Source organism: Mirounga angustirostris, unplaced genomic scaffold (assembly GCF_029215605.1).
Source record: "Mirounga angustirostris isolate CCGP_5_RB_7025 unplaced genomic scaffold, mMirAng1.0.hap1 SCAF_1, whole genome shotgun sequence".
NCBI classification, from domain to species: domain Eukaryota; kingdom Metazoa; phylum Chordata; class Mammalia; order Carnivora; family Phocidae; genus Mirounga; species Mirounga angustirostris.
Window position 1 is genome coordinate 97,710,243 of NW_026991709.1, and position 72,089 is coordinate 97,782,331.

The following is a 72,089-nucleotide window of genomic DNA, read 5'->3' on the forward strand; positions in this document are numbered from 1 at the left end:
GATATTGACACTCAAAGACTGGATCAAGCTTGGAGAGCACATGCAGAAATGTTAAATCTGTGACAAGAGATGGGTAAAGGACAAGTTTTGGTGGGTGATTCTCACCCTGAAACCCATTTCTTAAACGTACATCCAATCACTCTAATGCTACATTTCTGTACACCCAGTAAGATTTCTACATTTTAGTCAGAGGAAGAATACTATGTGAAGGATATTGTTGAGGAGGAAGAGTGTTTTCTAAGCCTGATTAAATTTAGATTGAAATACAGAATTCTTCAAACACAGGTACAAAAAAAAAAAGAGAGAGAACATAACTATTTACTGAGCAAGCAATCAGCAAGTGCAACAAGCGCATATAAATATATTAACACCATGCAAAAGGACTATCCAAGTCATTACCAAGTGTTAAAGCAATGTGTTTTAGACTCAGAAGTTACTCAGTAAATATTTGTTGAATTTAATTGCATGGATACTTCCTAAATTGCTTTGATCCTGATTTGGAAAGTGAGATTTATTTCTTCACAAATAAGACAGGGAAACAATTCTGAATGTGGTTAATATGGGTCCAGAAGAGCTGACGGCTTCTCAGTGAGTCTGACTAACAAAAATACTTAATGACTCCTAGGTCAAATATGACAGTAGTCAATAGAAGGAAATTTCTGCATTTGGAAATTACTTCAAGGCTAAAGACTTCTGAGCTATAGAAAATGTCACTTTTACCAAGAAGTCAACATATTTACAGCAGAATCAGACACTATGCACACCAGTCAAGGAGTGCCTGCTTCAGGCTGTAGAATCCCATTGTGCTTATTGAAATGGACCTTTCAAGCTCCATTTCACACATCCTACATCATGTAGCAACAATGAAATTTTGAAAATTGGCTGTTCTACCCGGTAGTGTGACTTGATTATTCTTTCTTCTAGCCTGTCTCTGGTTTATATGTATACTGAGTTAAGCCACTTCCAGCCAATAAAATGTGTAGAGACTTTTGCCAATGAAGCCATGGTAATTGTGAAAGTCACAGTTTCTCCTTTTCCTAGATACGGATGTGGGAGCATGTTTCCTGGGTTGCTGCAGTACCCATCCTGCAACCATAAAAGAAGTTATCCAGTGATAAAGCCAATACTAGGAGGAGGGGGAAATCAAGAGAATCCCAAAACAATGGAATCAGGGCCATAATTATGGGGCCCAATAAAAGTCCTGTGATTTAGGTTGATTTGAGAGGAGTTTCTGTATGCACAAGAGAAAGCATCCTAATACAGAATGGCAGGAGGTAGCTCTTTCTCTGCCCGCCTCTGGGAGGACAGTGTGCAGGAGCACCCAGGAAACTGTGCTGTCTTTGGAAGAACTGAGCTGAGCTCAGTCTTTGATTTGCTGCTGAATCAGTCACTTCATCTGCAGAACACAGACATAAAGAAGAAAGCTGCTCTGAGAGAAAGAGAAAGAGAAAGTATTTTAAATGTAACCGGAAATGGACAGTAAATCATCTAGAATAAAACAATTAGACTGATAACTCTTTCCTCAACAGCAACGACAGAAGGCAGAATACAATGGATTCTTTGTTCTAAGATTCCAAACAAACAAAAAAAACTATCACATAGTTTTATGTGATGATAGAAAATAACCATCAATATGAAATTCTATGCATAGTCATGAGGGATAACAGAAATAAATTGCTAAGATCTCTCTTTGGGAACAAAGGATTTATTACACCAACTCCTGAGAATGTCTGGAAGACACCTCGGAACCCTTAGCCCCCTTTGGGCATAGTCTGAGCTGGCAAAAGCGGCTTAACTGAGGTCACAGCTTCTTCCTCACGCAGACCACAGCTAATGACGAATCAATGCCCAGGTTCAAAGGCTTGGTACCCTGGCCCAACTAGAGATAGCTCTGAAGGGACATTCCATCATCTGAACTTCCTATAAGCTTCCACTGAAGCTTTACTTCTCCCACTCCCTGATTCCATTTTCTTCCCTTCCCTTCCACAGGTGTTAATCCCAAAATTTGTACTAATTCCACTGCATGCTTATCTGTGTACTGAAATTTGTTTCTTGGCCAACTCAATCTAAGACAATAGTGAAATTATATTTCAAGAAGTAGGAAGAACTAAAAGCCCATCTCAGAAGAAAAACTGACTACACCACCAAAGACATACAATAAAGAAAATTCTAAGGAATATATTTAGGAAGATAAAAACTGTTCTCAGATGAAAGAGTGAAAATTTAAGAATGAAAGGTGACTATAAATATAAATAAGAGTGAAACTGAGCTGATATTTACAGTGTAAATCAATGTTAACAGTATCTGGTTGCTGGGTTGAAAACAGAACAGAACTATAATGCTGAACAGTGACAAAATAAAAATTGTATGGCAACTGTAATTATTTCATTCATTGTATATTATATGTTATTAAATTTATATTTTTATAGTTCAGACATAAGTTAAAGATGCTGATTAACTTCAGACTCTATTAAGTTAATATTACTATAAAAGTTATTAAAATTATAGACGTGAAGAACATACTTCTCTACAAGAATAAAAGGAAAAACGTAATGAACAAAAAATAATACTTTGAGAATCAAAACAAAAAAGGAGGGCAAGATCGAAAGAAGAAAACAACAAAAGAAGAAAAAATAGAATATATGGTAGAAACAAGTCCAAATACGTCTAAAAGTGTCACAATAAATTTAATAAACTATCCAGTCAAAGACTATCAGACTGAATTTTAAAAAGCTACGTATATCTGTTGTTTCAAAAAGCAAAGGACATTGAAAGAATTGAAGTCAAATGAACAGTGAACTATATCAAACAAATATCACCCAATGATTTTTAATTGTTTCAAGGTTGAGAATAAACCTGGGGATAGAACTGCCTAAGAGTGAATGCCAGAGGGGCACCTGGGTGGCTCAGTTGGTTAAGCGACTGCCTTCGGCTCAGGTCATGATCTTGGAGTCCCGGAATCGAGTCCCACATCGGGCTCCCTGCTCGGCAGGGAGTCTGCTTCTCCCTCTGACCCTCCTCCCTCTCATGCTCTCTGTCTCTCATTCTCTCTCTAGCAAATAAATAAAAAAATAAAAAAATAAAAAAAAAATAAAAAGAGTGAATGCCAGAAAGAAATCGTGCCGCAAATTAATCACACCGGGAAGGCTGCTTACCAAAGAAACCTAGGATACGAGAAGTGTTTTCTAAACTATTATAAATAATAGGACGGGAAAAGGAGCCAAACTTTATAAATACAGAGTGAAGTGAAAACAAAGGCTAACTAATGAGCAACATGTTTCGTGTTAGCTGATGAAGTTAAAATCAGAGGGGATCAAGCAGAATTTCTGAATTTAAGTGAAAAATAAGCTGCTTTCAATGCGATAATCCTCAGCATGCACCTGGGGCCAGCTTGGTGGATTAAAGGAATAGTTCAGCTCTGAACTCTATTTTAGATATCATCAAGCATTTTACAATCTCTTATGTATTTGTTCAACGCAAAGTGTTTGAGGATTCTTGCTGTATGCAAACCCACAGATGGAATAAAAGAGAGCCCTTACCCTTTAGGGTACATTTACTCAAGTTGAAAAGATTTCATACCCTACCATGAGAGTAAGCAGCTTTTTTGATTCAGAGCCAAAAGGGATAAATTGTGAAGACCTAGTGCGTGATCCTGAAGGCAATTCCTAAATAGGCCTACTGATTTTAAAGCTCATAAAAGGAAGAAACCATCAAGCAAATGGAAATGAGGAGGGAAATAAGGCTTTTTGATGAATGAGAAAGAAACGTGCCTCTTCTTTGGTATTGAATCCTATGGGATGATGGAGTTTAGGGCAGACCAACCCAAAATATGTCACTTTGGCATATTGATTATTTTTAATTAAAGTTACTTGGGAAACAGCCAGTATGAGAAGGACACTCTAATCATCTTATGTCCCCCTAAAAGCGGGAAATAAACTTCCCATATGAAAGGTACTCTCCCTATACCAGGAGGTAAAGAGACATCCTTATCATCAGAGATAGGGAATTTAAGGCTGAGAGGGCTGTATGAGCAAACCTTGTTATTTTTCACTAATTTAGTATCCCAAGCCCAAACTTCTTTATTTTGCCAATTCTTCACAGACTTACTGTTTCTTGGTCTAAAAGATATAAAATCTGCTTGCTTTAGTCACTTATTCGAGTCTCATTTCTACGAGCTCCTATACATATATAATTAAATTTGTTTTTCTCCTGTGGATCTGTCCTGTGTCAATGTAATTATTAGACCAACCAAAAACCCTAGAAGGGAAGAAAGGAGAAGTTTTACTGCCCAACAAGGACAAAGGTTTCAAGTTGTTTGTTTATCAGAGGATCATGGAACAGAGCACTTCTAAGGAAGATCTTTAAGGAGATGGATGTGATATTCCTTTGGTGAATGGTCAGCAAGGACCATCACCTTGGGGGGGTGGAGGGGGGGAACACTTGTAGCTAAACTCTGCAAGAGGCAGCAGAGAAGCCTGCATAACACACTGGCTGGTGCTGAAATGTCAGGAATTAAAACCCACTTCAGTAACCATCTTTTTGACTTAACACAATGTCCTCCAGGTTCATCCATGTTTCACATAAGGAAGATTCCCTTCTTTTTTATTTTTTTTAATTTCTTTTTTAAAGATATTATTTATTTATTCATGAGAGACACACAGAGAGAGAGAGAGAGGCAGAGGGAGAAGCAGGCTCCCAAGGAGCAGGGAGCCCGATGCGGGACTCGATCCCAGGACGCTGGGCTCATGACCTGAGCTGAAGGCAGACGCTTAACCATCTGAGCCACCCAGGCACCCGAGATTCCCTTCTTTTTTAAGCTGAAGAATATTCCATTGTATGTATATACTACATTTTCCTTATCCATTTAACCTCTGACGGACATTTCAGTTGTTTCCATATCTTGGCTATTGTCAATAATGCTGCAATGAATATCAGAGAACAGAAATGTCCTCGAGATCCTCATTTCAATTCTTTTGAACATGTACCCAGAAGTGGGATTGCTGGATCATATGGTAGTTCTATTTTTAATTTTTTGAGGAACCTTCAGACTGTTTTCCATAGTGGTTATACCATTTTACATTCACACCAACAGTGCACAAGTGTTCTAATTTATCACCATATTCACCAACACTTGTTATCTTTTTTTTCTTTTTTAATAACAGCCATCCTAATAGCTGTGAGGTGGTATCTCATTGTGGCTTTGATTTTCATTTCCCTGATTAACAGTGATCTTAAGCACCTTTCCCTGCTTGTTGGTCATTTGTATGTCTTCTTTGGAGAAATATCTACTGAAGTCTGCCATTTTTTAATGGGGTTATTTGTAACAAATGAATACTGCTTGATTGCTCTTATATGGAGTATCTAAAAGAGTCAAACTCGTAGAAACAGGGAATAGAATAGTGATTGCCAGAGGCTGCAAGGAGGAGTAAATAAGTCTAGATTCAGTTGTACAAGATGAATAAGTTCTAGAGGTCAGCTGTACAACATTGTGCCTATAGTTAACAATACTGTACAGTGCACTTAAAACCTTGTTAAGAGTAGATCTCGGGCGCCTGGGTGGCTCAGTTGGTTAAGCGACTGCCTTCGGCTCAGGTCATGATCCTGGAGTCCCGGGATCGAGTCCCGCATCGGGCTCCCTGCTCGGCGGGGAGCCTGCTTCTCCCTCTGATCTTCCTCCCTCTCACGCTCTCTGTCTCTCATTCTCTCTCTCTCAAATAAATAAAATCTTTAAAAAAAAAAAAAGTAGATCTCATGTTTACTGTTCGTACTACAATTAATAAAAAAAAAACAAAAACAAAACTCACTTCAGATGGAGCATCAGCACCACACATTTTGACAGCAATATGTAGGACCACAGAGAAAACTGCAGCAACAGCGACAACATCTGATAAACCACAGTGTCTCCACCCTCTTGTGTAGATCAAAAGGGGTTCAAAATAGCTGACCTTGAACTTATCTTCTATTTTTGAAAATTGGTGCTCAAGTTGGATTTAATTTGGTTTCCAAACAGACCTTGTCAACTGAATTTCCATAATAGAATTTCCTTAATGCCTGAGACATCCCTTGTGTAAAATAAATTAACTAATCTTTTATGCATCTAGAATGACACTAACTATGTACCTTCCTTGGGAGAACTGAAAAAACAAAACAAAACAAACAAACAAACAAAAAACAGTGGTGCTTCATTTTTTCAGTACCCTGTTTGGGAAAAACTGTTCTGGAGTCATAAATAAATAAGAGGTGTACCAAAGTTTGTATATATATCATGTATTTGAATATGTGGTGATAGTAAATATCAGAGACTATATCAGGAGCATTAATTCTTCAGCTTGACTAAATCATAACACACATTTAGAGTTAAGGTGCAAGACATATAAAACTGTTAAAATGGGTGAGAAAAATCAGCCATACTCCATTAGATAATTAAGGGTATTTTAAATTTTTTGAGAAGACTGTCAGGAGACTCCTTTAAAGCATACTGTCCCAATTCACTGTGGGTTCTATGCACTCTCACAAACTCTGCTACATAGCCACAGAGAAATCAATTACAAGAATCCTCTACCTGTAGAAAAATCTCATGCTTCCCTTAATATAATATCATACAAGCTAATACAACTGGACACAACTGAGGGAAATTTGCTCTAAAGTTCTTAGAATCCAAAATACCTCTATAGGCTCCTTGAAGTACCTACTGCATGAATTCCCTGTGTGTAACTAATTCTCTGCTTGGTCACTTCAAACAGGTGACAGATTTGTCAAGGTAGCTGTGAATTTAGGCTGATGTCACCCGTATTGATTCCTTGCCTACAGTCTATCTGTGGGGAAATGTCATGGAGCCTATGCAGTCCTCTGACTTAGGTGATGGCCTTTTGGTCTTCCCTATTTTACCCAGAATACAGATGGGATGGGATCAGAGCTCAACTTTAGGAAAACTGCTTTGATGTAACCTGGAGTGAAAAAGACAACAGGTGGGGACGCTTAGGAGGTATTTGTGCTTCAATCAGGGAAATGGGGTCTGGAATTGTAAAATTATAAGAGAAGTGAACACTTTTCTGTGAGGAATTTATAATCAAGTTGAGGACATATAATGTATATATAAACCAATTAGTGAAAAATGTCTTAAAATGTAACAGTTCACATATTTGATAATCATTCAACAGCAAAATTTTAACTCCGTGAGCAAGAGAAATAATTTAGATTGCTCCATCAGGCTCTAAGACATGACCTAAAATGTTCTCTCTTTTCTCTGGAAATCAGGAAAAAAACAACTTCCCCATCTCGGTAGCATGGCTAAAATAATAAGTTTATGGAATGTGAATTATTTTCCTTTGTGGGAGCAATGTATGATTTCTTTGTAAACCTCATTTTTTTGTTTCTGTTTTTTAAATTTTCTTCACAGAAATTGTTTTTCAAAGTTAATTTAGAGTCAATACTATTGCTAGTTCTGATCAAATTCATTTGAATAAAAAAAATCATATGAATTGGAGAATAGACTGGCTTCTTTATTTTTTTGTTCTTTGAATCTGTCTTTATTAAGTTAGGCACGGTGCTGGAAATTTGCAAGTTTTCCATATGCTGCAAGAACCCTGAAGGTCAGAGTGGCCAATATATTTTGGTTGGCATTAAAATGTCACTGTATCCCAGCACAGTGGGACTTTCCATTCCTATATTAACTCGTTATCTGTAGGCAGTACTGATGGTGAATTTGTTCACAAACTATCTAATAGTGTAATTAAAAAATATTTAAGAAGTTTGAAATGAGATTAAGCAGTGAATAGAAAGCTTTGTAATTTGATCTATTTTAAATGAATAAATTAAAATTCCTCCATTTTAAATAAAATAGCATTGAAGTTAAATGGGAAATTTGGTGTAGAAATAACCTTTTATGGTAAACAACTTCATACACAGCTAACTAAATATATGTATGTGTCCCCAGAGGGAAACAAGTGAATGAATCTAAGGCATTTGATTCAAAGCAAAGATGACTCAGACAAAGATGATCTAACAGACTTTAAATAGCCATTCAATGTTTCATTTATGCTGGTGAAGTTTTAAGAATCCATTGTATAAAATCTGGGATCCTGGGGTGCTATGTAAATTAATAGTTACTAGTTAAATTAATAGTTACAAGTTAATATCGGTTTGTTTAAAAGCCAAGAAGCAGATTGAAAATGGAGGAAAGAGTCAGCTTGAATCTCCTTTTCGTCAGGGTAAGCATTGTGAGTTTTCCTCAGAGGACCAGAGCAAAGTATAGATCGTGTCCTGGACAGGTCTTTGGCAAATTATACAAATATGATCATCCTCTACAGAAACCCTCATGTGACTGTCACAATGGGTCTCTTGACCCCTCTGGTGAGTCATAACATTGTCTCACAGGTTATATTCACCTTTATTTCACACAAACTATCCCAACTCTAAGAAACAGCAAAACTTGAGCTTCTCAGTTAATTTTCATAAGAATATCTCATAAATAGGATCAGATGATTTTGCATTTCAGATCTTCTCATACCATTATCATTGTTGAAATTAAACCCTGAGTAAAAGTTGCATTGATATTAAAATTTAAATATATATTTGCGGGCGCCTGGGTGGCTCAGTTGGTTAAGCGACTGCCTTCGGCTCAGGTCATGATCCTGGAGTCCCTGGATCGAGTCCCGCATTGGGCTCCCTGCTCGGCGGGGAGTCTGCTTCTCCCTCTGACCCTCCCCCCTCTCATGTGCTCTCTCTCTCTCTCATTCTCGCTCTCTCTAATGAATAAATAAAAAAATAAAATCTTTAAATATATATTTGCTACTTCCTCTTAAAGTACAAAACTAATTAGCTTAGTAGAAATGAAAAGTGTACAGCACAGTCGGTATTTTGTATGAGAATCTTCAGGCTTCAGGCATGATCATCAACAATTCACCCTGATTATACTATTGATCACAGCAAAATATATGTGTTAAGAACATAGTTTACAATTTTCATTATTTTTTTTCTCACTATTTGACCATATGGATTTTTTAATCTAAATTACTTAAGTTCCTTATAGATGACCTGGTGTTAATCTAGAGACATTTGTATATTGATGCTGAATCACAACCAATAGAAATGGTTTTTTGTTTGTTTTTTTGTTTTATTCTCCTGTAAAAATACACATTTCTTTGTCTGTAAACCACAAGTCTAGTAGAAAGGATTGGAAGTCCTCAACAATAGAAAAAGGATAGTTTTGGGTCACCTGGGTGGTGCAGTCCATTAAGCATCCAACTCTTGGTTTTGGCTCAGGTCGTGATCTCAGAGTTGTGAGATCAAGCCCTGCGTTGGGCTCCATACTCAGCTCAGAGTTTGCTTGAGATTCTCTCTCTCTTCCTTTCCCTCTGCCCTTCCTGCTCATGCCCTCTCCTCTCTCTAAAAAAATGGATAAATAAATCTTAAAAAAAAAAAGAAAAAAGCAAAGAGTCCTCTAAGTGTAAATATTGTAGTTTTAGAATAAAAATAATAAAAATTGGCACAATTTTATAATTACCTAATTGTAGCAAGAAATCATTTAATAAGGACAACACAATAATAAAAACAAAATTTTTATTTTGGACATACAAATGACAGGTAATCATTTAATTGACTTGTAACTAGAAAAACTAGTAAAATCTCCTTATTTCATTACCTGTAAGTATTTTTGCAAAACCTTTATCTTGGCAAGTTGGCAAAGTTATATGGCTTTAAATTTTTGTTGAAAGGAATTTTTTTTTTTAAAGATTTTATTTATTTATTTGACAGAGAAAGACACAGGAAGAGAGGGAACACAAACGGGGAGTGGGAGAGGGAGAAGCAGACTCCCTGCCGAGCAGGGAGCCCGATGCGGGACTCGATCCCGGGACTCCAGGATCATGACCTGAGCCGAAGGCAGTCGCTTAACCAACTGAGCCACCCAGGCGTCCTGTTGGAGGGAAATTTATTGAGGTAATTTATATGATCACTTACAACCTCAATTCATATGATATCTAATTATTATTGCAAGATTTATATCAAGTAATAATGTACTAAAACTATTCCCTGAATGAGTCAAGTCATGCATTCCTTGAAGCTTCTCACCCCCACCCCATCTCATGTGGATGTAAAACGTGTACATTGCATTCTTTTGTTCATTGTAAAATGTCCTCTGTGGAATTGATGGTACCTCTAACCTGCACTAAACGGTATTGTAAGAACATACTATATATATATTTTTATATTACATTATATATTTTTATAGAAATTAAGCTATTGTTGACAGTATAACACATTACATAAAATCTTTTTGACACTATTAAAATTGTTGAAAAATGCTCTAGCAGGAAAAGTTGGATTTCTCTTAACTGATTTATGGTAATCATACATGCAGTAAGAATCTTTTAACTGATTGTGTTCATTTTTTCCATACTAGGTGTACTCATCTCGAGAAAGAACAGAGGATTTTATGGTAAAGATTTCTATGTTAACCTTACCTTTGGCTTCACCATATCATGATGTCATGTTAGCTTTTCTTAACCCCAGTGTATGGAATTATATCTAGTCACCCTGTAAACTCTTCCAAATCAAAATTTAAAAAAGATATTTAACAGCTTTATTGAGATACAACCGATACACAATTAACTGCTCACATCTCAAGTGTACAATTTGGCAGGTTTTAACTTATGCATACAGCTGCAAAACTATGACTACAATTGAGATAGTGAACATGTCCAATATTCCCAAAAGTCTCTTTATGAGCATTTGTAATTCTCCTTATATCCCTAATCAATTATTCATCTGCTTTCTGTCATTATGCATTTTCCTAGAATTTTATATAAATGGGATCTCACAGTATATTTTTTGATATTGCATATTTCATGCAACATGATTATTTTGAGACTCATGGTAAATTTTGAGATTCATATATAGTAGTTGCTTTCTTCTATTCCTGTGAAGTATTCCAGTATATAGATATATCAGAATTTCTTATTAATTTACCTGTTAGTAGCCATTAGTACAAATAAAACTGCTGTGAATGCCCATGCACAGATCTCTATATAGGAATACTTTTTTTTTTTTTTTTTTTCCTATTGGGTCATGACTTTGGAGTAGAACAGCCAGGACATATGGTAGGTCTAGTCTGGACTATTTAAGAAAGTGTCAAATTATTTTCCAAAATAGCTATATATACCATCTTGCATTTCCACCACCATGTATGAGAGTTTCAATTATTTACATCTTTGCCAGTCCTTGGTATGGTCAGTGTTTAATTTTAACCATCTATAAAGTGAGTAGTGGTAAATAATTAAGCATTAGTGTTTTTTTTTTTTTAATTTTTTAATGACTAATGATGTTCAGCATTTTTCCAAGTGCCTATGGGCCACCATAAATCTGTGGTTAAATGTCTGTTTAAATCTTTTGTGTATTTCTTAATTAGGTTGTTTGTTATCTTACTATAGAGTTTTAGACCTTTGTAAGATATATATGCATTCTGAATCCTAGTTCTTTAGCAGATATATGCTTTGCAAATAGTTTCTCTCAGTCTATGGGTTATCTTTTCACTTCTTAACAATGTCTTTTAAAGGGGCGCCTGGGTGGCTCAGTTGTTAGGCATCTGCCTTCAGCTCAGGTCATGATCCCAGGGTCCTGGGATTGAGCCCCACATCGGGCTCCCTGCTCATCTGGGAGTCTGCTTCTCCCTTTCCCACTCCCCCTGCTTGTGTTCCCTCTCTCGCTGTGTCTCTCTCTGTCAAATAAATAAATAAAATCTTTAAAAAAAAAAAGTCTTTTAAAGAGCTGACTTTTTTTTTACTTTTGTTGAAGTCTGATTTATTGTTTTCCCTTTATAGATTATGTTTTGGTATCATATCTGAGAAATCTTTGCCAAACCCAAGGTCCCACAGATTTTCTCTTATGTTTACTTCTAGAAGTTTTATAATTTTCTGTTCACATTTAAGACTATGATCCATTTTGATGTATTTGCATATGGTGTGATGGTGTGATATGTATTAAAGTTTATCTTTTGCTTATGAATATATCTAATTGTTCCACTACCATATTTTGGAAAGACTGTCATTTCTCCACAGATTTTTCCTATTCATCATTTTTGTTGTTGTTGTTGTTTGGGGGTGTTGTTGTCATTGTTGTTGTTCTTTTTTGGTTCTTTCCAGTTTATTGTTTGGTGGAAAAACAGGCTCTTGTATTCCCCCTTTTTTCAAAATCAGTTGTCTATGTATATGTGGTTCTATTTCTGGACTCTACTCTGATCCATTGATCTATTTGTCTATCTTGATGCCAATACCACACGGTTTTGATTATGGTAGCTTTATGATAATTCTCAAAATAAAGTCATACTAATTCTCCAATTTTGTTCTTTTTAAAAATCAAAGTTGCTTTGACTGTTCTAGGATCTTTGTGTTTCCAGGTGAACTTTTGAATCAGTTTCCCAATTTCTGTAAGAAAGGCTTGCTGGGATTTTGATTGATATTACACTGAATATATGGACTAATTTGGAAATAATTGCATCTTAACAAGAATCATCCAGTTATTCTTTCTGTTAAGTTAGGTTTTCTCTAATTTATCTATACCGTGTATTATAGTTTTCATTGTACAGCTTTTACACATCTTCTGTCAGGTTTATCCTTAAGTTGTTCATTTTTTGGATACTATTAAAAATGGCATTGATTTTTAGATATCAATTTCTAATTATTCATTGATAGTATATAGATATATTATTAATTTTATATTAACTATATATTAATCTTCTATCCTGTAATATATTGCTAACCTCACTTAGTAGTTCTAGGGCTTTTGTAATTTTATAAGATTTTCTACAAAGATTTTTGCTTTTCACTCAAGTGCCACAAAGTTCAACACCTGATCAAATGAGTTACAGGTGTTTGACACATATACATAATAAATATTATTAGGAGTCTCTGGCTTCATTCACATCTTTTTGTTTTTAGTATATATAACCATCTTGTTTTTTTTATTGATTTTAAACTTAATTTTCAATCTCATCTTTAGTTGTACCCTTGTTCCTTTGAAGTAATGATAAATCTGACCCTTCTGGTTGCTACCATTATTCAATATATATGTTTTTAATATTAATGTTTTATATATTAATTCATTTTATGCAAGTTCTATGTACTAACGCTTAATTAGTTTTGTTCTCTGTGTTTTGTTTTGTTTTGTTTTTGTTTTTAGAGGGACTTCTTCCTTAAAGGGAAATTTGAAAAATATAACCCAACATCAGGCCAAGCAAAATACTCTCCAAATTCCTACAATGTTTAATTGACCCAATTTATAAATTAGTTATTTCAGAAATAATCTGCTTTCACTCACATGAATTATCATCAACCAGAAAGTAAAGACAAACTGACATTGATCTCTCCTGCCTTGTGGCTTGCTGGGCTTTATCAGACTGATTCAGCTAACTAGGCAGGTGTTCTCTTTCTTACAATTGTTTAACTTTCGTTCTGAAAATTGGTGATTGGTCAACATTTCCAGATAAGAAATATTGATTTTTTTTTTTTTTAGTGCCTCTGTTGAGTTAGTGGAAGGACTGAACAAAAATAAGTCTTAACAAACAAGAAGGGTGAGGAAATGGTAGATGAAAGACCTGGGGAAATATGAAAGTAAATAAGAGATCACCCACTGGGAGAGAGAAAAAATAAGTGTACATAGAACATCACCGTTTGTGTTGGAAAGATGTATTGGAACCCGATTCACACAAAAGTTGGAGGCCAGGAATTAATGTAAGAGTGGAAAGAAAGAATGGTTGAAGATTAAACTATAAGACATTGTAGGGGTATAATCAAAGCTTTATGATAAACATTACTATAACAGCTTTAAAGATAAGTGTTTTTCTGAACTAAATTCATAGATACATGTAAGGGTGTAAGCTAGATTGACAGGATTTATTCAAACAATTCAAGATTACTATTTTTAAGCCTCTTAACAATATAAATAGCCTTTTGTTCTTGTTTTTTCTCTGTATTTCGATTGATTAAAACCACCTCATGAGACTTCTGCTTCCAGCCAGGATGGAATCATAAGGACTGAATTTATGCTCCTGTCTGAAACAAGCTTAAAAAAACACACACACACAAAGACAAAATATATGAAACAATGGTTTTGGGACACAGAACATTGGGCATCAAAGGACTCCTGAGAAATAAGAAATAAAAAGATGAGCACAACAAATGCCTTAATTCTTATTGTCTTGGGAGTTTCCAAACTGTGTGCAGGTAGGGACAATCCAGGCAGGGCTTGGTGGTGCCTCTGAGTTAAGAAGATGGAGCAGGGAGCCCAGGAAGACCAAGGTGGCAAGTTCATTGGAAAGAGTACCAAAAAACAGAGAGCTGCCAGAGAAAAATTTCCAGAGATCTATGGGGGACCCTCTCTAGTATTTAGCTGAGCCCTGATTAGTGCATGAATTGAGGACACATCCAAGTTCAGTGAAGAAAACTCCTGAAAGGCTTAGCGGGAACAACCTTAATGCTTACACAGGTCCAACCATAATGCTTGTTCCTACTATCTAGAATGGAAAACCTAATAATTTGTGAGCATCAGGTAGAAAACTCAGGTATTGCCACAGAAGTGCGGAAAATTTGCTCCAGCCAGATGCTGCTCTAATCCTGTCTAACAAAATTTTAAAGCAAGACAGAAAAGGATGAAAACTTTCCAAGTAATTTAACCTTGTCTAAAAACAAAGCTAAAGAACATTTATAGGTATACAAAAATTTATAACTCTTAACAATTTAATATTCAAAATATCTGACATCCAATCAAAAATTACCAAGAATGAAAAGAAACAGGAAAATAAATTCCATAATTAGGAGAAAAATAGATCAATCCACACCAACCCAGAATTTACATAGATGATAAAGTTAATATATAAAGACTTTAATCATTACTCTAACTGTATTCCATATGTTCAAGAAGCTAGTGAAGAGACTGCTTATGCTTAGTGGAGACATGAATATAGGGTTCTGGACTAAACTAAGCAGTTTCTGGCATCCACTGAGAGTTTTGGAATATGTTCCAAAGATAAAGCAGGCCTACTCTAAATTTACCCAAAAATACAAATAATCGTAGTAATGATTAATTCTCCAAGCATGTAATTAAAGGCATAGGTTGTCAGATTGGATTAAAAAGTAAAATGCAATTATATTGTATTTATAAGAAATTCAATTTAGGGGTGTCTGGGAGGCTCAGTCAGTTAAGCATCTGAATTTTGATCTCAGCTCAGGTCTTGATCTCAGGATCATGAGTTCAAGCCCCACACTGGGATCCACGCTGAGAGTAGAGTTTACTTAAAAAAAAAAAAAAAAAGTAAAAAGAAATTCAATTTAAATATAAAGACACAAATATATGAAAAGTAGAAAAATTTTAAAAACATAGACCATATCAGAAGTAAGTTGGAGTGGCTCTATTAATATTAACAAAATATATTTCAGTGGAAAGGCTACTAAGAAGCATAAAAAAGGTCATTTGGTAAAAATGAAGTGTCCTATTTGTCAACATTACACAGCAATCTTGAACATTTATTCATGTAATAAGACAGTTTCAAAACACAATAAGCAAAACTAAAAAAGAAAAGACAGAAAATAGACAAATTTTTTCATCAAATATTACCAAACCTCTCTCAATAATGGGTAAGAAAAATAGACTGAATATCAGTAGGGATATGGAAGACCTGAATAATATTTCAACCGATTTCATCTAATTGAACTTCACAGAACATTCCATGTAAAAACAGCAGTATACACATTCTGTTCAAGGCACAGAGCATTTACCAAAATAGAGCGTATTCTGGGTCATTTTGTTTCGGTTAATTTAAAAAGGATCAATTCATACAAATGAAGTCTCTAACCATAATAGAATATGAACAGTAACAGTAATATATATGGAGAATCCATAAACATTTGAGAAATAAATAACATACACTGAAATAACACTTGTGTCAAAGAATTAATAAAAAAGGCCACTAGAAAGTATTTTAACTGAGATAAAAATCACAAGGCAAAGTGTCAGTATTTGTAGGACTCAGTAAAAGCAGTAAGTAGAGGGAAATGTATAACACTGGCTATCTTAGGAGCCATGTATATAGTGTCAGAATTGAGTTAAATTGTAGGACACCCAGCCAATGTCACAGAATTGCCTGATAGGTAGAAAACCCACACTTCTGATCACAGAAGTCTTCTATGTGAGTCATAGAGAAGCACCGGAGTGTTTTTTCTTAGCAAACACCTGTTAATTTTGATGAAAATACTAAATGAAAAAGAATGAAGGGCACTTCGTGGGAAAGACAGTAACAGCGTAGGAACCCTGCACTCAACGTGCCTGAACTTAAATTTTGGCCTGGCCAAACACTAGACGGGTAATTTTGAGAAAATTACTTACCATCTCTGTGTCTCAGTTTTGTCTGTAAAATATGGATAATATTATTATAAGGATTTAGTACCTATAAAGCATTAAGAACAAGCCTAGTGTTTACAGAGAACATTACCTGTTTGTTAAATAAGACTGTTAGAAATTGCCACATTTTATTCCTGGAATTGTCATTAATATATTATTTTGAAATGTTGTTCAAATCCTGTTTGCATTGTTGTTTTGTTCAAATATACTTAAGAAATATATTCCTTAAAACACTATAAAGGGGAAATGGATTACAACAAATAACTCCTAAAAATACACGTCAAATCGGCACTTCATATTATTTGAGGACAATCCACAATGAGATAGATCATGACTTCAAGAATGAAAAAAAAAAATTAATTTGGTGACCTACAAAGTTTATGGTTCTACAGACTACCCAGACCCTGAGAGGAAGAAGAGAGAGTATTCAAAATAGCTTTAGAAATGAATAGGGAAAAAAGAGGTGAATGTGTTTAACACAGACAGATATTTGAAGACCAGGATTTGTTTTCTATCTTTTTAGGAGTTTGTTTTGTATTATTTCTTCTTCCCATAAAAAAACACATATATATAAACGTGCATTTAACATTTTGGCTCATTGTAAATAGATTTTTGAATAATACAATTACAAAATCTGTAGTAATGAAGACATATAAAGCAATGTACATATTTATTACGCACTTAGTACATAACTCAAGAGAACTAAAACCCTGATTCTATTTAAATTGAAATATTAATATTCATTCTTTCTTCTTTCTTAATTGAACAGGATCCCAGAGATTTTAGTAAGTTTCATATTTGGTAATGAATTGAGGCAGACTGACATAGTTAGATAAATATTGCCATCTATTACATTTAATAGTATTAAATCTATAGATAGCTCAAACACTTATAAGTATGAGAAAAGTCTTCAGAACTGCAGTTGAGCCCTGTATATCCTAAATATTTAATGTATCTTAAATACTTAAGTATTTAATAATAATAATAATACTTAAGTATTTAAATAGCAGTTATTATTTATGTGAAATATCTCAGTTTGAAAATATTACCTTATTCTTATTGTTAATAAATTATTAGATAAACCCATATTTATAATTGTTATATAGGTGTTAAGAACAACTTTACTCTTTTATTTGAAATAGTTACTTCTTTTGTAGCCTTTTGTATCTCTCAAAAATATAATATTTTTGTATAATGTTTGAAATTATAAACATAAAGAAAATATTAATACACATAAGAGGTTGCAAAATAAGCAAATAACAGGTATATGTACTCAAATTAGGCTATATATTTGTTCCAGAAAATGCTTTAAACTTGGAGTGATTGTCCCCTGGTTACTTGACCTTTTAAAAATTACCATTATTAAGATGATGCACTTTTTCCCTTGTCCTGTTGTCCAAGAACTTATAAAAGAGAACCCCCCCAAAGTCCTACAAAAACTCTTGATTAACTCAGTAATTGCACATTAGCTTTTTGCTCCAAAACTACTTATTCCTGAATTTACTCCTTCTGAAAATAGCAATCACACAAGCAGGAAATCTTAGAGACTTTATTCTTCTAACTTTCAAGTTTCTTTAACAATTAATTGACTAGTCCTTCTGATTTTATTCTTTTTATTCCATTATCACTGCTAACAGAAGATTCCACTCTAACAATCAAACATAAGATTCCAGGTACTTATTCTTGAAATTCTGTTTAATAGTGCTAATCTTTCAATGATACTTCTATATCCATGTATTTAAATTTAGGGCTTTCCACAGTGTGGCACTGATCTATCTTTGCAGTCTTGATTCACTCAGTTACCCTAAGAAGAACCATGTGTTCAGCCAAATATATATAGAAGATAGATAGATGACAGATTAGCTAGCTAGCTAGCTAGCTAACTAGATAACAGATATAGATATGTCTATCTATAGATGATGGAGATAGATACAGAGATAGATCTATGTACAGCTCCATATATATCTCCATCAAACATGATCTACAAACTTTCTTCTCTCCTCTGTTGCTAACATTTCTCAAAGAAAAAAAAAAAATATATATATCGCCTGAAATATTGGCCATTAACCAATTATCCATCTTTGAATCACATTTTTGGTGTCATTTTGTGTATCATATTATAACTGGTTGCTCCATAATCATGCATTTCATGGAAGGTGAAGGGTAATTCAAAAGAAATAGGAACTCTTTAGTAGACGTTGCCAGAAGGACCAAGTCCACCTCCTTCACCCAGCCCCATCTTTTGTCCTCTCCTCTTATACTCCAAAATAATGATCACAAATTCTGGTGGAGATGCTGGATGAATCTCAACTTCTTTAAATCCTAGAGCTGACTGGAGTCTTGGAACCAATCAAGCAGGATGTACTTTCTCACAGATTTTTTTTTTTTAATCTTTCTCTCTTAATCATAGAACAAAAGTTTTCCCTTATTTAAAAAAAAAAAAAAAATTTTGAGAGAGAGAGAGTGAGAGTGGGCACATGTGTGCCCTGAGCAGAGGGAGGAGGGGCAGAGGGAGAAGGAGGGAGAGAATCTTAAGCATGCTCCACGCCAATCACGGAGCCCAATGTGGGGCTCAATCTCACGACCCTGAGATCATGACCTGAACCAAAATCAAGAGTCAGACGTTTAACCAACCGAACCACCCAGGTGCCCTTAAAATTCTTTTTTTAAAAGTTTAATATTTTTGTGCTAATTCATCTTCTGCATATTTTATAATTTTCTTAATTTGGATTATTTCCAGTTGGGAGATAAATAAAGCTACTATAAACATTTGTACAGGGTGCCTGGGTGGCTCAGCAGGGAGTCTGCTTCTCCCTCTGACCCTCCTCCTTCTCATGCTCTCTGTCTCTCATTCTTTCTCGCAAATAAATAAAATCTTAAAAAAAAAAAAAAAATTGTACAAGTCTTTGTGTTTCTTTTTCCTATTATAAATACCTAATTTTGAATGAATAGGACATTTATTAGATTTATGATCTCACTTTTAATGACTGCCAACTGTTTTCTAAATGGATTGTACCATTTTGCATCTCTGCTAGCAGTGGATAAAAGTAACAGCCCACATCTTGGATGATATTTATGTTTATTCTTATTTTCTAATTTCTCTAAGTGCTTTTTTTGTCTTTTGAAAATTGAGATGTTGTGAGGATTAAATGAGATAATGCTTTTGACATGAATAGTGTATCTGACCTCAATAAATATTAGTTGTTATAATTATTACTCTGGTTTTCTCAGTGTACCTGTTTATTTCCTCCAATTCTGTAACCCCAGCACAAATGCACAGTGACTTTTGCATAATAAATAATCAATAAATGTTTGCTAATTATTAAGGTATGAATTATAGAAGGTAAGAAAGTGCCTATGTGGCATCACTAGCATGTTGGGAGAGGATAGGACTACATTCTTTTCAATAGTGCATCTGGGAGTCAATTCTGAGGACTAAATTCTCATCTACAGGCTTGGGTAAGTACTATACTTACTTTTTTTTTTAAATTGCAGCTTTATGGAGATATAATTGACATATAAAATTATAGGATATTTAGCATCATGGCATTTTGATATACGTATAACACTGAGGAAAGATTCCCACCCCCCATCTAGTTAAGTTTCACATCCATCACCTCACATATTTAACCTTTTGTTTCGTTTTGTTTTTAGTGAGAACATTTAAATTCTACCTCTTAGCAAATTCCAGTTACACAATACAGTGTTATCACCACCTTTTACATTTTATCCTCAGACTTTATTCATCTTAGAGCTGAAAGTTTGTACCCTTTTACCAACCTCTCCCTCCAGCTTTGTTTTGTAAGCATAAGTTTAAATTTTTTTCTAGCGATCCATCTTACCTAAATAATCTTTATGGATGGAAATGCAGAATGTTTTCTAATGATTCAATATAATGACTATTCTGAGTAATATCTTTTGGGTATAGTTTCACTGTATTTTTATTTCATTAAGATAGGATCCTAGAAGTAAAATTAATGAGTAAGGGAATGTAAACAATTTTAAGACAGAATTATTGTTACAATCAAAACCAAATGGAGACTGGGAGCCTGCGTGGCTCAGCCAGTTAAGTGTCTGCCTTGGGCTCAGGTCATGATCCCAGGGTCCTGGGATCCAGCCTTGCATTGGGCTCCCTGCTCAGCGTGTGGCCTGCTTCTCCCTCTCCCTGTGTCCCTCCCCTGCTTGTGCACTCTCTCTCTCAAATAAATATATCAAATCTTAAAAAAAAAAAAAGGAGCTGAGCCTTAAAATTTTTCTGAGCAAGCAAAACCGGTTTAGTCATATAAACAAAGCTTAATTTAGCTTATTTCGCAAGACTGACTTGACTTGGGTCATTTCTCGCTTATGCCTCTGGAAATCATAAGCAAAACTTGAACTGTTTCCCAAGGTTGATATGAGATAACCACTGACCAGTTCCCTATTATTTAAGAAAATTATAATATTATAACCAACCACTGTGAAGAATACACAGTCACTGCCTCTCACTATATAAGCTGCTTTATGACAATATTCCCCTGAGCTTCATTCCATATTTTGGTTTGAGTGCTCCTGGTTTACAAACTGCATTTCTGGTGTGTGCACAATAAACTTTTACTAATCAACCAACTCATTAATTGGTTTTACTTCTGTTATTTTTGAACTTTTGACACTATCTTGCAGAATGGAATGTTCCTCCAAATAACCTACTGACTCAAGAAATAACCATTTCCCTTCTGCAAAATTTACATAGTTTCAAATCATTCTAACATAATTACATGTAAATTTTCTGTCTATTCCTCCAAAATAACAGATAAATATCTTCCTCTAACAAATTCCTTGGAAGTCCTCCCAGCCTGCTAGAAATTACTAAAGAGAGGCCAAAAGAGAGGCAAACGTAGCAAAGCTGGGGTTCTTGGCGTTAGTAGTTTACCAGTGACTCTTGAATAAGAAAAACTAGATTCCAGCACACTGAAAACAAAAATCCCACCTTTCCTGAAACTTTTAAACTTTCAGGCATTGTCCTATTATATTTATCATTTAAGCACCTTAAAATTGCACTGGTGTTGGACAGGACGGACATCAAAAGGACCTGACTCCTGGTTGACCCATGAGCTGAAGCCCACAGTCAGAGCTCCTCAGCCTTCCCCTGCCCTTGGGATGTGTATTCTGCCTGCCTTTCCTGTTCCCAGAAACTGCCCCAAGGACATAGTCTTGAGATAGTGATGTGGTGTTGAGACCATCTGAACGGTATACAACATTGAACCCAGTTAAGGCCTCTATTTGAACTTTCAAAACTTAGTATGGAAATCTAGTTGTCCTGCAACCACTGAAGACAAGCCTGATGTGAAAGTTCTGTTGCTTACAAAACCTGCCATCTACTAGCCTGGCATGGCCTGCCTCTTTCTTTGGTCTTTTCTTGTTCTCCTTCATCCAGAAAGCTCCCAAGGGGTTGTGGAGCAACAACTGGCTAGCCAGCCAGGAGACCGAAAGATGGGACTTGGGAAAGAGGCATCCAGAAGAGAAATCCTGGGCTGGCTGGTGACCTCTATGGGAGGAGGAGTGGCCCATATGTCAGGTGATTGTGCACCACCTTGGGAGTACACGGTTATGCTGAAAACACTGGCGGCTTTAATGGGCTTGCTTGAGGAACTGCACATAGCACACTGCAGCAAAGAAAATCCTAGGAAAAGCGATGAGAGTGGAGAGGAGGGTGTTGTGGTGACTGACAATGAAACAGACAAAAAGCTTGGCACCATGCAATTACTAAGAAAAAGGAAAGCAAAAGCACAGCAACAACAACCCCAGCCAGTGGGGCAGTCCTGAGTCTAGGACATGTTCACGATGAGAGAATATATTCCCACTGAACTTATTGATATAACTGTCAAGTTCCAGCCAAAGGCCAGGGAAAGTATCCAGGTATGGTTAGTGAAGCTATAGGATACGGGAAGACACGCATTTCTCTGCCCAGGCAGGAGGCAGAGAAAATGAGCAGCATCAACACACACTCTGCCCTCCAGCAATGCCTACATGGTAGAAAGGGGTTAGGGGTGGTTCAAAGTACTCACTCCCTTAGAGATTGGATTATTCTAGCTTGCAGGGAGGCTTGGCCCAATGACAGTGGCCTCCCTGGGCCTGAAGAACCCTGGAAACCTACAGAGGAGGTGCAGCAAATTCTTAGGAAACTGGGAATGATACCAGGCCCTGTCTTCGAAGGCCCTGTGAGACCACATTCACTGCAGGAATAAAAGCTGAGGTTCTCCAATCCACCCCCATAATCTGGTATAGGACACTGAAATCCGTTCTAAATTGTGTTGTGGAAGAAGATATTCATGATGCTGAGTAATCCATTGTTGATCGGGGGGAAACTGACAAATCCTGAGAATGGGTCTAGGCTACGGATAAAACTTGAGATGGAGAAGTTTCTTAGAAAGCCAAAAGGCTATCCCAACTGGCTATAAAGGGGCCAGTAAAAATTACCCAGCATCAAATGTGGTTTGACCTCACTGCTGCAGGAACCCCACCTGAACAGATAGACCAACAACCCAACACTGTGTTGGTTCCTTCTGTGGAAAGCCTCAAAATCTGAACAGACCTGTTCAGAACTGCCCCATCTGCCCCTCCCTTCCCTGATGCCCCACCTGCTCCAGCAAGAATACACTCTTATCTGAGGTGGGTGCAGGCCAAGATCGCCTCCAGGCGAGGGCCACTGCTCAGATGGAGCTCACAGTTCACTGGTCCTCCAGAAATAAACAAAAGGTGGTGACTCTGGTGGATACTGGAGCCTAATATACTAAGACATGATAAGCCTCAGAAGTTTTCTGGCTGCTTTGACACCATTAATGGTCACAGAGGGCCGATAGTTTTGGTCTGAAAGGTCCTTTGACACTACACATTGGAGATTCTACCCAGAGAATATAAGGTTTTCATGTCTCCAGTTCCAGAGAACAGATTGGGCATTGATATTCTACAAGGTTAAACTCTGCTGGTGAATTCCACCTCTGGATTAGAGTAATCAAACCAGTGCTGAGGGGAAACACCAACTGGGAACCCATAAGCCTACCACCCTTTAAGAGTAGTAACTGTCAAACAATGTAAATTTCCCAGGATGGGTAAGGAGATAGGAGAAACCATCCAAGAACGGCACCAAGTGAGTATTGCACAGCCTGCTCACAGTACTTCAACAGCCTCATATGGCCAGTAAAAAAGCCAGATGGCTCATGGCGGATGATGGTGAACTGCTGAGAACTGAGCAAGGTATGCCCGTTTATGAGGCTGTGCCCAACACTGCCACCATTTTAAATAATTTAGCCATGGTTCTAGGCATGGAACATGCCATGCTGGATTTCACCTTTTTCAGAATACCCCTGGCCACTGAGTCACAAGATCAATTTGCCTTCACATGGGAGGGGCAACAATGGGCCTTTCAAGTGCTCCCAAAGGCTACCTGCACAGCCCCTCCATATATCATCGGGTGGTAGTTCGAGACTTATCCCTGTTCCTCTTCCCCACATCAGTAAAATGGTCCATTACATTGATGATATAATGTTAACATGTGAAGACTTGCCCCCGAAGTAGGACACTCTGAAGGCTTTGCTGGAACATCTGTGAGGAAGAGAATGGGCCCAAAGAAAATTCAAGGCCCAGGCACCACCACAAGATTTTGGAAGTCATTTGGTCAGGTAAAACCCATGGCATCCCAGAAGCTGTGATTAATAAGGTGTGAGCTTATCCAACACCCTAAGAATGTGAAAGAGGTGCAAGCTTTTGTAAGGATTTGGGGATTTGGAGGACTTTTATTCCTCACCTGGTACAATGCCTGCATCCCTTATACAGCCTGGTAAAGAAAGGGCACTTATGGGACTAGGGACCAGAACAGCAAGCCGCCTTTGAGAAGGCAAAAATACTACTGAAACAAATTAAAGCTCTGGACATCTCATAAGCAGGGCTACCATTTGAGTTAGATATGACTATAATTCCAGAAGGTATAGGTTGGGCTTTGTGGCAGAGACAAAAGAAGGGGAGAATGCTCCTAGGATTCTGGCACCAGCTCAGGAAGGGGGCAAAAACCCAAAATAGCCCATTAGAGCAACAGTTCCCAAAAGTGTACACAGAACTCCTCCAGTTAAAGCCTCTCAGTAAGGGATAAACCACAGCAGCCAATAGGCTAAGCTCAGAGCCATTCACTTTGTGATCACTCCTGACTCCTGGATGTTAAAACATCTGAAATGTAAGAGGCAAAAGAATGCTATGGATTATTCTGGTTGGAGCAAGAAGTCATCGGGTTATAGATGGTAGTCAAAACCTTAGATGGGGCAGAGACAAACAAAGCAAAATATACAGTTAGTTATAAAAGAAACTGGTAGCAAACAGAAACTAGATGAACATCATCATTCAAGGTGTGCCAGAAGAATAACAGCAGCAATGAAGACCAAAAATAGATCTCAGCATTAGACAGAAAACCCAGAAAGTGGAGTGGACACAGTTGGCTATCTACACAGAATATATTTCTCCTTCCTAGCAGAATTGTGCCTTCTGCAATAATCATCTTTCCTCTCCATGAAGCCCTTGTGTTGTCAGAGGAATTTATCCCAAGTGCAATCTTAAGGACTAGGCTTTGATTTTAAGCAGTCATTTATTCCCTTTTTTGATTTTGCATTAGAATCATTTGGACTTTATTTTTGTTTTGTTTTTTCAAATAGCAATGCCCAGGGTTTGTCCCAGAGATTTTTGTTTGTTTGTTTGTTTGCTTGTTTGTTTTAGATTTTATTTATTTACTTGAGAGAGATAAAGCACACAAGCAGGGGAAGGGGCAGAGGAGGAGGGAGAAGAAGACTCCTCACTGAGCAGGGATCCCAACATAGGGCTTGATTCCAGGACTCTGGGATCATGACCTGAGCTGAAGGCAGACACTTAACCAACTAAGCCACACAAGTGCCTCCCAGAGATTATGTTTTACTGTGTAATTGGAACATAGGGTCTCCTATGTATTTTTTTTAATTAATTAATTTATTTGAGAGAGAGAAAGAACGGGGGGAAGGGCAGAGGGAGAGAGAGAATCTTAAGCAGACTCCCTGCTGAGGGCAGAGACCAATGTTGGGCTTGATCCCATGACCCTGAGATCATGACCTGAGCTAAAACCAAGAGTGAGACACTCAACAAACTAAGCCACCCAGTGGCCCCATAGGACCTCCTATACTTCCCTTGAAAGCTCTTAAAATATACGAATTTGGGACTAAGTACTAATTAAATCTATCAGAACTTCTGAATGTGAGAATGAGATGCAGGCACTTTTTTTAGAAACAACTTTCCAAAATAATAATAATAATAATAATAATAATAATAATAATAATAATAATAATAAATAAAAACAACTTTCCAGATAAATGTAATCTACAGAGAAAGTTGAGAACAACATTTCTAAAGTGGAATATCATCCCCCTTTATAGGGATAGGTTTAAAAAAGGACATAAAACTCAAATTAGCCAAAATATTACACAGGGAAATGATTGGTAGGTGAAGGAAAAGAAAAGTTCTGTCTCATGAGAAATATCCTCTAGAGCCAGGCAGCCCAATATGGTAGCCATTGGCCACATGTGACATATTGAAACGTGACTAGTACAACTAAGAAATGGAGTTTTTAATTTTACTTAATTTTAATTAACTTAAATTTAAATTTAAAAACTGATAATTTCATTATTGGAAAACTTAAGTATATTTGAAAAAAACTTTGAAATATGAATCAACTTTCTCAACTGACATTTTATGCCATATACATCAAATGCTTCTGATGAAAATTTAGTGTCCAAGTTGAGATATTCAATACAAATCAGATTTCTAAGATTTAGCATGAAAAAGGCAATGTAAAATATCTCAGTAATTTGTTTATGTGGACTATATGCTGGAATAAGAATATTTTGAATATATTGGGCTAAATAAAATATATTATTAAAATGAGTTTTACCTGATTCTCTTTGCTTTTTAAGCACAGTATCTAGAAAATTTTGAATTATATATGTGGCATATATTATATTTTCTGGACAGTACTGGCTAGATATGAGTGAAATTAAGGCATGTTGCAACCTTGGCCTTTAGCTACCAGCATGAGGATAAAATCACAGATTATGGAAAAGTCAGGCTGAGGACAGAAAAATAGAACAAGAACCTGGTATAGAAACCTGCTGTTTTTGCCAGGCTGCCAGACATTTTCAGTTATTTCTCCATCTCTCCTGTATTAGTTATCTATTGATATTTAACTGCCCTGAACCATTAAGATTTAAAACAATAGGCAATTATTATTTTATAGTTTCCATGGGGCAAGAATCTGGATTCACCTTAGCTGGGTGCTTCTGCTTTAAGGTGTCTCACAAGCCTGTAATCAAGAAGTCAACCAGGGCTTCAATCTCATTTGATGGCTTGACTGGGGAAGGATCTGCTTCTAAGATCACTCATAATGCTGCTGTCAGGATTCAATTTCTCATAGGTTTTTTTAATGAGAGCCTCAGTTCTTCACTTGCTGTTGGCCAAAGACCTCTAGCAGGTCCTTATCATATGGGCCCCTCCACAGGACAATTCACAGCATGCCAGCTAGTTTCCTCAAGCAAGAGGGATCTTTCAAGATGGAAACCACCCTGTCTTTGATTACTAATCTGAAGTGATAGTCCACTACTTTTGCCATATCTGATTCATTTAAAGTGAATCACTCAGTCCAGCCCTTACTAAAGAAGGCTGTTTATACAAGGGCATGAATATTAGGTGAAAATCATCAGAGACCATCTTAGAGGCTGCCAAACACACTTCTTGATGCACTCCATCCCAGCCACAAAGGTAACCACTACCCTAAAGTTTGAAATTATTTTTAAACAAGTATTTATACTTTTACCTCAAATTAATGATTCACAAATAATATATATTGGGCTTTTATATATATATGATTTTGTCCCTCAACACTATATGTATAAGTTATAGCCATGTTGATGTTGACACTGGGTAATCTAGCTCATATAATTTACTTTCTATCTAATATTTCATTATATGAATAAGCCATAGTTAATTTATACAGTCACCTACTAAAGAATATTTAGGGTTTTTTTCTCACATTTATTTTATTACAAACAGTGCTGCAAAAGACCTTTTTCTAAATGGCCCCTGTGCATATATGTGAAAGTCTCTCTAGACCTGGGATTACTGGGATATAGAGAATATGCAATTTCAAATTTGTTAGACACTGCAAAATTCCCTTCCAAAAAGTGATATTAATTTGTGGTCTTGTTAGCAAAGTATATGAGTTCCTGTTTTACTAGCACTTGAATTTATTGGATTTAACTACGTTTTTCCATTTTGATGGCTAAAAAATCATATTTTGCTATGATGATAATTTGCACCTCCTTGATTACTCATGAGGTTGTACATATTTAACTCACTTTTATGTTGATATTTTGCTACACAGATTCCATTATTTAAAGCTTATTTATATACTTTGTTTCTTTTCTAATTGGTTCTTTGTTGTCTTTTTCTTATTTAGTTATTGGGGTTTTCTATGTATTCTTGATACGAACACATTATCCAATATATGGTTGACAGATATACGACTTGTCTTATTTTTAAAATTTTTACATGTCAATTAATACAAAATACTTACATTTTAGTGCATTAAATTTATTGCAATATTCCTTTTATGGTTTCTCCTTTTTGTATTTTGCTTAAGGAAATACGCTTAAACTAAATTCACAAAAATATTTTGTTTTACTTTCCTCTTTTTGATTCAATTATCCACTTGGGAAAAAAATGTTTTTTTGTTATTGTTTTTACTGTTTGTAACCAGTCTTTCTAGACATTTTTTTGCCTAGAAAGTAGGAGAATTTTCAGATTTGTCTCAGTCTTTTTTCTTGTCTGACCAGAATCATTTCGTGTCATTCTTTAAACTACTCTGTGATATTTTTTCATTACTTCAATAATGAAACAAGAGGCAAAAATGCTTAGAATTCAATAAAAAATAAACTATTCAACAATTTAAAGTGCTACAGAAAGCTCAAGAAATATAAAGTGAAAGTGTGTTAACTTAATTTGTCATTGGTGATAACAAATCCGGGAAATAGTTTGCATAGAAGCTAGCTGTCATGAGTTGAAAACTGTACCAATTACTAATTCTGTTCTCTGATTGTTTCCACCTCTCAGTCCCCCAGGATCATGGTGAGGTTGCACTTTCCTGGTCCCTTTGTTACCATCTGACTAATTTTGGCCAATGAGTTGTGAGGGGAAATCACATGCATCCTTTTGGGATTGAATATGTCATTGTAACCACATCCAGGGCTCCTCACCAGCACAGCAACCAGCAAATTTCATGGTACACTCCTTCATCTGGATGGGTCCAGCAGTAAGGAAACCCGCATAAAGGAAAAGTGAATCTTTTTCATTATAAGCCATTGCGATTTTGGAATTTTATCACCACAGCATATCTTGATCCATCCTGATGATATAAATTGATACAAGAGGGATGTGAACTCATGCCCATAGTGTAAGGATGGGCTAGCTTATGCTGTAGTGACAAATAATGGGATAACTCAGCAGCTTTAAACACCAAAGTTCCATTTTTCTCTGATGCTACACGTCCATCATGAGTTAACTGTAGGCTCCGCTCCACATTTTCCTCACTCTAGGCCCTAGGCCAACAGAGCTTTATCTGGAGCATTGCCAATTGTCAGGGTAGAGGAAAAAAGTAGGTGGCAAATCACACATGAGGTCTTTAAGCCTAAATATGACACACGTCAATTCCACACATATTTTATTTTTGTTGGGGTTCCCCAGAAATAGCCTCTGAGCTAATGGCTCATATGAAAGTAATGTAAGTAGTAAGTGTTCCCAGTTAAAACCAGGAAGAGAGTGGGGAAGTGGGACCAAAAGGAAAAGAAGCCAAGAAATCTTGCAATGTTAAACAAAGTGTCCTGAAATTTTGGCTCCATCTTCAAAGTAGCTCTGGAGACTGGGCAAGTCAAATCTGAAATTGTCCTGACCAGGTTTACAGAACCTGCATTATTATACCCTGCTACCTGTCAGTTACTATTTTAGGGTTTCCATTGTGGTGATATAAAATTCCAGGCTTTTTTGGGCTCTAGCGGCCCAAAGAGAGTCACAGATCTGGATTTTGGCAGTGAAAACACATGTCTTTGTGCACTAAAAAGGTAAGGGATCCTAGGGGATAGGAAGGCACTGACAGCTCTGATATGCATTTCAGTGGCAAGGCACAACACACTTAAGCTTAAGGAGGCGAGGATGTGCAATCCCACCATATTAGCAGAAGCAGAAAGAAGTGACAATAGTCAGGGAATGGCACTAATCACAACCACAATGAAATGAGAGACAGAATAGAAAGGCATAGAACTGAAACTTTCGGGCGCCTGGGTGGCTCAGTCGTTAAGCGTCTGTCTTCGGCTCAGGTCATGATCCCAGGGTCCTGGGATCGAGTCCCACATCGGGCTCCCTGCTCGGCGGGAAGCCTGCTTCTCCCTCCCACTCCCCCTGCTTGTGTTCCTGCTCTCGCTGTCTCTCTCTGTGTCAAATAAATAAATAAAATCTTAAAAAAAAAAAAAAAAGAACTGAAACTTTCTTAGAGAAACATTTTTGGATGACTAGCTGTTTCCAAGGGGCGGTGGAATGGAGAAGGAAAGTAGAGATGATAAAAGGAGAGTAAAGAAGAAAGATGGGGGAAAAAGCACAGGTTAAAGGTCGAAGGAGGGTTGTTTTTTTGTTTTTTGGGTGTTTTTTTGACAATAAATGTCCTTGAAAATTTGATATGAAAATATGAAAAAACTACATATATATATATATATATATGCACACACACATATGGAAGGTGAGTTTGAATATATAGGTAAGAAGAGATAATAGATGAGACAAAGTTTTCTAGGAAACACAAGAGAATAAAATCAACTGATAAGTGAAAACTTCATTTTCAGCAAGGTAAAGAGAAACCATTTACTTAAATGTGAAAAAAAAAATATATATATATATCAGTAAGACTGACTGGGAATGCAAATAAACCTTCAGGCATGGGGCTGGAGAAATAAGGAAGAGCTCAAGTGTTGGCCTCCCTGTTCTGTTGGAAATCAAATCACCAAGTCATCTCCTTGCAAGGGTAGAAGGGGAAGAAGAGGGAACCTGGGAGTAATGGTGGGTTTGAAATAAATACTGAGGGGAGTGTCCCTAGGTTTACGATGAAGTGCATGTGGCAACAAAGAGGGACAAATGAGGACCCAGATCATGAGTTTGAAATGAATCAACCCACAATGTTCCCCCCTTACATTGAGCATATCTGGGGCTGTTGTGCAGAAGGGTGTTGCAGGTGGAGCAGGATGATGCAAGAGGGAAAGCGATTCATGCTTTTGGCCTGAGAGTGATTAACGTGAGTTACTGTATGGCATCATCTTGCAAAGAAATAAGAGAAGCCAAAAGAGGGCTGAAGGATAGGGAGAGGATAGGGTGGTTGAGGGCTTCATGAGCCAGAGTAGAAATAATGGCATGAGAGACTCAGAAGGAAAGAGATTGTATATACATATAGTTTCAAACATTTGAATTCAGAGGTCCTGTCCTTCAGAGTGATAACAAGATTTAGTGTATAACATTAAGTTATGGTCAAAAAAAATTATGGGATTAAGATAGGGTGTTGGGCACTTCATTCACATATAGAACTTGACTTAGGTGTTGAGAGGACCAGATCAGGCACAATGTTTTACTTTTGGAGCATAAAGTTCTATAGTGCAAAATGCACAGAGTTAATTGTTCAAACATCACTGATGGAATCCTAGATCTCTAGAATTTAGTGTCTAAAACTATATATTGTGATTAATACTATCTGTCCTACTTACTTAACTAGTTGCTATTCCTAATGATTACTATTTCTCTTGAGCATTAAATGTAGTAATGAAAGCATCTTATCTAATATGCAAAGTGTTATGCAAATATTATGCTGCCAAACTAGATTCTATACTCAAAGTCTCATATAACAGCATGCGTAGTACAGCACATCAGATCTGTCCAATGTGTGCTAAATTGAACTGAGCCAATATTTGAAAATGCCAGATATCTTTGCTCTTGTTTAAATGCAGTGTGATTATGAAAAAAGAGGTACCTGGCCTCAGATCACATGGTATTGATCGGTGTTCTCCTAAGATAAACAAGAATAATTTGATGTAAGTTACTATCTGTCTTTGTCTAGGAAATACAATTGAATAGTCAGCAGGAAAACCAAATTGCAACTCCATTTAAGTAATAAGAAACAGCAGGGTATGGTATTATTACATTAAACACCCTGAAGTGAGTTAATGTGATTATAATGTGGCTTCTTTAAGCAAACCAATTATATCATGCACAGGTAATAAATCATTATCAGTATTAGTATATGAAGCTTAATCTCACATTTCTGTTTACAGATATATGCAAATTTAAAATGCATCACCATAAAATATAAACATTCCTATTTTACTGTTTTATAGTTCACCCAGCTAGAAATGTTTCACTCTTCATTGAATTTTTAATTCTTTCATTCATGTGTTTATCTCTTCATTCACGTATATAAAATGCTTACCAATTAGGGCTATATAGGGGATTTGAATATGATATATGCTATATATGTGTCTTATGATTGTTTTATTTTAAAAAGTTACACCATAACCACATTAACTCACTAGGGGATGTAGAAGGAGGGGATTCTAATGTAACAATAACCTAGACTCCTGTGCTTTAATATTTAAAAGAAGATGTCTTCAAGGAGTTTATAATCTGATAGGGGAAAGAAACGTATTCAGAACAATAACTCAAATGTCAGGAAAAAACTGTTTTAAGCTCCACAGAGAGAGCTGGGATGTATGCGTGGAGATTTAGGGGAGTGAGAAGTAGCACTTCTTTGGAAAACGGAGAGAAGTTTTCTAGAGAAGAGAATATTTTGAATTAACCATGAGAGATAAGTAAAATTTCTTAATGAGAAGAGCTGTGGAGAGAGGAAGAGTATACAATTAAGCTCAGACTGAGTAAGTTCATTAAGCAATGGGCTTTAAATTATTTTTTGGTTCTTTTATGGTTCTATGGTATTCTATGGTTCTTTCAATTATTTTTTAACTAAAATAAAATGGAAGCATTTTCACATACTCTTTCTATGAATACATGCATACATACATTTCAAGCAATTCTTCAAGAAAAACATCAGTTCTTCACTGAGCATTGACTATGTTCCATATGCAATGGGAAAGAGATCAGGGTCACCCGACTTAGTGCATCCATGGGGAAAAGGAGAGAAACAATCAGGTTTATAATCTATTTAAAGTTAAAATTGACCAGCTTTGCTGATGGACTAGAAGAGTGTAAGAGGAAAAGTAAGAATAACTGTAAGATTTTGATCTTACCAAGTGAATGAATGGTGCTGCTACTTACTAAGAAGGAGGACAGGAACAGCAATCAAGAATCTGTAGGCCTGTTAGTCCAAGACGCACAAGACCTATCTCCTTATTAAAAGAACAAAAAATGCTATAATGAATGTTTTTCTGCATAGAGAGTTTTCCATATTTAGGGGGCTATGAACTTGAATCGGTCTGTCTTTTTACCTCTCGTGAGGTAGGAACTGAAGCGGGCTAGTTCTTACACCTTCTCTGCCATTCCTCTGACCATTCAAACAATCTGTCTCTGCTCAGTCTCAATGCCATTCCTGCATTAGCAATGAGACAGGTCAGCACACACTCTTTCTCAGTATGTATTGCAGCACATAAAAAGATACTGGCCAAACTTCTTAGAGGTCAGCCATGTGCTTCCCTTCTTTACACCTCTGTAGGGAATGATACCTCCTGCACAAAGTTTTTTTGATAAAAGGTGACTTCCTTTCTCTCACCAATTATCAAACCATTTTGGTCACCCTCACACCTGAGAAGAAACTGGTACTCCCATTTTGAAAAATCAGCCTTGGTCAATTTAATAATTTTGTTTTCCGTGTGATGCTTGCTGTATTGTAAACTCTGTACTATTCAAGAATCTGTAAGAGCAGGAAAATATTGGTTATAGAATGTACTGGATTTATTCCTTTGCTCTTAAAAAAAGCAAATATCTTTCAATAGATCTCTGTTCAAAATTTCACATCATTAATTATTATTTAATAGCTATAATAATCACTCTAGTCTATATAGTAAACAAATTATACTTATTCCTCCTTTAAAGGTCACTGGTTTCTTTTTTTTTTTTTTAAGATTTTAGTCATTTATTTGAGAGAGAGGGAGAGAGAGAGTACGAGCAGGGGGAGGAGGGGCAGAAGGAGAAGCAGACTCCCCTCTGAGCAGGGAGCCTGGCGCGGGGCTTGATCCCAGGACCCTAAAATCATGACCTAAGCCGAAGGCAGACGCTTAACCGACTGAGCCACCCAGGTGCCCCCAAATGTCAATAGTTTCACTGCGATAAGCATAGCTGTGGTTTTGGCCTCCAGCTCCATTTATACTCTCATATTAATAGTTGATTATCACCTTGGGCTCTGATTTTCTGATGTACACACACACACACACACACCCAAAAAGAAACCTTATTACTGGTTTAACTGAAGAATTCCAACTTGGCAAGATTATTTTTCCAGTAACTGCTACCAAGTGTGTTCTTTGGGTTCTCCTTGGAATCACCCTTTCCTATGGGTTATGATTTCTTTTTTTTTTAATTATATTATGTTAGTCACCATACAGTCCATCATTAGTTTTTGATGTAGCGTTCCATGATTCCTTGTTTCTGTATAACACCCAGTGCTCCATGCAATACGTGCCCTCCTTAATACCCATCACCAGGCTAACCCATCCCCCCACCTCCCTCGGGTTATGATTTCTTATTAGCAATATATCAACTTGGTTACATAACTTTACAGTTTTATTAAGAAGTTTGAACTTACTCCTAATGCTAGTAGAAAGTTATTTATGAGTATTAAGCTAAGGAATGTCATAATATATTTAGTGCATTGGAAAAATTACTCTGAGTCAATATAGAGAAAGAATAGGCCTAGAAACATGGAAAAAAATGTTAGTTAAGAAATTTTTAAGTCATCACAGGGAGACACTATTGCTATCTGATTTAACAGTGTGCCAGAGACAATGGAGATAAGTGGAAGGTTTTAAAATATAATTATGAAGTAGGATCAACAGGAATTCAGGAATTTCTGTTGTGCAAAGTGAGGGAAAGAGAGACACGAGGATGGTGCTGAATTTCTTTGACAGTATCCTAGATGATAATGGTATTCTCTGGGACAGGATGTACACAAGGAGAAGCAAGGGACAAATTGTTACCAGTTTTAATCATGCTGGTCCTGAGCTAACTGTGATGTTTGTATTCAGTTGGATATGAGTCTGAAGCTAATTAAAGAAATGGTGTTTGGTTATCTAGATGAAAGAATCATCAGAATTGATGGAAATTGTGTCATGAGAGGATGTATAAGCTCTAATATAATAAGAGATGAGAGACAAAAGAATATTCTACAAGAAACCTGCTAATCTGCTGTAAGCTAGAAAGAGGGGAACTCTGGGGATCTGGTGATATGGAAGTTCTGTTAAGTGTATTTCAAGAAAGAAGGATACAAGTAAAAAGTACCAGGGATTTGATCAAACTAAAAGTGCCCATTGTATTTCCCCCAAATAAAGATATTTGTATATTATAGTACAAGTTGTATATTATAGTACAAGTTGTATATTATAGTACAAGTTTCAGGGGAAAAAAGTGAGAACTGAAGCCAAAAGCAGTGAATTGTGGCATGAATGCAAGTGTAAGGACACAAAGGAAGTAAAAATTTTGAAGGGGTTTGGAGAGGGCTAGAACAGACACTGGAGGGGGAAGATGAGACCAAACAAAATGGTGAATATCAGGGATATGAGCATATGGAAACATTTACAAGAAGAATATAATAGAGGGGCGCCTGGTTGGCTCAGTTGGTTAAGTGTCTGCCTTCAGCTCAGGTCATGATCGCAGGGTCCTGGATAGAGTCCCGCATCAGGCTGCCTGCTCAGCAGGGAGCCTGCTTCTCCCTCTGCTTGTACTCAATCTCTGTCAAATAAATAAATACAATCTTTATTAAAAATAATATAATAGAGAGAGAACTTGAAGATACAGAGGATATATGGGTAATAGTGTGGTCCCTTAGAAGCAGAAGGTAGTCAATTTTGGTGGCCCGGTGGAAGTATTACCTTTATAGTTAGAAAATCTATTTCTATTCTATTCTAGAGGAGAGTTGTAAAAAGAACAAGATGAGTGAAATTATAGGTAAGTGTTCAGGTTTAGTACTTGAATGGTGGAGGAGAGTACATTTGACAATCCTTGTTATAAACAAGTAAACAATGAAGTCATCTCCAGAGTTTGAGTAAGGGTCCTGGAGGAATCAGATATTTAGGAGAAGTGAAGAAGAAGAGGAGAGGGAGCTAAGTCAAACAGAGGAATTTCTAGACTGCATAGCAGACCCAACTAAGGTTAGATAGGACAGATTTGTATCTACACAGCTGATAGTGTTTTTCTTTCCTTTCTTTACCTTGAAGTGAAAGGCAACCTGGTTATTGGTTATTAGCAGGTTGAACTGACTGGGCGTTGGAGATTGCCCAGGTAGTGCTTCAAAAAAACAGCAAGGGATGAGGATATTGGCCAGTGTTATAGAGGTGAACATAAAAAAAAATCAGAGATAGGGTTTTGCTTGTTAAATAATAAAAATGCCATGGTATTGCATAAGGTAGTGTGGGTTTTATAAATATAAAACGATACCTAAACTTTACTATAAAATATGATCTACTTTTGCTCTCTTAATTTTCGTAAGTTTTTAAAAATATTTTGCCCTAAAGTCATGTAAAAGACTTACTTTCTGGCTTGAATTAATCATTACTTAAAGATAACTTTTGTGGGGCGCCTGGGTGGCTCAGTCATTAGGCGTCTGCCTTCGGCTCAGGTCATGATCCCAGAGTCCTGGGATCGAGCCCCGCGTTGGGCTCCCTGCTCGGCGGGGAGCCTGCTTCTCCCTCTCCCACTCCCCCTGCTTGTGTTCCCTCTCTCGCTGTGTCTCTCTCTGTCAAATAAATAAGTAAAATCTTAAAAAAAAAAAGATAACTTTTGTAAATGTGTAATGATTTTTCTTTGGCATGATACTAAGGGTTATATTACATTTTTTGTGCTGTATTTGAAATAAAATAAATTTTAGAATATATGAACATGGACATACAATTTTTTTTGGCTCCAATTTCTACCATATCAAGTGTGGTTAAATCTATACCTATATTCTGGGATAAAATAATAATTATTTAAACATCTGCCACTTCCCGGAAATAATTGCATTGTGCTTGGACTAGATTTGTTCAGCAAAGTTTAAAAATTCATGTTATGCATATTTGAAAGTGGATGGTTCTTGATGTGTATATCTAACACACACACAAAAAAGCTCCAAATTACTATGTCAAAGCATAATCGTCTTATAAAAACAAAGTGAGTATCCTCTAAAATAATCTCTAAGTCTGGCCTATTGTAATGTTAAATGAAGAGATGGTCCTTCCCTTTGATATGTACAAAGTTGATATGGAGCTAAGCTTGGGTATAGTAATTAGAGAGAGCTGGATCACTCTGCCTACAAAGTGAAAAGAATTTATACTTTCTATAGTTCCTAGGAACAAGATCTATTGAATCTGAAATACCTTTACCACTGATGGAGTAGTAGCCAGAAGGGTGTTAAGAGGAGGAATAACTAATCTAATAAACTTTTTAAATAATTTTTTCACCAAAAAATATAGGAAAAAATATAGAAATGAAAATATACAGCTAAATTAATTTTCAAAGGAAAAAAGTGTAACCAACACCCAGGCTGATTAGAACAATTACCATTTTCATTGACCCCTTTCCTGCCCCTTCTAATCACTGTTCCCCATCAAAAATAACCATCAAACTGAGTTCGTTCCCCATCAAAAATAACCATCAAACTGAGTTCTAGCATAATGATGGATTTGATTATTTTGATCCTGAAGTTTTTGTAAATGGTATCAGCCAGTACAAACTCCTCTGTGTCTCATTTCCTTTGTCCATGTGGTTATGTGTAGTTTACTTAATAGTTCCATAGCAGGGTTTCTCAATCTTGCACTCTTCACATTTTGGAGCAGTTAATACTTTATTATGGGGGAATGGCCTGTGCAAGGCAGGATATTTAACAGCATCTCTGACATCTAACCACTAGATGCTAATAGGACTCCCCTAGGTGTGACCACTGAAAATGTCTCTAGACATTGTCAAACACCCCGAAAATCAAATTGCCTCCAAATGAGAACCCCTGCCTTATAGGATTCAACTGAATATATCAAAAATAGTTAATCCATTTTATCATTGATTGACATTTGAGTTGTTTCCTTTATTTTATTTGTTGTTGTAAACATTCTGGTACATGACTTACAGTAACCATGTGCAAATCTGTTGGGTATACACATAGGGGTGGAATTACTAGGTCAACAGACATGCTTTAGTAGATATGTTAGTTTTCCAGAGTGGTTGTGCCAATTTATTATCTCAAAAGTATGTGAGGGTTGGGGCGCCTAGGTGGCTCAGTTGGTTAAGCGACTGCCTTCGGCTCAGGTCATGATCCTGGAGTCCCTGGATGGAGTCCCGCATCGGGCTCCCTGCTCGGCGGGGAGCCTGCTTCTCCCTCTGACCCTCCCCCCTCTCATGTGCTCTCTCTCTCTCTCATTCTCTCTGTCGCAAATAAATAAATAAAATCTTAAAAAAAAAAAAAAGTATGTGAGGGTTACAGTTGTTACACCACATTTGGAATTCTTGGCCTAATTAGCACTTCTGGTAGGTATGAAGTGTTATGTTGTGTTTTTCTTTTGCAGTTTCCTGTCAGTAATTCAATGGAGTGCTTTTTCATATGTTGAACAGATATTTGGATATCTCCTTTTGTGAAGTGCACATTTAAGACTTCTGTGGATTTTTTTTTTTTTGATTTGACAATCTCTTCCTTACAAATATGTGAGAAATGTATATATGCTAGATACAAATTCACTGTTGGATATAGTTATGGCAAATATCTTCTGCTAGTGTGTGGCTTACCTTTTCACTTTCTAAATAGTGGTTTTTGAAGACCAAAAATGTGTAATCTTAATGCAATTCAATTTATGATTTTTTTCCTTTATGATTAGTATTTTTCATGTCCCAGTAGATGTATTTTGTCTACTCTAGGTATTGTCATGTTTTCTTCTAGGACATCTATTGTTTTAACTTTCTTATTTAGAAGTGCAATCCATTAGGAATTAATATGTTATATAGAATGAGATAGAGATAAAATTTATTTTGTTCTATACTGATGTCCAAATAATACAGTATAATTTATTAAAAGACCATTCTACTCCCATTACAATTCAGATGTATACAATTCACTATGTTGTGATATTATGGTATCTATGTTATAAATCAGGTGACCACCTATGTATGGGTCTGACTCTCGGTTCATGTTCCATTGGTCCATTCGTCTATTTTTACATCAATATCACACTTGCTGTAGGCTTACAGAAAGGTGTGATATCTATTCAAGTTCTTCAGCTTTGATCTTCATTAAGACCATCTTGGCTCTAGGGGCGCTTGGGTGACTCAGTCGTTAAGCATCTGCCTTCGGCTCAGGTCATGATCCCAGGGTCCTGGGATCGAACCCCACATCGGGCTCCCTGCTCGGCGGGAAGCCTGCTACTCCCTCTCCCACTGCCCCTGCTTGTGTTCCTGCTCTCACTATCTCTCTCTGTGTCAAATAAATAAATAAAATCTTCAAAAAAAAAAAAAAAGATCATCTTGACACTATATTTCCACAAGAATTTTACATTCAGCTTTTAAATTTCTGTTAAGTAGGGTATCTGGGTGGCTTAGTTGGTTAACTGTCCAACTCTTGATTTCAGCTCAGGTCATGATCTCCAGGTCATGATCTCAGGGCCGTGAGATTGAGCCCCATGTCAGGCTCGGTGCTGAGCATGGAGTCTGCTTAAGATTTTCTCTTGCCCTCTCCCTCTGACCCTACCCCCCTCATTCATACTCTCTCTCTCTCTAAAAAAGATAAATAAATCAAATAAATAAATTTCTGTTAAAACTCTAAGAATTTGGTAGATAATATATTGCCCATCTCTTAACTAGAATAATAGACTCTAGTCACACTTCCAAGGAAGTGACCACTCCTCTGCCCACAATCTCTACTTACAAAAAAGGGGGGATATCTCATGCAATTGTAAAACTGGAACATTCTTTTTTAAATAAAACAGCTCTATTAAGGTATAATAATATGTAAAAAACTGCACATATTTAATGTATATAATTTGATAAGTTTTGTTATATGCATACATATGTGAAACTATAATAACAATCAAACTGATAAATATCCACCACCTCCAAAACTTTTCCTGTACTCCCCACTTTTTTATGGTAAGAACATGTAACATGAGATCTACTATTTTAATAATTTTTTTATGTGCACAATATATTGGTAACTGTAGATACCATGTTGTACAGTAGGTCTCTACTAGAACTTATTCATCCTGTATAATTGAGACTTTATGCCCATTGAGTAGCAATTCTCCATTTCCTCTTGCCCCCAGACCCTGGCAACCATCACTCTACTCTCTGATTCTATGAGTTTGACTATTTTAGATGCCTCATATAAGAATACACAATGGGGAGTGGATAATCTTTTCAATAAAAGGTGTTGGGAAAAATGAATATTCACTTAGCATTAAGTTTTCAAGGATCATCCATATTGTTACATATGACAGAATTTCCTTCTTTTTTAAGCTGAATAAAAACAAACAAACAAACAAACAAACAAACAAACAACAACAACAAAAAACAATGAACATGGTCTCCTTAGCATGCTAGATTTAGGGTCCTAAACTTTTTACATATCAGCTCAGGGTTCTTTAGACACTTAGGAGAGAGATCCAGGTAGAAAATCTATAGTCTGTCTGTCCTACCTGAATAGGCATATGGCATCACTTCTACCATAATTTGTTGGTCATTATACTAGTTTCCTAGGGCTGCCATATCAAAGTACCATAAACTGGGTAGCTTAAAATGATAGAAATTTGTTGTCTTACAGTTCTGGAGGCCAGAAGTCCAAAATCAAGGTGTTAGCAGTGACATCCTTCCTCTAAAACCTGAATCCTTCCTTGCCTCTTTCTAGCTTTTGTTGGTTTTCTCACACTCTTTGACGTTCCTTGACTTACAGGTGTATCTCTTTAATCCTCTGTCTTCACATGGTATTTTCCCCTTGTGTCTCTGCTTTCACATAGCCATCTTCTTATAAGGACACCAGTCACATTGGACTAGGGGCCCACACCACTCCAGGATGATCTCATCTTAACCAATTACACCCACAGTGATTCTATTTTAATTCAGGTTACCTTCTGAGGTACTGGAGGTTAAGACTTTAAGATATCTTTTTATAGGGGTTTGGGGGAAGGGAGCACAATTCAACCTGGAACAGTTGTGACAATCACAAAGATTTGCTCTTCTTCAAGGGGAAGTGACACAGACTCCAGCTCTAAGTGGAGAAATGGCAAATATATTGAAAAAATAAAATATAAGATATTGACTTAGTCCTTTAGGAATGTACATCTATCTCCAGATGTTTGACCTCTGGCTTCCTCAATTTTGAATAATTTAACTTTTTTTTTTTTTAGAGAGAGAGAGGGAGAGCCCACGAGTGAGCAGGGGAAGGGCAGAGGGAGAGGGAAAGAGAAAATCCCAAGCAAGCTCCCTGCCCAGTGTGGAGCCCAACCTTGGGCTTGAGCTCATGACCTGAGCCAAAATCAAGAGTCAGACATTTAATAGACTGAGACACCCAAGTGCCCCAATTTTTAATAATTTCAAATACATCTTTAAATAATATCATTTTAGGAAGTCATATACATGCTCATATTTTTTAAACTTCAAATAGCTGACTATATTTTTTATTTACTCTTTAACATAAAGTGACAATATAAACTTTTGGAAAGGTTCATACTATCAAAAGTTTCTATACATATTGCTCCATTATTTTCTGGTATTTAAGTGTTTTGTTTTGCTTCATTTTGTTTTAATTTAGGCATTTATATGATTTTTGTCTCAGTAATTAAGCTGTATTTTTTTCTCAGAATCTTACAGGCATTTTTTTTAAAGATTTTATTTATTCATTTGAGAGAGAAGAGGGAGAGAGAGAGAGAGCACGTGCACAAGTGGAGGGGAGGGGCAAAGGGAAAGGGAGAGGGAAAAGCAGACTCCTTGCTGAGCAGGGGGCCCAATGCGGAACTGAATCCCAGAACCCTGAGATCATGACCTGAGCCGAAGGCAGACACCTAACCGAGCCACCCAGACACCCCGAGGCTATTTTTAATTTTTAAAATTTTTAAGACTCTGGCTTTTATAAGTTTATTTTTGTCAGTTGTATCAGAATTTTGGTCTTTGGATGACTTCTTTTTTTTCTAACATCAGGGAAATTTTTTTATTTCTTTTTTTTTCACTTAGATTTCATCTGATTTTGATGTCACTTCAGTTAGCAAAGAATCTTTATTATTTGTGTTTCATTATTGTGTCATGTACATTCATATGCATTGGGGTTTGCCTCCTTTAGGAACTATTACTACTTGAATCTGGATCTCTATATTTTCTCATCCATAGCAATTATATTCCTTCCTGTCATTTTTATTTCTTTGAATTTTTCATGATTCCCTTCCTTTGATTTGCTTTGCTTAGTGTCACTTTTACAACTTATTGCCTCCAATAGTTTTTTTAAATTTTTTCATATTTTTCATACTTTCAGCAATTTCTTTTGCATCTTAGCTTCATTGTTCTGTGAATATAAGAATCTTTGTCACAGCATAAATAAATTGAACCTTGGAAAGATTAGTAATTTTCTGATATTTTATTTGTGAGAATATGTGATAAAGTATCCTCAGGACCACCCAGAAATAGGACCAGAAATCCAATTAATTTCAGCCATTTGCTGATTTTTCCTCACAATGAGAATAAAAAAATTAATAATGTAACAAGTATTTTTAATCAAGGTAGATTAAATCCATGATGTGTAAAATCTTTTTTTTTCTTTTAAAGAATTTATTTATTTGAGAGAGAGAGAGTGAGAGAGAGAGCCCAAGAGGGGGTAGAGTCAGAGGGAGAAGCAGATCTTAATTTAAACAATATAAAATACCTTAATTGCTTGCACTGAGAATGAATGGATAACTTATTCCAATTCTAATTTGACTATTTGATTTCTTGTCCTATTTAGAGAGATCTTTAAACTAGCTCTAATTAGTCTTTGCCATGGTCAGGGTTTTAATATAATTACGTTATGAGTGGACATTATAATTTTACCGCACTTATCAGAAACTAGGAAATACTAGGGGAAAAATGATTAGAACACCCTCTCTTTGCAAGAGCTATAGCCCAGAAATTTCCTGTGGATGTCCTCCAATGTCCTGAAAGCAAACCTCTATCATTTGTCTTCAGTGGCTACAAACAATGCTAACTCTGGTCTAAAGATGTCTTGATATCTTTGAGTTGTTTGAGCTTTAATTCATAGGGACTTAAAAGAGTCACTTTGAGTTTAATTCATAGGACCTCAGGATATGTTTGAGTATTTGAGAATTTAATGCATAGTGACTTAAAAGAAATGTAAAACCCTGACCATTTTCTTTAACCATTCAAATCTGTATCACAATGTGATAAAACAGAAGTTAAAAAGCTGTCCAGCCCAGAAAGGGAAAGCATCCCTGATTTGAGTAGATGATAAAATATCTTGGAAATTTGAAAATCATTAAAATATTTAGGAACCTCAAGCTAAAGGAGATTACCTAAATCTTGCCGTGATTATTACCAGATAGAAATTGATTCATTTAATAATAATTTTTAAAAGTATGTTATAGAAATATAGAATGATCATTTTGGAAGTGACCTCAAAAACAGTTATATCCCCATTATTTTGTATATGGAAAAAACCCCAAAAAACAAAAACAAAAAAACAGGCCAAGTCAAGCTCTTAAAAAACTTAGCTAAATTCATAGAGCCAAAGTTATAGCAGCCTGTGCCTCTGTCCTTGGTCTACTGACAGCAAGTGAAGCCCTTTTAAGTTTACCTACTTTATCACGTACAAATATATGAATGGGATAGTTCAGAGTTTCTTTAATATATGATTTTTTTCTAATTAAAGGAGTATGAAGATTCGGATGTCTTAGTGTGAATCATTATTTGTGTCATAGCAAGTCATGTCACAATGTCTTAGGTTGTTCAATATAAACATACTGAAAGATTATTTTTCCAAAATGTTATTATAAGAAGCATACCGGTCTCTGAAAAATCAAAAGAAACAAATGTATGATGTGTGCTGAGCCTGAAAATACCTTAAAAATTAAACCTAAAGAACAGCATCAACCGTTCTAGAATTTAAAATAAAACAGGATCTGTGACTACTAGTGTTTTCAAGTTTAAAAAACAGAGAAAGGTGCAGAAAATAATAAAATTAATCTACCATCCAGGATTAATAATTAATTGTGAGTCATTGTGGGTCATTTTTACTTAAGATTAAAAAAAGAAAGAAAAAACAGACCATATTGTTTAAGTCACTTTTTGTTTGTTTGTTTTCCCAGACCATTTAAATTCATGTTTGTTGGTTTTTTAAAGACGGGAAAATAAAGGGGCACCTGGTTGGCACAGGTGGTTAAGCGTCCTACTCTTGGTTTCAGCTCAGGTAGTGATGTCAGGATTGTGAGATCAAGCCCCACATCGGGCTCCGCGTTCAGTGTAAAATAAATAAAGAAATAAATCTTTTTTAAAAAAGGGAAAATAAAGAAAAAGTTACTACTTCAGTAAAGTTTAATAAAATACTTTTAAACATTTGTAATAATGACCATTGATTGACTTTATACATAATTTTTTAAAAGTGCAAAAAGAGATGGAGGGGAACATAGAGGACTAAAATCTGAATTTCCAGACTTTGTTTTCACCCAATTTAAAATATCATTAACTAGCACAGAAAATCATTCCCAACAGACTGCTGCTCAATTATGTCCAAAGGACACTGAGTACTCATTTTTAAATAGGTGACTGTTGTAAGAGGTACAGGGACAGCATGCAGAAAGGGATACAAGAGAAAACAAAACAAAAATGTAAGCATTTGTCATGATATACGGAAAAAAGAAAACTCAGACCTCAGCTGCACCAGATTATTTTCTTTACACCGACAAAGATCTTGGTTAAATGTTGTGGATATAGAAATCAAGTGAGTAAGTGCTAAGTATTCTTTCTGTTCCAGGTCAATAATCACTAGCCAATAGTTAAAGTCAAAGTTTATGTACAGTGCAAAAACTGCCATGAGACTGTGAGGAAGTAGGTGCTTAGCTCATTTGTGGGGGATAGGAGAACTGTAATTGAGTGATTTACAAAATAATTGCTCTAGGATTTTTGGGTTAAAATACTTTAAAGGTATATAAAATACTGCAGGATTCTTTAGAGAGAGAGAGAAAGAGAGCACAAGCTGGAGAGGAAGAAGGAGAGGGAGAGAGCTCTCTAGCTGACTCTGCACTGAGCTCAGAGCCTGACTTGGGGCTCAATCCCAATGCCCTGAGGTCATGACCAGATTGATACATTTATCAGACCAGAGAATTTGTATTCATTGAGCAGCTACCACGCGTTTGTTCCATGCTTACTATTTTATAAATATTACCTGATTTAATTTCCCTTACAATTTCAGAAAATATATAATAATATTCCCGTTTATGTTAGGTTGAGTAATTGAGCTTCGGGAAGGTTAATCATCTAGTCCAAACAAGCAGAAAGTGATGAAGCCTTAATTTTCATGTAGAAATTCCTATAACTACCATCTTCCTTCTTTTTCCATAGGAGGAAACAAACCTCTTAGAATGTGTAGTTTTCAGAATAAATCTGTAACACTTCTCTCCTAGAATAAACAACTGATAGAATTTGATCCATATGTAAAACAAACTTGGAAGAAATAATTTATTTCAGCTGAGAAAGAAGCTTCTCTCTTAATTTGCTTCTTCGGAAATGTTATTATGGGATGCTGGAATCGAGCGCCGTGTCGGGCTCCAGGCTCTCCCGCTCCCTCTCCCGCTCCCCCTTGCTTACGTTCCCTCTCTAACATTGTCTCTTTCTCTCTCTGTCAAATAAATAAATAAATAAAGCTTTAAAAAAAATGTTTTTTTTGTTTTTGTTTTTGTTTTTGTTTTTGCTTTTCCATATGACCTGGATTTTAGTTTATTCCTCTCTGGAAATTTCCAATGTCTGTCATAGCTTTTTTGCTAAATAGTTCAATTTGGGAAGCCAAATGGTGAGGTGAACTAAAAGAAAAAGTAGAGCAGATTAATCACCTTAAAACTTTATATTCTATAATGGCTGATGAGATTCCACAATTTTCTGAAGCAAAGAGTATAGTTTCTCAAAAGCCTGAATGCTAAGGGAAAAAAAAAAAGATACCAAGCTCAGTTTTTCAGCTTCCTCTGTTGTTCCATTTTTGATCTGACACTAGCTAGCGTACCCTTCTACTCCTTCCACATTTGTTGAAGACTCCTGTCCCCTTGGAGTAAATATTCTGCTCATTGGAAAAAACACTGTGATTACAGTGATCGATATATTCAGTGGAAATATTTTTGATTATGTTTTGTAAGCACATGTTGGCCATTTTCAACACATAGTCATGACAATGTGGAGAGGTGAGTGGGAAGGATGGGGACAATTAATTAAACACTTCAGGCATAGTAGGCATAAATTAATTGTTTGAAAGCCAGTAAGTGTTTTGTAACATGTTAATCAATAGCTATAACATCAAATTTGATTTTCAAATATCTGGTATGGTATTAATTATTACTCCTTCATTATTTAATGAATTAATTCAGAAATGACACTAGCCTGGTCTCTGTCCTCAAGTATAACACAGCCTAGGGAAGGGAGATAGAAATTTATCAATTAAATGCAATAGAATATTGTACATTATTTCCCGTAATTACCAGTATGATGGCAGCACAAGGTTCATTTTACTCTCGGAGATATGGATACCGGCATACTCTGTAAAGTAGAAAACTCCACATATTTTGTATCTTGTTTACAAAACTTATATAACCTTTTTTCACAACTATTTGTCTGTAATGCCCTCCCCCATTCCATTCAGCAATACCTTACATGTCCCTGGAATGCATGCACCTTCAACACTGCATATGCCTTTTTATTTTTATTTATTTATTTATTTATTATTTTTTTAAAGATTTTATTGATTTATTTGTCAGAGAGAAAGAGAGAGAGAGCACAAGCAGGGCGAGTGGCAGGCAGAGGGAGAGGGAGAAGCAGGCTCCTTACTGAGCAAGGAACCTGATGTGGGACTTGATCCCAGGGTTCTGGGATCATGACCTGAGATGAAGGTAGATGCTTAACGACTGAGCCACCCACACTTCCCTGCATATGCCTTTTTAAAGAAAACAGAGTCAAGGTTCTTTAATACATGGTTTAGTCTCCTAGTTGGAGGTTGATTTATTAAATATCATTGAAAGAAGGAATAACCACAATAAAATATTTTAACAAATAGAGCAAAAAATATTTGTTAATATTGGCTTATTAATAATCTATTTCAGTTACCATAGTTTATCAATCTTTATTGTACATTTCTACTGACTCATCTTTAAGATTTCATAGAGGAGCAGATTTGCTCAAAGTTAGATGTCCACTTACAGTTTTTTTGCTTGACAATTACTCTTGTTAGTGACTATACTTTTGTTATCTGGATGCATTGCTAAGTCATGCCTTTAGTTGTGCTGCTACTAAAATTTTCCAAAATTACACTATGATGGCCATAGCTCACAATAGTTTCTTTTTCTAGTATGAGCAATTAATAAATTTTGAATGAATATCTAGCAGACTAATGTCTATCTTATTAGGCTAGTATACTTGAAGGTAGAGATTATATTTTTGTCTTCTGTAATACTTTACCTTCTGTAGGTACTCAAGAAAATGTTAAAATATATTTCATTCTTTTCATATTTCCTATTTTTTCACAATTAGCTTTTCCTGTGCTTCAAATCAATATATTAAATAAGTGTAAGAAAATTCATAAAATGTGTAATAATTTGTGAATACTGATTTTTATTGATTTAATCTTAACCATTACATAATCCATAACATGTATGATTCTGTTCAGCTATGCAACCATCTACACTTGTTTACAATTTTTTTTACACAAGTTCAGTGTCCTAAGAAAGGTTCCTGCTCAATTTATTCATTTTGTCCTATTTTTACTTGCACTATTTATTTTACTATCCCATTATCCTTTGGCCCCTATGCCCTTACTTTACATTTATGAGTTTCTTTCTTCCAGAACAAGTTTTAAAAATTCCAGTACCATGAATAGTCTGTTGTACCTAATGGTTCTAAACCATTGCTGCTTTATTTACCAACTTTTCCATTACCCTTTAGGCATTTCCTCAATAGTCACAATCTCAATGGTACTTTTGTTTCCATCACTTTTTTTTCCTCAAGCACCCTACCCTGAACAGAAGTTCTCCCATATACTGCTGTTCTGTTCCCCCCCCCTTGAGATTGAGTTGAATTTGCAATTAAGTGAAGAGATAAAAAGTTAACACTTACCAGAAAAACATATAAATACAATTGTTTTATATCTTCAGCCAATTATTAAGTATTTGCATGTCAATCCTCTGTTACAAACTGTAGAGGAAATATAACTAAAAACATCTTTTTCCCAACTGCAGAAAAATGCTCCACAAAGGTAGAAGAGAAAGAAAGCAGCTTTTTTTTTTTTTTTTTGAATAAGCATTAAAGTAAACGCTATCCACATCATGGGCAATCAACTAAGAGACTGTCAAGTTAAAAGAAATCTCACCCTTTATATAGCCAAGCAGAGACAACCTATTGCATACGTGTTCTCAAGATAAACATTCACTAGTCCTCAAGTAAGAGGAATTAACAGCCCCATTTGCCATGCATAATTCATCCTAAATTCAACTGTAAATGGGATGATGATCTGTGTTACCTAATTGGTTTTATCCAAGGGAAAAATAAACTCATATTATTATGGCAGGAGGTAATTTTGGTTTAAGGAACTCGCTAGAATTGAGCTTCTACCCTCCCACAGAAACTGAGAGATAAGGGATGATCATATTTCACAGAGATGGCTCCCAGGACCTTGAGAAAGACATTTCTGGTTTGTAAAGCTGACAAGAGGCTTATTTAGGTTTCAGAAAGATTATATACATCTCCAAGGGACAGAGAAAGAATTTGCAATTATAAATTTTTTAATGAAATGCTCTGAAAGAAAAGGGGTGGGAAAAAGAATCTCTTTCCCTTTTGGTACCAAGGATTTTTTTTTTTTTTTTTCTTTCTGATTTCTATTTACCCTTACAACACCCTTGGGCTGTTACATATGGTTCTTGCCAGAGAATAAATGTTGCACTCATGTAGATGACTTTACCAAGATTTGCCATAAACACCTACATGTGTGTACTCACACATGAACACACACCACAAGGATCTATTTGGTACTAGTAGCTTGTGATCTGTTTTCTGACATTTTCTTTATGTTTTTAGATGTGTTCATCCTAAAGAAAGACCTATAGATATACTTTACTTAGTAACATTTTATTTATATAAATGCATTTTATAAATGTATTGGGCTTTTTTTTTGAAATTTCTGTTCAACAAATAATAATTGGAGCATTTTTTTTTGTGCAAAGTAGTGTCCTAGATTGTATGGGCATGATATATTTCATATCACTGTTATTTAAGGTATCATACAATTATTCTGAAGTTTGAAATAGATTTTTTTGAAGTCATACATATATAAAAAGTCTATTTTTACATTAAGAACCTAAACAAATGATCTCTTAAAGAGTTTTTGAATAACTGTAACTTCACCTTATTAATGCATTTATTGTACAAAAGTTCATTTGTCCCGAGAATAGTTTAACATTTGTTCTTTTCAGTTTTCCTTTTTCCTTTAGTGAAAGTATATTTTTCAGTGACAATTAACAGTCAATGCCAATGCTACTTCTAGACAAATTTAGAACACCTGATGTAAAATCACTCACTACAAAGAACATTCTGATTCTGACAATGCATGTATTGTGAGCCCTTAATTTCCTCTCTCAAATCCTGCAGGATATAGACAATCCTGACATTGGCATATTTACTAAGACACTCTTTTTACTATGGCTTGGGGTTATTTTTCTTGATAAATGGATTGATTTATATAATTTAGATTCTCCATTTGATACTATTATATTCAAATGTCCTAATCATAAGTTAAATTTTGCTTTATAGTCTCCCTCCTTCTTTTTTACGTCTTACTCTTTTCCTCTCTTCTCTCCCTATCTCACTCTTCCAATCTACCATTTAAACATTTAAAGATAGTCCTTAATGTACCAATGGAAAACGTGTATTTTCCATGGGCTATTTTACAGTAGTCTTAAGAGTTTTCAAAATCCTATCTGCTTTGTACTATATTGCCAAGTTTGGGCTTTCATTATTACTTAATTCAGAGATTTAATTGGATTCCATATTCTTTGTGTAATCATCCTTTTTTTTGTTGTTGTTTATAACTTAATTGCATATGTTTATTTAATTATGGGAAAAAATATTATCTGAAGTTATTTATTTTACTAAAAGGAGTCAAGTTGGGTGGGATTGCCACTATTAAGGTAACAGTGGAATTGGTTGTAATCATTCCTCTGGTTGGGAATCAGAATGTAGCATTCAAAACTTTTTAAAATAGGTTAGAAACACAGATATTTATAACCAGTAAATCCTAGAGTTCTTGAGTAACTTATAAGAAGATTCAGTTAATTATGAAAACATTATGCCAAAACATAATTTATAAAATAGCAAGTGTCAGGGTGCCTAGGTGGCTCCGTCAGGTAAGTATTGAGCTCTTGATTTTGGCCAGGTTATGATCTTAGGGTCAGGAGATCCAGCCCTGGTCGGGCTCTGAGCTGGGTATGGAGTCTGCTTAGGATTCTCTCTCTCCCTGTCCCTCTGCCCCTCCTGCCCCCCCACACTCTATCTCTCTCAAAAAAAAAAAAAAGCAAATCTCAAATTCTCAAATCAGGTTAGACTTCTTCAAGTACTGGTAATTTTTCAAATCCTTGGCTAGAGTAAGTTGTTTTATTCTCCTGAAAGAAAATAGTAGTGAAGAGTTAAACTACCCAGAGCAGGCTCAGGCCAGCAAGCCTCGGGAGATGGAAAGTTACTAGCAATGCTAAGAGATAACCAGCCGTTTCTGCTTCTGTAGACAGGCTTCCTGCACTGCCTTAATCGCAACCACCCCCCCAACTTAAACCCACCTACCAGCGGTCAGCACAACCCTTGGAAACTGACCCCTGTACTCCCCTATAAAAGCTCTGTAACCCCGCACCCGGGGCCCAGAATTTGAAGGGCGAGCTTGTGTGGGTCCGCCGGCCTAAAATAAACCCGAGTTCTCCTACTTCTCTGAATGTGGCTGGGTTTCTCACCGGTCTGATTTTTTTTTTTTTTTTTTTCTCTCTCTAGCAGTAGCATAGTCCAAAACAAAACAGACTATCAACTCTCCGAAGCAATATTTCCAAAAAGATTATAGATTATTCTAGTTAAAAACATCAATAAATTGCCTGAGGACATTAGTCATTATTAACATGGCTTCCTATGGAGTGTTTTGGTTTTTGTTTTGTTTTTGTTTTCCTACGTTCAGAGGCAACAAGTTAGGCAGAAAGGGGTAGATACTAAATAATAAGATTAAAATTACATGATGGAAAATTCCCATATTATTCAAGACCCTTAACCTGATACCTCACAGCAAAAACTCATACATCAAAATGTCTCCTTCTCTGAGATTTATTATCACAGCACTTTTTTAAAAACAGGTTTCCTTTGTCACCTGATGTTGAAGTTTCTACTTTAGTTCACCCCAAAATTATAAGACTAGCACAAAATTCCACTCTGGTGAAAAACCATAATTGATCCTACAAGATAAAAAAAAAAAAAGAATCCTATATGATAAAACCAGGTTATTTGCCTGTGACTGTTATCAATATCAGGGAAGATTCCAAAATTTCTATGCATGCAGCATTAGAAGCAGTACTTTTCAAATTTTAACTTGCATCAGAATCATCTAGAAGGATTACTAAAACACAGGATCCTGGGCCTCACTCCCAGAGGTTCTAAGTCAGTAGGTTTGGGAGAGGCAAGGCAATAATTTGCATTTTTGACAAGTTTCCAGCTGATGTTATGCTGCTGATCTGGAAGTCACTCTTTAAAAATCACTGCATTGGAAAACTGGGTGACTTGTCTTGAAGTGTCATTTGCATAGTAACTTCACTGTTATTAATTAGATGGCAGTGTTTTTATAAAGACTATTATTATTCATATTTTACATTGGGAAAATGCCAAATACCCATGCTAAGAATTTTTTTTTTCTTTTAATTTGAAGTGACTTTGGAGGAAATATAGAAATAATGCGGGAAATGAAGCCCACTTTGGGGATAACTATAGATCTACGCTGTAGATTTTTAGGGTGCTAATTCGTACTAACTTTTGTAGAAAATATTCATGTTTAATGGAGTTGGTGGGAAAGTATTAAAGGAAGAGAAAACTATATAGGGCTCAGTAAACAAAATAGTTTTGGATATTATAGAGCTCATAAATTCTGAGAGGCAAGTGTCAACACATTCCTTACCTTTATCTCTATTCTGACTTCTTTTTTCTTCTTTCTTTTCTTTTTTTTTTTTTTGTTTTTTTCCTAGAAAGAAAAGAATGGACTTTGCATTTAATGGGATCTATATGATTCATAAACAAAATTCAGTGAGAAATTAAAAAAAAAAGCCTTGCTGTTATTGTTCTAAGGAAATTGCTTTTAATAGAAAATCTCACTTTTACATTTAATCTACAATAGACAGAAAGGTTGCACAAACAAGAATAAATGAAACAATTTAAAGGAATAGTCTAGCTTAATGAAAAAAGCTTCTTCTTAAGTTTATTTTTCTACAGTTATTCAAAGATACCCTCACTTTAAAGGTAGAATCATAAATTAACAGTAATTTTCAAGAATGTTAATAACCTTAAAGACCTTTCTATGGTCTCATTTTCCTTCACTCTTCATCATAGAGTCTGTATTTTTTTTTATCATTTTAATTTTGCCTTTTTTTGAATAATCATTTGATAATTATGTATGTCTCTGGTTTATTTATTATGTATGATGCACACAATGTTAAGCAAAAAAAAGAGATCCCTTATGAATTAATAACTTGCAGCAATATTAACAGATTGTTTTCTTAATAAAGGACAAGTGTTCTATACATAAGTTACTAGTATTGTTCCAAAGAATAAAAGTGACAGGCAACCTTTTTTTGTTGTTATTTGCAAAGAAGACGTGATACTAAATATGCAATCATTTCAGAAATGGCCTGATTAGCAAACTCAATGCTTTCGAAACCCCATAAATTTCATTTATTGTTTATAAATATTTGCTTTAGTTTCCTCTGGATCAGAAGGTAGAATAATCAAAATGCATTGAATAATCAGACTTTTATTTATGGTCTTGAAAATAAAATAATCATTCTAGAGTAAAGGAAATTTAAAGTTGAAAGAAAACTTAGATACCTCCTGGTTGAACATGTACTTGATCTAAGAATTATTTCTTTATCATTAATGCATTCATTACTATAAAAATAATTTTTGAATTTCTACTGTTTGGGTGAGGGGACTGCTCTAGATATTAGGTCCATAAAAATTAATATATAGTTTATTTCAAGAAATTTGCAAACACCTAGGGCAAAGAGTTAAGCAGATAAATCACTGTGATATAAAGTGTAAAAGTTATGGGGCACAGAGGAAAAGGTATGCACTTGACACTGTTCACTCTCCTCTTGTCTTTTATATGAAAACTCTACTTTGTTCAGTTTATATTGGATATCTCTTAATCTTGAGGATATCCCCAAGGGATTGTTGTGATTGGAGTCGCATAGTCATGGTGATATGATTCCCTTTGACCAGCCATATAATCCAGTTAGAGCAATGAGATCCAGGCAGAAATAAACTGTGTGAGGTTTCTAGGAAAACTTTTGGTTTCCTGATAAAATGAGAAATAAAATGAGAATTATCCTATTTCCTTCCCAAAATGTTGATTGAAAAGAACCATTTTATGACAAGGGGAAAAGCAGAAGAAAACGCTAGGAGATTTGGAGATACATTGTCCATGACTATTCACCAATTGTATCAATCTTACAAACTGGCTATCTCTGGACTCCTTGGTATCACATAACAAAATATCTATCTGCTGAAACTAATATTAATCAAGGCTTCTGTTACATGCAATCAAACTCACTCATAATTCATACAGAGAAATAATGTCCAACATATTTCCTGTAATCTCTGAATAAATGCTATTTGTTACAAGTCTTACTATGATAAGGGCTATGTCTGTTCTAAAGATCAAATATTTTAGAGAGTGCTTATTTCATTAAAATTAAGTAAAATCTGATTCCTTGAATTTCCATTTAAAATAGCACTGTAAATTCATACTTTTTTCAGAGCCAGCAATAGCTTAAAAATTTTTAAAGATACACACATCGTACATTTTATTTAATTTATTTATTTATTTATGTAAAGATTTTATTTATTTATTTGACAGAGAGAGACACAGCGAGAGAGGGAACACAAGCAGGGGGAGTGGGAGAGGGAGAAGCAGGCTCCCCGCAGAGCAGGCAGCCTGATGTGGGCCTCGATCCCAGGACCCTGGGATCGTGACCTGAGCTGAAGGCAGTCGCTTAACTGACTGAGCCACCCAGGTACCCACACACATCGTACATTTTAAAGATACACACAGCATAGACTGGCAATGGATCTGGGCCCATGGGGTTTTAAGTTCAGATACCAGTAGCAGGAATCTTGATTCTATCAAAACCTATGTGGTCTTTGAGACACTAAGCACTTGTGCCCCAATAGAACACTGAGAAAGCAGGAAATAATACTGTTAAACATTCTCTCTGTACACAAATGAGGAATTTCTCTGTATCATATACAAGAAGTAAAATATCTGAGTATATAGACTGTGCTTATTTTCAACACTGTTAAAAATTGTCAGTTGCTTTCCAAAGTTGTTGTTACGGTTTATACTGTGATCAACGGTGCTTAAGACTTCCTACTTCTTTATATATTCATAAATAGTTCATATTTTAGATCTTCAACATTTTTCCCCCTTCTTATGGGTGTAAATTTGTATCTTGTTGCTATAATTCGCATCTCTCTGATCACTGCTGGGTTAGGCAGCTCTTCATATGTTTATTAGACATTTGTATTTTATTTTCTTTGAAATATCTATACATGTTCTTGCTTCTTTCCTTACTTTTTTTATTATTATGTTATCAACACTAATATTTTCTCTATTAGATCTGTGGAAAATAGCTTATCCCAACCTTTCATTTATCTTTGCCTAAGTAATATTTTGTTGTAAAAATGTTTAATATTTTATATAATCAAATATATTAATTTTTTCCTTCTGATTTCTGTTTTGTATCTTGCTGAGATACCATTCTTTATCCTAAGTGTCCTAAGATATATATATTATTTCAACACTAATAAGTATCTGTATATCATTTTAGATGTTTACCACAATTGGAATTTATTTTATGCCTAATATGAGAAAGGAATCTATTCTTTTTTTCCTACAGAAGGTTTACTTCAATGCAGTTTACTAAATAGTACATCCTTCCTCACTGATTTTTCTTTTTTTTTTTTTTTACCAAGTTGCCATGTATATCTTTGAAAAACAACTGGCAATGTGTACCTCAGTGAAACATTATCATAGTCAAAGATTTATTATGAGAACATCTCACTGCCTTCAATATCTTTTCTATTTTCAGAACTGTATTGAGTAATCATGATGTGAATTTTACACTTTTATAAGAATTTTAGCATCAATTTATCAAGATTCCTCCTCCAAAAAACATATTGGGATTTTGATTGTAATTATAGTATCATTATATTTTAATTTGGGAAAATTTAATGCTTTCAATATTGGGCATTAATATTTTGATAATTATTATCAAATGATTATTCACAAACATGAATATATTTTCATTTATTCAAACCTTCTTTGATGATTTTTAATAATATTTTATAATTTTCTCCCTAGAGCTCTTCCACTTAATTTAACAGTTTTTAACCACAGGTTATTATAGTACTTATCTAATTAATTTTTCTATGTGATATAAAGTAAAAGTACACATAAAATATGCAGAAATTTTAACGAACGGCAGTGATTTTTTTAATGAAGTGTATAGTACCTTTATATAGAGTTAATGTAAAAATAGAGTGTGCACGCAAATCAAATTAAAAAATTCACAACAGTGGTTTCCTCTAGAGATAGAAAGAAAAAAAATGACATAAATAAGGAAAACATAGAGGACTACAGCTTTATCTGTGATTTATTATTTCTTTGAAACAAGAGAACAAATAATCTGAAGTAAATATAAAACGTTTTCTTAACTTTTGAATAGTGGCCTTATGTGTATTAATTGTATCCTTGTAATTATATCATCTTTATATATTACCTTTATTTAATTTTCCATATAATTAAAAAAGAAATACAGCAATGCAGGACTTTAAAAGAGAAACATAATAAAATCAAATAAGCAAACAAACAAACCACTAGAAATAGAACATGCAACTATGTACTAGGCATTGATTTATCTAAGAGAGGTATCCCCCAGTCATCAGAGAAGGAAACTTTCAGGATCAACAATCCAGCTTTTCAAACATTCTCCTTAAAATCCTAAGCAAGTGCTGTACACTGCTAGGTGTCCGCAGATCTCCACTCACCCTGATACTACAAAGCCAGTTAATAGTACCGTGCTTCACAGCCTTGTACATTGTACATAACTGATATTTTTATATGCTGACCTATGCTTCCACTCAACCACCTCAACAGTGATTGCTAAAACCCCCGTTCATTAGCAAGAGATCCTTCTTGAACCTGATACTCCTCACAGAATTCTCCTTTTCTGTCCTTTCCTGAGGCCAAGACCCTTTTTTTTTTCCCTCTCTCCCTGAAGCTTTCTTAAGGGAAAGAGCATGCTCATTCTCCCATACTTTATGTATCTCTGGACAAGGAGATAATCTTGTTAGTATTCTCTTAGTACTACATTGTCACTTCCAGGCAATTTTTCCTTAAAAAAAGAGCATGAGGGTTAAGCTTAAAGACTTCTGAGATCAGACTGCCTGATCCTGAAGTCGGGCTCCACTACATCTATAGCTATTTGATCTTGGGAAATTAGTAATTCTTTCTGTATCTTAATGTCCTCATTTAAAAAAATCAGAGATTAAAAAAATACTTAACTTCTAGACTGTGAGAATTAAATCAGTTAATGCATAAAGTACATAGAAAGTGGTTTTTGAAACAAAGCTGATTACATTTGTTTTCACATGTACTCATTACTATAATGTTTACTAGAAAAGCCCAAACTATATCTTTTAATTCCTACTATTGCTTTCATATATGATCTCTGTAATAGGACAAAATCTCAAATATTTCAATATTTTTAAATAAAATTCTGATATTTCCCTTCAGTTTTCTCTGTGGGGAATTCTAGTTATTTATTTCATATATTCTCTTATGAGATAATTTCAGACTACTTGTAAGCTTATCTACTCCATATTTGAAAGATGTTTGGGAACTGGGAGGAAAGATGGTGGAGGACTAGGGGACCCTATTTCAACTGGTCCCCGGAATTGAGCTGGATATCTACCAGACCACTCTGAGCACCCATGAAACCAGCCTGAGATGTAAGAACATCTGGATCTCTACAAACAGAAAATCACAGGCAGTTGGTTTTGAGGTACAAAGCGGGGAGCCGTGATTCCACAAGCAGATATCGGAGGATAAACGGCAGCGGGAGGGAGCCTGGCCAGGGGGATCTTACACCGCTGGTGAGCGACAGCCTCGCACGCTGCCAACGGGGCACAGACTCACAGACCGGTAGTGGCGGGGAAAGGACTTTAGGGCAGCCCCCGGGACGGAAACCCAGAGCGGCAGGGTCACCTACACACGAACTGGGAGCAGCTAGCGGTTTTAGAAGCACAAAGGGCAGAGATGTGCTCCAACCTGGAGGAAGGACTGGGAGCACTGCGGAGGGGCGCACAACCCAGGACGCTGCAGTTTATAGTAGCATGGACAGAAACTGAGACAGTGTGTCCTGGAGGGCTCACTGAAGAACAGACGGCGGTCTCTCTGCTCTGAGGCAGAGAGTTGGAAATGGTCTCTTCTGCTCTGACTAGTGGAAGAGATGTGGAAAGCTGCCAGGGAAAGCACCAGAGAACAAAAGCCCCCAAAACTGATTCCCATTGAGCCCATTCCCCACCACAGGGGGGCAGGGCAACTCCCCCCGAACAGGGTTGCCTGAGTACCAGTGTGGCAGGCCCCTCCCCCAGAAAAAGGAGCCAGTGTGGCAGGCTCCTCCCCCACTTGGAAAACAAGAGGCCAGCAACCCTAAGGTCCCAAGAAAACAGGTGCATCTTGCTTGGGTTCTGGTCAATAATTTGGACTCTATACATTCCTTCAAACACCATCAACAGAATGACTAGAAAGAAGAGCCCCCAAAATAGAAAAGACTCAGAGATTATGACTTATGCTGCAGATTTACAAATGGATGCAGATATAACCAAGATGTCGGGGATGGAATTCAGGCTAGCAATTGTGAAGACAATGGCTAGAATGGAGAAATCAATTAATGGCAACATAGAGTCTCTAAGGGCAGAAATAAAAGGTGAATTGGCAGAACTTAAAAATGCTATCAATGAGATCTAATCCAATCTAGATAATCTAACAGCAAGGGTAACTGAGACAGAAGAGAGAATAAGCGACCTGGAAGACAATATAATAGATAAAAAGGGAAAAGAGGAGGCCAGGGAAAAACAACTCAGAATCCATGAAAATAGAATCAGAGAAATAAGTGACACCATGAAGCATTCCAATGTCAGAATAATTGGAGTCCTGGAGGGAGTGGAGAGAGAGAGAGAGAGGGCTAGAAGATGTATTTGAGCAAATCGTAGCTGAGAACTTCCCTAATCTGGGGAATGAAACAAACATTCGAGTCCTAGAGGCAGAGAGGACCCCTCCCAAGATCAAGGAAAACAGGCCAACACCCCGGCATGTAATAGTAAAACTTGCAGATCTTAGAACCAAGGAAACCATCTTCAGGGCAGTTAGGGGGAAGAGATTCCTTATGTACAGAGGGAGGAACATCAGAATAACGTCAGACCTATCCACAGAGACCTGGCAAGACATATTCAGGGTACGAAATGAGAAGAACATGCAGCCAAGAATACTTCTTCCGGCAAGGTAGTCATTTAGAAAGGATGGAGAGATGCAGAGCTTCCATGACTGGCAGAAACTGAAAGAACAAGTGACCACTAAGCGGGCCCTGCAAGAAATATTAAGGGGGGTTCTATAAAAGGAAAAAGACCCCAAGAGTGATAATCAACAGAAATATACAGGGACAATCTATAAAAACAATGTCTTCACAGGCAACATGATGAAAATTAATTCATATCTTTCAATAATCACTCTCAACGTGAATGGCCTAAATGCTCCCATCTAGGGAGCATTTGCTCCCTGTGCAACAGCACAGGGTTGCAGATTGGATAAAAAGACGGGACCCATCCATATGCTGTCTACAAGAGACTCATTTTGAACCTAAAGATACATCCAGACTGAAAGTGAAGGGATGGAGATCCATCTTCCATGCCAGCAGACCTCAGAAGAAATCTGGGGTAGCAATTCTTATATCAGACAAATTAGATTTTAAACTAAAGTCTGCAATAAGAGACACAGAAGGACACTATATCATTCTTAAAGGGTCTATCCAACAAGAAGATCTAACAATTGTAAATATCTATGCCCCCAATATGGGAGCAGCCATCTTCATAAGCCAACTGTTAACCAAAATAAAGAGTCGTATTGATAACAATACGTTAATTGTAGGAGACCTCAATACTCCACTCTCAGCAAAGGACAGATCATCTAAGCAGAAAATCAACAAGGAAACAAGAGCTTTGAATGATACATTGGACCAGATGGACCTCATAGATATTTACAGAACATTCCACCCTAAAACAACAGAATACTCATTCTTCGCGAGTGCACATGGAACTTTTCCCCAGAATTGACCATACGCTAGGTCACAAATCAGGTCTCAACCAATACCAAAAGATTGAGATTATTCCCTGCATATTCTCAGACCACAATGCTTTAAAACTGGAACTCAATCACAAGAAAAAAATTGGCAGAAATTCAAACACTTGGAAGCTAAAGACCACTCTGCTCAAGAATGTTTGGGTCAACCAGGAAATCAAAGAAGAACTTAAACAATTCATGGAAATCAATGAGAATGAAAACACACCGGTCCAAAACCTGTGGGATACTGCAAAGGCGGTCCTAAGGGGGAAATACATAGCCATCCAAGCCTCACTCAAAAAAAATAGAAAAATCCCGAATTCGCCAACTAACTCTACACCTTAAAGAACTACAGAAAAAGCAACAAACAATGCTTAGGCAATGCATTAGAAGAGAAATAATTAAGATTAGAGCAGAGATCAATGAATTAGAAACCAGAAATGCAGTAGATCAGATCAACGAAACTAGAAGTTGGTTCTTTGAAAGAATTAATAAGATTGATAAACCACTGGCCATACTTATCCAAAAGAAAAGAGAAAGGACCCAAATTAATAAAATTATGAATGAAACGGGAGAGATCACGACTAACACCAAGGAAACAGAAACACTTATTAGACATTATGATCAACAACTATATGCCAATAAACTGAGCAATCTGGATGAAATGGAGGCCTTCCTGGAAACTTATAAGCTGCCAAGACTGAAACAGGAAGAAATTGACAACCTGAATAGGCCAATAACCAGTAACAAGATTGAAACAGTGATCAAAAACCTCCCAAAAAACAAGAGTCCAGGGCCTGATGGATTCCCTGGGGAGTTCTACCAAACATTCAAAGAAGAAATAATACCTATTCCACTGAAGCTCTTCCAAAAATAGAAACAGAAGGAAAACTTCCAAACTCATTCTATGAGGCCAGCATTACCTTAATCCCCAAACCAGGCAAAGACCCCATCAAAAAGGAGAATTTCAGACCGATATCCCTGATGAATATGGATTTCAAAATCCTCAACAAAAAAAATCCTAGCTAATAGGATCCAACAATATATTAAAAGGATCATCCACCACGACCAAGTGGGATTTATCCCCAGGATGCAAGGGTGGCTCAACATTCACAAATCATTCAATGTGATAGAACACATTAATACGAGGAGGGAGAAGAGCCATATGGTCCTCTCAATTGATGCAGAAAAAGCATTTGACAAAATACAACATCCTTTCCTGATTAAAACTCTCCAGAGTATAGGGATAGAGGGAACATTCCTCAAGCTCATAAAATCCATCTATGAAAAACCCACAGCAAATATCATCCTCAATGGGGAAAAGCTGAGAGCCTTTCCCTTAAGATCAGGAACACGTAAGGATGCCCACTCTCGCCACTATTTTTCAACATAGTACTAGAAGTCCAAGCAACAGCAATCAGACAACAAAAAGAAATAAAAGGTATTCAAATTGGCAAAGAAGAAGTCAAACTCTCTCTTTTCACAGATGACATGATACTTTATGTGGAAAACCCAAAATTACTAGAACTCATCCAGCAATTCAGTAATGTGGCAGGATACAAAATCAATGCACAGAAATCAGTTGCTTTCTTATACGCTGACAACACAACTGTAGAAAGAGAAAATAGAGAAACGATTCCATTTAATAGCACCAAAAACCATAAGATACCTCGGAATAAACCTAACCAAAGAGGTAAAGGATCTATACTCTAGGAACTACAGAAGAGTCATGAAAGAAATTGAAAAAGACACAAAAAGATGGAAAAATATTCCATGCTCATGGATTGGAAGAATAAACATTGTTAAAATGTCTATGCTACCCAGAGCAATCTATACCTTCAATGCCATCCCGATCAAAATTCCAATGACATTTTTCAAAGTGCTGGAACAAACAATCCTAAAATTTGTATGGAATCAGAAAAGACCCCGAATCGCCAAGGAAATGTTGAAAAAGAAAAACAAAGCTGGGGGCATCACGTTGCCCGATTTCAAGCTATATTACAAAGCTGTGATCACCAAGACAGCATGATACTGGCACAAAAACAGACATACAGACCAATGGAACAGAATAGAGACCCCAGATTTGGACCCTCAACACTATGGTCAAATAATCTTCAACAGAGCAGGAAAAAACATGCAATGGAAAAAAAAGACAATCTCTTCAATAAATGGTGCTGGGAAAATTGGACAGCACATGCAGAAGAATGAAACTCAACCATTCTCTAACACCATTCACAAATATAAACTCAGAGTGGATGAAAGACCTCAATGTGAGACAGGAATCCATCCAAATCCTGGAGGAGAACATAGGCAGTAACCTCTTTGACATTGCCCACAGCAACTTCTTTCAAGATACATCTTCAAAAGCTAGTGAAACAAAAGCAAAAGTGAACTTTTGGGACTTCATCAAGATAAAAAGCTTCTGCACAGCAAAGGAAACAGTCAACAAAACAAGGAGGCAACCCACAGAATGGGAGAAGATATTTGCAAATGACACTACAGATAAAGGGCTGGTATCCAAGATCTATAAAGAACTTCTCAAACTCAACACCCAAAAAACAAATAATCAAGTCAAAAAGTGGGCAGAAGAGATGAAAAGACACTTCTCTGAAGAAGACATACAAATGGCTAACAGACACATGAAAAAATGTTCATCATCATTAGCCATCAGGGAAATCCAAATCAAAACCACAATGAGATACCACCTTACACCAGTTAGAATGGCAAAAATGGACGGGGAAAGAAACAACAAATGTTGGAGAGGTTGTGGAGAAAGGGGAACCCTCTTACACTGTTGGTGGGAATGCAAGTTGGTACAGCCACTTTGGAAAACAGTGTGGAGGTTCCTCAAAAAGTTAAAACTAGAGCTACCCTATGACCCAGCAATTGCACTACTGGGTATTTACCCCAAAGACACAGATGTAGTGAAAAGAAGGGCCATAGGCACCCCAATGTTCATAGCAGCAATGTCCACAATAGCCAAACTGTGGAAAGAGCTGAGATGCCCTTCAACAGATGAATGGATAAAGAAGATGTGGTCCATATATACAATGGAATATTACTCAGCCATCAGAAAGGATGAATACCCAACTTTTACATCAACATGGATAGGACTGGAGGAGATTATGCTAAGTGAAATAAATCAAGCAGAGAAAGTCAATTATCATATGGTTTCACTTATTTGTGGAACACAAGGAATAACATGGAGGACATTAGGAGAAGGAAGGTAAAAATGGGGTTGGGGGATTGGAGGGAGACATGAACCATGAGAGACTATGGATTCTGAGAAACAAACAGGGTTTTAGAGGGGAAGGGGAGGGGGAATTGTTTAGCCCGGTGATGGGTATTAAGGAGGGCACGTAACTGCATGGAGCACTGGGTGTTATATGAAAACAATGGATCGTGATCACCACATCAAAAACCAATGATGTATTGTATGGTGACTAACATAACATAATAAAAATTAAAAAAAAGATGTTTGATAGTGATTACCTCCTAAATTTTAAAAAAGACATGCAAACACAAAAATGCTGGTTGGGTATAAGCAGGTGAACTAAGAAAAACTCATAAAATAATAGTTTAAACTATAGAGCTATTAATTTTCAAATGTATTGAATCAAAAGGAATCAAGAGAAATACATGAAACAAGATATGAGAAAAATGTAATTCTCTTTTCTTATTATCCATTAATAAAAAAGGTCTATATTATAATGCAGACCTAGATGCCTTGCACTACAGGTGAACACCCCATTGCTGCTGTGAATTAATTCACATTTTAGTCCACAGGATAGAATCTCCTACCGTTGGAGCTATAGCATACTGAACAATTTTGATGGTCTCCCCAGGCCTCACTAAATCAGAGCTAAGACCAAAACCAATGAAAATATCATTATGGCTCTAGAGATTATATCTACAAATTTATTCTCTACCACAAATTGCAAAAACTTTAATAAAACTTGAAAACCATCTCCTGTTTATTAAGATAAGTAGCTTGGTCTAAATCTTTCTTGATTGTTCCCCATTGAATGATATAATGAAGATAAAGTACACATTCAGACCATTATAGAGTTAAGATACTTGCATAACTTTCCCCAGTTCTTCAAGCAAGAATTCCAGGCTTACAACAGTCCTGAATTGACACTAATTCCATGATCACTCCCAAAACATAAAAAATTAAGTTGGACCAATGTGATGTGTTACATTTGTTTTGTGAAAGTCCAAATTTGCAGCCTGATGCTCTGAGCTTCTTTGTTATTGACTACTCTAAAGAAAGTACTCTACCCAACAGTACAAAAGCAGCATTAGTCTTTAAGTCTTCATAATTTTAAAATAAAAATTAACACTTCTCCAAGTATAGTCTATAGATATCTAGGTGACCTCGATACTGTTCCAGGGGCATCCAGGAGGATAAGACAATTTCCTGATGATGCTAAAATGCTATTTGCCTTTTTTGCTGTGATGGCATATAGTTTAAAAGCAATGGCACGTAAAGCTTCAGGCCCTTAAGCATGAGTCAAAGTAATGGCACCTAACAGTGCTAGTCATCATTAAACTCTTCACAGCAACAAACCTGAAGTAAAAAGGAAAAAGAAAGAAAATAAAATTTAAGAATATCTTTGAGCAGTAAAAAGCATATTAAATTTCAACCATCTAGCAATATTTTTCAATATTCTATATGATGAAATGGAAAGTATGCATAAAGCCTTTTTATTCAAATTTGGATCATTATGGTCATCCGGAGGAGAAGCAGAAGCAGTGCAGTTGTTTGAGTTGTGAGCAGATCTAGCCCGTGTGTGTGTGTGTGTGTGTGTGTGTGTATGACACACCATTTTACTTGAAAGAACTATAGAAGACCAAAGTATATTTGTTCAGTCCCCAATATTCAATAAATGTTTTCTTCAATATGAATTAAACAAATCTACCCTTTCAAAGACAACAATTGAACTTAATGGTTAATGATAAAATTTGAGCTTTGAAGTAAAACATTAGAAATTTGGAAAACAGACAACTATCATCATGAGCTTGATGGCTTCCAAACACAGAGACTTTTCTGATGAGCTTAGTAGTGAGAAAAATGAATGATTTAACTTTTAGTATTTTTGAAAAGAAATATGTCACTCTTGGCAGATCTGCATAATTCAATGAAGCAACATTTTCCAAATGACTAATCCATGAATAAAAAGATACATTCAAAATGCAAGATGGACCAATGGGTTTTAGTGTAATAGAACTCAAAGATGTGGTTTCAGTATCCAAATTACAACTAACCTTTAAGAAAGTACCACTTGTCTAGTTTTGGCATAGTAACAAAGAAAAATATTCTTAATTACATAAAAATGCTATTAAAATACTCTTCATTTTTCTAACAATATATGTGTTTGAGGCTGGATTTTCCTCATATATTTAAACCAAAATAACATACTCTGCAACAGATTGTATGAGGAGCAGATATGAGAATCCAGGTGTTTTCTATTAACCCAGATAGTAAGCTGATTTGCAAAACTATAAAATAATATCAATATTCTCTTTAATGTTTTCTCCTGTTTTGGAAAAAATGGTTATTATTCATTTTAAAAAGGTTCTCCATGTTAACATATGGTAGGTTTATTACTGTTCTTTTTAAATGAAATAATAAATTTTTAAAAATTCTTATAAAATAAGTATCAATAGATGTAACCTTTGTCAACGAAAGTTTTTTGGGGTTCTTAATGATTTCTAAGAGTGAAGAAATCCCAAGATCAAAAACTTTGAGAAACATTGATCCAGATCAAAGATCAGTCCCTTTCTCAGCCCTCACATCTGGATTTCTTCTCCTGGGGCAGGACATTTCACTCGTTCTCTGCAACAATATTAGGCACCTGCGACAGCAGTGGCTTCCTAATGTCTAATTTATAAGTCAATGAAATGATTTTCTCAATACTTTTCTGTTTTTTTCATAGCGAGCCTGGCTCACCAAAATACATTTTTCATTAAACTTTTTCAGCCACATTCCTGTAATAAAATTGCTAGTTTAAAGCTAGTTTAAAAATTTTGTTTTCACTTCTATTAATATCCACTTTTGATTTGATTCATTGTTCAAATCCATTAACATTTTATAACTAATTTTTCTATTGTAACATAACTCTGTATCACCTGAAAATTTAATTTTGGACTCCTAAAGTTTATTAATAAAAAGTATTTGAGGGCGCCTGGGTGGCTCAGTCGTTAAGCGTCTGCCTTCGGCTCAGGTCATGATCCCGGGGTTCTGGGATCGAGTCCCACATCGGGCTCCCTGTTCAGCAGGAAACCTGCTTCTCCCTCTCTCACTCCCCCTGCTTGTGTTCCTGCTCTCGCTATCTCTCTCTGTCAAATAAATAAAATCTTAAAAAAAAAAAAAGTATTTGACAGAGTACTGATGAGAGCTAACTTTTTTCACTTTATTAGAGCCTGAGAAAGTATCAGTAATTAATCAATGTTAATTGGTGTATTTTTAATCAGTAGTAGAGCCAATAATGATACTATTATTAATTGCATATTCAATCATCTTAGGAAGAAGAAAAAGAAGAAGGGCATCTGGGTCAGGGACTAATTCTTTGACAAGTACAGTATTCTACCTAGAATCATCTGTCCTGTTGTGAGTCGAATTGTATCTCCCCAAAATTTATATGTTGAAGTTCTAACCCCAAGTACTTCAGATGTGACTGTTTAAAGGCTTAAAGTAACGTGAGGTCACTAGGGTGGGCCCTATCTCAATATGATGGATGTCCTTGTAGGAAGAGGAAATCTGGACGCAGACACATACAGACAGAAGACCAAGGGAGGACACAGGGGGAAGAGCAGTTCACAAGCCAAGGACAGAAGCCTTAGAAGGAATCAACCTTGCCAGCATATTGATGTCAAATTTTCAGCCTCCAAAAGTTTGAGAAAATAAATTTCTGTTGTGCTAAGACACCCAATCTGGGTTACTTTGTTATGGAAGCCTTAGCAAACTAAAACATCTCCCGTCTTAGAGCTAAAGTTTTATTAATAGAGGATTCCTATTCTGGTATCCCCATTATTCCTTAAAATAAATTCTCCCTCAGAAGCCTCTCCAGTCCTCTGTCCCCCTGCCATACCCAGCAGGTCTGAATCCCAGTGCTGGATGCAGCTGAAGCTTGAGGTGAGCCACACAATCCTCCTTCTTAACCCAAACGCTACTATTTTACTTTTAATGACCTGTCACAGCACTATTGTTGGTAGCATCATTATAATAGATGCTCCTTCTAAAAGGTAAGAATTACTTTGCTATAAATCAGTCTCATTAAAGTTCACAAATATGAACTAATATAGAGCAAAAGGCAAATTCTACTTAAAAGAGAGTAATGCGTTTGTTCAACTGCTTCCACTTTGTAATAACATGCTTAGGAGAACCTCCCTATTGCTCTTCTATTTGCAAGTTTTGGTCAATACCTGAAGTAATGGTCTTGTCATTAGGCTCGCTTAAACATAAAAGCTTTGTGGTGTCAGAGAGAACTCTCATTGAAAAAGGAATTGACTATATGGCACACTTGCATGTGCTTGCACTTCTAAGTGAATTTGTAAGCTCATCCTGATTGATGACACAGTGGGCAACAGCTTGCAGGGTTGGAGAGGAAAATTAAATACATATAGATTGCACACTGATAAAGGATGAGTGCTCTTTTCTTTGCTCCGTGTGAGTTAAAATCTTATATATTAGAATAATTCATTTTTTTCTTCTTATAAATTAATAGGTAGATTATAAACATGAGAGTTAAACAGGTATGTATTTAAATACTGATTCTCCTACCTGATATTATAAGACCCCCCCCCCAATACAGATTAGAACATCCTAATCTGTAAACTAGGGATAATAATGCCTGTTTTGCAGTAGTTGTGAAGATCATTAATGCATAGTGCCTGGAAATTCAGAAATGTTCAATAAATGTTAGTTGCTTTCAATAATGGTAGTCAGCAGAGGCAAAAATTTTAGCATTACCATAAAATTAAATTGAATATAAAAAATGCATATATGGCATATTTTCTTTGAGAAGGTATAACAGGTTTCTGGGGATGTCATAACAAAGTACCACAGACTGAATGGCTTAAGACAACAGAAGTTCATTCTCTCAGTTCTGGATGCTAGAAGTGTTAATTCAAGGTGTTGTCAAGGTTGATTCCTTCTGGAAGTACTGATGACAGAGAAACTGTCTCATGCTTCTCTTCCAGCCTCTGGTGTTACTGGCAATCCTTGGTGTTCTTTGTTTCTAGATGTAGCACTCAAATCTCTGTCTCTACCTTCACATGGCCTTCTTGTAAATACTCCAGTCATTGGACTTAGGGCCTACCCTAATCCTATATGGCCTCATTTTATGTTAACCAATTCCATCTGCAAAAATCCTATTTCCAAATATTCTTAGGTTCCAGGTAGATGTGAATTTGGGAGGCGGACACTACTCAACCATATATAATGTGCTGTCACCCCCAGTTTCACATCTATCCCACATGTAAGACATTCATCCTATCCCAACATCCCTGAAATTCTTAACCCATTCCTGTATTAACACTACAAAAAGTTCCAAATCCCATCATTTCAATAATCTGGATCAAGTATGGTTGAGACTCTGGGTATGATCTATCCTGGGGTAAAATTCCTCTCTAGTAGTGGACAGGTAAAACTGGAAGACAAGTTGTCTGCTTCCAAAACAAAGGTGGGACAAGCCTACAACAGACATTTTCATTCTGAAAGGAAGAACTTGGAAGGAAGTATTATTCTCCTTCTACTTTCTGCATAAAAGCATTTTTTTTTAATACAATATGCTTTAATAGAAAAATTTAATCTTGTTAGTTCAAAAGGTTTTCAGGTTTCCACAGAAAACTGGCATGTGAAATAAGTCACAAATACATATCAAGCAAATACAAAACAACAAAAAATTAAAAGCATTTGTTTGCCTTTAATTTCAAGAGTGGTGGGGCAATAAATGCTAAAGTACTTTAGAAAAACAAAATTAACGATAGGCTGAAATGATCACTCCTTCTAATTCTTCATGTTATGCTTCAACCTTAATGTAGTGTTTACCTGAGAGGGAATTAATTAATTTCAAGTTGTTTATTGTTTGATTTTCCAAACTAATAATCTTCCTAGAGTACTGATTATTTTAAGCCCTACTATTATGCAGACCTGAGGTGGAGAGGGACAGTGGAGGAATGTACTACTCCTGTGGTACTGGGCAGCCTTGAAGACACTCCTCCAGCTGCTTGTTTGGGATCTCCAGTGAGCAGAACTTACGGGGAAGAAGGGCCCCAGCGGCTACTGGCAGCCCCACTCCTAGGGCAAAATGACTTTGAACGAGGACTCAGAAGAATAGTACGACTGAAGCAAGGAGCATTGGGGTTGGGAGAATAGTGACGATAAAAGTAAAATAAAGTTGAATAAGTAGGCGGGAGTGGGGAACTGATGAAATATTTAAATGCCATCTGTGTGTCTCCTATAACTCCTACTACTAGCCATTCCTTCTTCAGTGAAGGGGAGTTATTCAGAAACAACTTGTGTGGAACTCAATCCTGAGCATTTGGCTTAGAAACAAGAATATCCTTTAGTTTATCTTGTGCTTCTTTTGCCTGTAGGAGACATTTTTTTTTTATTAATTGTATTAAAATCCCCTAATATCTGAGGACTTGGCCCCAAGCATGAGCTCCTAGATAATTCTGACATATATTTTTTCTATTGTTAAAAACTACTTGAAAATAATTATAATTTGTTACTCTATGTGCCCTACCATGACCCTCTATCCCCAGACCACACTGATGCTCAAGTAACACAAGCATTAATACTATACTTCAACTTGCTTTTGGAAAACCTCCAGTCTCCTGCCAATCTCCTCAGTTTCAGGGGTTACCCAGAGATAGGGGAGAGGGATTCCACACGTTCGTAAACAGTATTGATAGCATCAAGGTGAATTCACCTTCTTACCATTTTCCTGCTGAGATCTGTCTTTTCTGGGATCCACCGATAAATTTTTGGATGCTTATATAGAACTACCCCACCAGTGCATCCAGCCCCATGAGTCCATCAGTCTCCATCTGGGCACTGACACCCTGCTGCAAATGTGCCCGATGGGAATAGCCTCCCTTCTCTGCACACTCAGCGTGCCTGTGCTCTCTGTCCACCATGCAGAAGTAGAAAAAAGATCTCGTTCCCCTTTAAATTTATTGTATTCCATTAAAGTTCCAAAGTGAAACTATTCAATGTTACAATGCCTTACCGAGTTTTTACTGAAAAAGCTCCATTTCGCAATTTCATTAGGATGAAGGGATGGTTAATGATAAATGCGTATTTCTGGACAAAGAGTTCAAAAGAGTTTGCAGTGTAAGCTACTTCTGTCTCCAAACCATTTAGTTGACTTCAGTAGCAACAGCTTTTACAGAGATCTTTTGAATAACATATCTATATCCTTTCTTTCTAAAATCATTGCATAAAAATCATACTCGTGTGTAATCATTTTTTAAATTTACCATATCTTGGACATTAGGACATATCTTACTATTTACAGTAGCTGCCTTCAAATATGTCACTTTTTATTGTACCATATAATGGATATTTTAAAGGTTTTAATCATTTGCTATTTCCAGAAATAGCCAAAATGAGTAACCTCATACATACATATTTTTCCACTTATGGGAATATATCTGGAAGACAGATTCCTGGAAGTAGAATTCCTTGGTCAAAACCCACACGCATTTAAAATCGTAATATATATTGCCATGTTGCACTCAATAGAAGCTACATCCAATAACTCTACAACAATGTTGTCTCCCCACAGCTACACTACTTTTTAATCTTTGCCAATCTGAAAAGTGAAAAATAGAATTTCCTTATAGTTTTAACATGCATTTATGGTAATGTAATTTATGTTGAGCTTATTTTCATGTATTTTAAAGCTTTTTTCATTGAATGTAAACTTTTTTTATGTACATAACCTTTTTCCAATTCTTTTTTTTTACTCATCAATTTGTTGGGGCTTCAATATTTAGGTAAATGGCATTTTGTCTATGATGAGCATTCAAAACATCGCCCCGCTTTATCACTTTTCTTTTGATTTCGTCTATTGTTTTCTATTTCAAGTTTTTAAATGACTTTGGGGTCATCAACTGTCCACAATGGACTATCAGAAAAACTTCTTGATCAAGCAAAGCTGAATTTAATAAACTTACTATAGAGAAGGAAAACATGACCTTGGGAAAACTTGGTGGTCTCTCAAAAGGAGGATGTCAGGAAATGATATTCGGAGGGTATTTTGGTCTATACTCAAATGACTTAAGTTGTGTTTTTCAAGGAGGAGCACTGGTCAGAATTGGGCAAAGTTCATAATGCTTTACAGCAAAGCAAGGATATTATTGAAGCGGGTCTTGGTGAGCAAATTATTGCCCCGCTAAGTAAGCTGTTCATCTAGGTGAGTAAACTGTCCAAATGAACTGATTTGCAAGAATTTCCAAAAACAAACAGTGACGTTTTTTATTGATTTTTAGTCTAAGTGAGAATTTCATGGAACAGTTAAATTATGTTGACACAGGTGGTCTTAGTTTTCAACCTAACAATTAATTATACTGATGCAGGTGGTCTCAGTTCTTGTGATTTTTATTTAATATTTATAGAGGTCTTTTCTATCTCAAAATTATTTTTTTAAATATAAAAAAATCAGATTTTCTTCTAGTAATTTTATAGTTTTTTTTCTTTCTCTTCCTCTCCTCTTTCTCCTCTTCTTTCAATATTCCTAATTTAATTATTTGCTTCAACCAAAATTATGGTATAAGAAATGAGGTTGTTATATGAATTTATTTTTTTAACATGCCTAACCAATTACCCAGTACCATTATTAATCTACCTTTTCTCCACTGATATAAAATGACATTTTTATCATGTACTAAATACCCATACATATTTGCATTTATATCTGGACTCTTTATTTTATTTTATTTTATTATGTTATGTTAATCACCATACATCATTAGGGTTTTTTTTTGTTTTTTTGTTTTTCTTTGGTTTGTCATGGTGGCCAAAATTTATTGCTGATTTTTTTTCTTACAGAGCACCTTTATTTATTTATTTTTTTATTATGTTATGTTATTCACCATACATTACATCATTAGCTTTTTATGTAGTGTTCCATGATTCATTGTTTGCATATTATAAACACCCAGTGATCCATTCAATACAGGCCCTTCTTAATACCCATCACCAGGCTAACCCTTTTTTATTTGTTATTATTATTCTATTTATGAATCAGTACTGCATTATTTTAATTATTAAGATTGAGGGTTCTAGAGGGGAAGGGGGTGGGAGGATATCTTAGCCTGGTAATGGGTATTAAAGAGGGCACGTACTGAATGGAGCACTGGGTGTTAAACGAAAAGAAGGAATCATGGAACACTACATCAAAAACTAATGATGTAATGTATGGTGATTAACATAACATAATAAAATAAAAAAAGATTTATAATGTTTCATAATATGCTTGAGTATCATTAGGTATTTGTGTCCACTTGATTACTGTTT